The sequence below is a fragment of the Lagopus muta genome, chromosome 17, assembly GCF_023343835.1.
Source record: "Lagopus muta isolate bLagMut1 chromosome 17, bLagMut1 primary, whole genome shotgun sequence".
In the NCBI taxonomy this organism is placed as follows: Eukaryota; Metazoa; Chordata; class Aves; order Galliformes; family Phasianidae; genus Lagopus; species Lagopus muta.
In genome coordinates this window covers 1242839-1313522 of record NC_064449.1, presented here as the reverse complement: position 1 = coordinate 1313522, position 70684 = coordinate 1242839, and the positions used below count along the sequence as shown (strand labels likewise).

General features: G+C 47.9%; 3 protein-coding genes across 6 annotated transcripts in view; 1 reads left to right on the top strand and 2 right to left on the bottom strand.

Annotated features, from left to right (window-relative positions):
• The window catches only part of FBXW8 (F-box and WD repeat domain containing 8), a 46584-nt gene extending 33178 nt beyond the window's left edge, over positions 1-13406 (bottom strand). The window contains exons 1-5 of one of the 4 annotated variants that reach the window (XR_007380296.1): positions 13091-13406; positions 11891-12424; positions 10099-10203; positions 3579-3743; positions 2888-2976 (exon numbers count right to left, since the gene is read on the bottom strand). Coding sequence is in view for 2 of the 4 variants with exons in the window: in XM_048963890.1 (XP_048819847.1) it covers positions 2888-2976; positions 3579-3743; positions 10099-10203; positions 11891-12424; positions 13091-13174 (977 nt within the window). In the remaining 2 variants the exon portion in view is untranslated. The remainder of the gene's footprint in view (positions 1-2887; positions 2977-3578; positions 3744-10098; positions 10204-11890; positions 12425-13090) is intronic. The other 3 variants (XR_007380295.1, XM_048963890.1, XM_048963889.1) reach the window with 3 other exon arrangements.
• A 14007-nt stretch (positions 13407-27413) lies between these two features.
• On the bottom strand, positions 27414-53784 carry RNFT2 (ring finger protein, transmembrane 2). Its single transcript, XM_048964149.1, is given in 11 exon segments — positions 27414-27658; positions 28561-28662; positions 29681-29746; positions 33129-33278; positions 42831-42984; positions 45462-45562; positions 47063-47139; positions 48094-48253; positions 48255-48573; positions 50977-51438; positions 53746-53784. Coding segments are annotated over 10 exon segments (1347 nt in total). The 5' UTR covers positions 51060-51438; positions 53746-53784; the 3' UTR covers positions 27414-27523.
• Positions 53785-53816: 32 nt separating this feature from the next.
• SPRING1 (SREBF pathway regulator in golgi 1) lies at positions 53817-58818 on the top strand. Its single transcript, XM_048964392.1, has 5 exons — positions 53817-54022; positions 54105-54261; positions 55391-55542; positions 56040-56153; positions 56504-58818. The coding sequence occupies exons 1-5, from the start codon at positions 53912-53914 to the stop codon at positions 56585-56587; spliced, it is 618 nt and encodes a 205-aa protein (XP_048820349.1). The 5' UTR covers positions 53817-53911; the 3' UTR covers positions 56588-58818.
• The last annotated feature ends 11866 nt before the right edge of the window (positions 58819-70684 follow it).

Below are 70684 nucleotides of genomic sequence, written 5' to 3'. Positions count from 1 at the left end.
TTATTCACATGTAAAGCTAAGCACATAAGTGCGTGCAAAACTAGAGATATAATCATTAAATGTAACAGATAATTGATATTTATACCGAGAAGAAAATTGACTTTTGTTAACCTCAGCTATTAAATTACTTCTTCAATACTATAAGAACGCAACAGCGAGCTATTGATCACTAGATTCATTACACTTTTATGACAAATTTGAAAGCACAGTGCCATTAAGTACAATACTACAGCTGGAAGAGAAAGGGGTGGGTGATGTTTGGGTTTAAAAGACAAAACAAAAACCCTTCAGTCTGCTAAATTCTTACCAAATGTATGTAAAGAACAAAGTATTCCCCTGCACAACCAACTCACATCCTCACAGGTTTTAACCATGCCTGTTTTGTTTGTTCTTTACTACTGCAAATTTTTACCAAAGCAATGCAACTAACAGAAAGCAAATCGGAGAAGGGCGTGCTGGAGACCTGCCAAAAAAATATTTCATCATCCATTGACAGATGAACTGCAAACCTCAGTCCTGAAAAGTGCATTCTCTCAGGTTGTGAAAATCACAAGATGAGAGAAGTGCTGGGTAACAATGACCTGTATGTGAGTCTGAAGACATTTCAGGCATCAGATACTTCCAGCTTTCATAACAGCAGTCATATTTTCTTACAGTTCCACATCACTAAATTAGCTGGATAGTTTTTAAGGTATTTCTGAGGGGACTGCAGCATGCTATTGTCTTGTAGGCTTTGATCATCACAGGCAAAACAACAAATTCACCTTCTGCTGGGCGAGAGTCACAGAACAGCTCTTAGTTCACAGCAATTTACGAGATGCGTTCGGAGATCCAAGCTATCAAAGGAGCATGAGGGGGAGAGGTAAACAGCAATGGAAGTCATGTAATTTTTGTGTTCTAATATTCTAAATATTTATTTCAGCAATCAGGTGAAGTCAAACAGTTGCAATTTAAGTTCCCCATGCTGTTCCATCAACTGTATAGTCACAGCTCCATAAAAGGATGCCTCGTTCTTACAATTTGTTTTCTTAGAGAAGGAAAATTACTGGAAAGTAATCGGAATGAAAGCCCTAAACCAGTTTTCCCTTTGTTGTCTCTCACCTACGTTTGTGAATTTTGTGGGAATGTCAGTTCCCCATCTCCTTTCACTTTGCCAACAAAGGACAACTCACCAGCAGACTCAGGAGTACTGCAAGAACTGGGAACCAACACAAATGTTTTGTCTGAAACCACCTCAGCCTGACTTCTGCAATACACCAGGCTAATGTATGGACAATTGAGTTTAATTCTCAGGATTAATCTCCTTTGTTTATTAATCCTTTAGGAACTAAATTTATTCTGCCTACTTTCTATATACTGCCTGTTTGGATATAAACACAATGGAGAAAATGAAGAAAAAGAAGAGCTGGAGATTTTGGCAGCAGAGTGATGACAACTGGGGTTTCTGGCTCCGAAAAAAAGTAGAGGAGGTTTCATTAGAGACAGCAGAGCAGATACAGTAGAGCAGACCCACAGCCAAGGCCAGGCAGCACAGTGCCCAGGCTGAAGGGCACAAAGGAAGGCAGGATGCTCTCTGCAGAGCTGGGTCCCAGCTGCAGCCTCAGCACTTGGGGACCTGTGAGGGTCTTACCAAAGCCTCTGTAGCCAAGGGAAGCCTCAACATCAGGCAGGAGCCAAGGAGAGACCTGCTATACAGCTGCAGTTTCTCAAGTCTCTTCCCACAGCCACTGTCTGGGTTAACCACTGTGTGGCACTGCCCCTCCAGAGGTCACAGACCACACGTGTCTTTGGCAGACACTTTTTCAATTGCATGGAAATAAAGAGAAGCAAGTCAGTGAGACAACGGAGAAGCAAAAAACAGGAAACAAGACCTTCAAGTGAAGTAGCATGGCAAGTGGGAAAGCATCTAGTAAATAGCAGAAACAACGGTGGTTCTAATAAAGCTTAACATTCTCTTTTCATTCCTGCTGTCTTCTAAGTTGCATATCAGCTCCTAGATGCCCAACAGAATTCAGAAGGGTTCACAAGGTATATGGGAGTTACCTACAGATGATGTATTTCAAGTCACCTTCCCTGTAACTGATGAGTGAATTTTACAGTACTTTACAGGCAGTTTTCCTTTCATTCCACAATGCACAATCATGCCATTAATGTGGAGTGGCGTCATAAAATACAGAACTCTGGTAGGTTGGAGGGAAGTGTCCTCTGCCCTGTGATGTTTTCATTTCTACTTACTAGTGTGACCTCTTCTGCAGGACTAATAATTACTGAATGCAAGCACAATACAGCAAAACTTTATTTCAACTGATGCGAGTCATGGCAATCTCTGCCAAGAGTTTGGGATGGTTTTAAGACAGTGTTTTGAAAGAAGAAGAGAAGTGAATAACTTACACAAAAGTTCCGACAAAGTTTAGCACTGCGAAAAAAAGGAAGTTGAATTTCTCCATGTTTGTTTTTCCTCCATACTGTCTCTTAAAAAATAGTAGAGAACAGTAACAAGCCTAAATGTATCTTGTTCCAAGACACACCTGTCTTTGTCATCAAAACAATTTCATAGAAAAAAAGTTATTACTCTTTTCCCAAGCATTTCCCAATATGCATCTGCCTCATTTTGAGTATTTCTGCAGCAAAGTAATGAATACAATTCATTGGAAAGTAAAGGCTTTACAAGCACTATACTTACCTAAGATAGCATTACAACAAAAACTTGTGCTGCTGAAGTGATTGTAGATGCCTGTAATTATTGCTTACCATAGGGCCAAAGGGAAAAAAAAAAAAAAATCACTCTTCTTGTCTGAAACTGGTACTCCTTCTGAATGTGTACAAGAAGCAGCACGAGATTTCAAACAGTGAAGAGCAAATGAGCACTGCTCAATGTCATACTCACCCAGCAATAACAACTCCATCACAAGAATGCACATCACACAGGATTTTTCCCAGCTCGTATTGCAGCTGACTCACAGCACCACTGCGGTTCTGCACAGGAAGACAAGACTTGCTATTAGTATTGCAATTCATTTGTCTGCCAAGTTTGTTTGCTTCCACATAGGACAGCCTTGAGCTTTCCTGTTGCTGCTGACAAGTTGCTGCGCAGCTGAGACAGAAGACCCATGTATTTCATGCTTCCCTCCTGGAACTTTTTACAGACAGAAAAAGAACAAGAAAGAAGTCATCATTCACTGTTATCGTTTGTAATCATTAAGCAGAGAAACGTAACCATGACATCAAAGAAATGATACGTTTCTTTTTGCCAGGATACGTAATGAACAGAGAAGAAGCCTTCATCTTACAGGTGGACTGTCAATACCAAAGGATGGATGAAGTAAAAACATCTTTCACCAAAGTCACAGGAACAGAGCTGCAAACAAAGACCCATTCCCAAAAGCAACTGACCATCAAGAAAATAAGAAGTCTTACAGCTGGGGCAAAGTCTCATAAATCCCTCAGCAGCTTTCCCCTTTTAACTAGCCAAAAGAAGCTGCAATACAGAAGACCAGCTTTTCACCGCCACTTGTTTGAACCAGGTTCCCATTTTTCTCCAGCATCTGGATCCCATTAGGCCAGTCTCTCCCTTTTACCTTCCAGTTGGTTCGCAGAGCACGCTCTTTGGCACGGCAGTCCTTCAGGGCCAGCTTCCAGCAGGGCCGATCAGAGATGCTCACACCCAACAGGTATCCTTCCTGTTGGCACAGCCGGTACCACAGCACTTCATCTTCTGCGAGCACTTTCCATGTTCTGCTGACCTGGAAACCAAACATACCTATGTATCTCACATTGAATCATGTCAGATTTTGTATAAAATGGGGGAATGGCTGTTCACGAGGGTGGACAGTGATAGGACAACGGGGAATGGTTTTAAATGGCTTTAAACTGAGACAGGAGAGGTTTAGGTTGGATATGAGGAGCAAGTTTTTCCCCCAGAGGGTGGTGAGGCACTGGAACAGGTTGCCCAAGGAGGCTGTGGATGCCCCATTCCTGCAGGCATTCAAGGCCAGGCTGGATGTGGCTCTGGGCGGCCTGGGCTGCTGGTTGGTGACCTGCACACAGCAGGGGGTTGGAACTGATGAGCATTGTGCTCCTTTGCAACCCAGGCCATCCTCTGATTATTCTAAAACAACACATAAGATTTCTGTTGATTTTTTTGAGAAAAACTCGGTCAAAATACTCAGATTCCGCTCTGCTAAAATTGCACAAAACACAGATACCAGCATTTGGTGGCCACATTGCTAACATCTGACACAAGTGCCACAGAAAATTTGGAAAGGAAAGGGAACAAGAAAACAATTAAGGCAGCATTGTAAGCTTTGAGCAAAAATATGAGTTTATTTTCACATTTGTTATTAAGAAAAGCCTGCAGATCACGCCACCACCCTACTGACAATGCCTGATTAGGCCGGGTGACATTAGTGATTTATAACCTATTGTATTACAGTATGCATAAATAGGAATGAATTATTAAGTTTTTCAAGTGGCCTCAAGTTGCTGTCCATTTCAGAGAAAGCCGCTTCATCATAACCAATTGTGGGCTGAGAATTAAAGATTCAAGAGGTGAGAGGCAACTTAAGTAGCATCTGTACTCTGTAACTCTTAATTTAAAAAAAAAAACAAAAAAACCCAACAAATTTAACCAATGAAAACTGCTGCCAGTGAAAGCAGTAATCAATTGGACACTGCTTCCAGAAGACTGAAAAAAAAAAAAAAACAAAAAAGGCTTCTTGAGCTGACATCATTTTTAGCTGTTTACAATTAAGTCCCCAGTGCCAAGATTACACCAAAAATCTAGGTCTTGCATTGATACAGAACCCCACAGCTCCCATCACCCCATGCCTACTTGCCACTGCTTCCACGCCGACACAGCATAGCACAGAAGGAAGAAATTAACTGCATTACTCACCCCCTGTTTAATAAAATTAACCCCCTTTCTATTTTGTTTTCAACACGCATGCTTTGCTCCAGCCCTGCTAGAAACACAGCTGTTAAACACAAGGCACAGCCTCACAAAGTGGCGTAGGTTAGGAGGAACAGTGAAGCTATGAGAACCCTGCAGCTGGTGCAAGGCTGCAAGAAGTCCCTGCATGCTCCACAGTGCCCCAGCAGCAGGTCGTGCTCAGCAATGAGCAGCTCTGACTCAGGACAAGCCCTGAGAACACCGTGAAGCTTCTGGCTGGTTTATTTACACTGTGCTGCCTCCATTGGGCTTGTTGGAGTAAGACACACATCACAGTTGTGCTTTCAAAATCCTACATCCTGTCCATTAGGAAGAATTGCATCATGTTTCATGACTGGTTTCCTTCAGGAAAGAAAGCAAAAAGAAGAGCAACCTGTAGGTATTTTAGGATCTGATACCTGCACACAAGAGCAGCACTCAAACAGGAATACCAAACCCAGCAGCTAGCATTCCACAATTCCACTCAGCCACCAAAACATTCAGGAGACACACAACCCCTCTCCACCACCAAAGAAAGCAACCTGGCTAGGGCAACGCTGCCTTACAAATTACCAAACAGCCCTGGGCACCTCTAGCACTGTGTGTCATCAAGTGCTACAAGAGCAAAAACTCGTGTAACGCTCCTGTCGCTGCAGGGACACACTCAGGAAGCTCAAAGTAAAAAACAAATATATGTACTTTTTCCAAACTGCTAAGAGTTTCATGGGGAATTTGCTCTGAAATTGATTTTAAAGCAGTAAAAACCCACAGTGCTCAAAGGAAAAACCGAGCAGCATTTGGTGTCCCCACAAAGCAGCAGAGCGCCCAGCATAGCCACGAGGCAGCTTCTGTCTGTGCATCAACTCCAACAAGCCCAACTCTGCCCACTTTTGATTGCTTCAATTGGAAAAAAATAAAATTAATAAAAAGGAAAAACACCACCGGAGTTTGCCAAAGCAGACAGTGCTTGTGCAGACCTTTCAGTTTCAAGGCCATAAAAGTATTCCATAAAGACAGTTAAAAAAAAGGAGAAGGGGAAGACAATCACATAAAATCTAGATGCCTATTCAGCTTTCAGGAATAAACATTCAGAGGGAATAGAGATCCTATCCTATTATGATTTTTTTTTTTTCTAAATCAAATTACATCGAATCCTGCTGCTTTACAGGCACGACTTTCCAACGGGTCCCCAACGCAGCCTTTTCTTAACGCACCAAAACTGGCATGGCAATCCCTTGTAAAAGCCCCACTGAGCGAGCCTCAGCTGCAAGAGCCCTCTAATAAAAGTATCTCGAGCATTTTGCTTTACAGCACCACTGTGAGCTGCCACATTAAAACCAGCCACTGGCTCCAAGTCAGCTTTATTGGAGCTGCCTGAATCGGGGTTTCAGGTGAGGCCCCAAAAGCCGCAGCATCACAGCTTTATCTGCATGCACCCACACATTCTGTTTGTTGGAGAGAAGCTGTTGCACACAAAGCTCTTCTGAAATGACAGGCATAATTATTTCCAAATTTACACTCCATGCCAGCTCCTACAGTGATCAATAACAACATCTTATGGGGTTGTTTATAGATTTAGAGGCTGCAATTTAATTTTGTCATTAGTGTTCCTGTTATCGTTTTACTATGATTCTCAAGGCAACTTTGGTTTCCCCTGAGCTCTGCAGAGGAATAATTTTCTGTCTGGAGTTCAGCAAGGAATAATGCTCTGAAGGACTTCAGAGGCTTTTGCTGACATAGGTTTTGCTGTTTGGTTTTGTGTCTGGGGATTTTTTTATTATTACTACTTGTTTTTGCAAAAGCCAGCAAAACAAAGTAACCAAAGAAATCCACCTCTTCCATTGAATCCTGAACTCTTCTAATCCTATCTTAATCAACTGGCTTAAATCCTAATGAAGGTTTATTCATCCCTCCCCATCTGATAACTGCCTTTGCTTCATTAGGTTTGTTTTCTTCTCTGGTCACACAAAGATAGACTCAAGGTTCATTTGCTGAATCCAGGGGCCTCATTTTGAAGTATCTGGACTTTCAATTCAGTACAATGCTTAGCGCCAAGTAGTATTTCAGCCAAAGCCATTCAGATGCACATTTACCAGGTGGAAGCTGCTCATCTTTTCAATTCGCAGCCATAATGTTATTTTAAGTCTCCTCCTAAGCCCCGAGCTCAGGAAATCCTCATCCACCCCTTTCTCTGCTCTCTCTCCCCTAGCTGAGAGGATGGGGGGTGATTATTTGTACACCATCACGATAAAAAGGAATGAACATAAAATACCTAAGATTTTATTTTTCAGATTTCTGAACACTCGACAATTCCAGACACTTTAACAGCAAGCATCTGAAATTCTTGATCTGTGCAAGACAATTCATTCTTAAATTCCTAGAAACAGGCTGTCCTGTCCTAGATACATACACAATTGCTGTGTTAGTAAACATTTCCAAGCGTCTCGCAGATGAGAACACCAGCAGTTCAAAGACAACTTCCCACTGATCTGTTCAGAAATAGAACTCTGCCCTAGTGTTGCTAAAATTCAATGCACGCTGTCTAGAAGTGTTTCCCACCACAAAATGTAATTTATGCAGCCTCTGGTGTTTACTAGAGAGCAGTAACACAACTGAAGAGCACAGAGCTTCACACACCGGACGCATCGCCTTGTCCTAAAGCTGACAGTTTGAGGCCAGACCCTAAGGCCACGAGCCCTACAGAACCAGCCCCAAACAACACAAAGGGTTCTGATGTATTCCATGTGCCATAGTGGCCCAGGTGATTGTTTTCCCTTTTTCCTCCACTGTAGAGCCAGAACAAAGGAGAACCTGTTCTCAAATTCTCATCACAGCAGTCACGAGAGTCACTCATTGCATGGATCCTCCTTCTAACAGCCAGACAAAAAATAAATCAATCAAAATGTTCTCCTAACTGTCCATAGGGCCAGTGCAAAGTTGGGAGAAAAAGCACTGCAACGCTGCTGAGGCACTGAGCCCCAGACACCTTTCTGTGCTCGCTGAAAATAGGGGATATCAGTAGGGCCTGGTCTGCTGGACACCAGTGGGCATCACACGGGTACTGCACACCCAGCACAGCTCAGGAACTGGTGACACCATGAACTGATGCGCTGCACATGGCTTCAGTGTTCCAAGTGTCATACAGATAGCTTGTGTTTTATGGTACTAATTCCAAAAATCAAAAGCTGCGGGAAAGAGGGGGAGGGGGAAATATCAGGGTGAAATTAAACTTCTCCAGAGCAGTCTGATGTGATCAAATCTCAAAGAGACTCTGCAGTCACGCTACTGTACTGTTAGTTGGTTCCCAATTTGGCTTAAAGAACTAAGCAAACAGGTTTTCTCCAAAGGCACTCGCATAGTTCACAATGCCAATTCCACTGGCTGGCCCAATTTCACTGAAGTCCCAAGGCGCCTTAATAAAAAAAGCTTTCTAAGCTAACAACGTAAAGCAGCAGGGCTTTCCATTTAACAGAAGAGGGCTTTCCCCCGCCTCCCTTCACAAGGCAAAATCACCAAGAGAAAAATGAAAATGGCATTCATTTTTATTACTCCTCTTTTTATTTAAACATGTCAAAAGAAGCCAGCTCTGCACTAAAAGCATTGGATACCCATCTTGTTCAGAGAGCCCTGTAAAGCCCTGGGCATGTGCTCAGCTACCTGTCAGCTGCCACAAAGGAGCATCTGACTCAGTCTTCGTAAGCAAATGAGAAACGTGGAAAATCTGCTGAGTGTTAAACACATCTTCTGAGAACAGATTCAAATTTAAAACAAATGTGAGAGAGAGAAACTGAGTGCAGCTCAACGCAGAGAAAAGGAGCAGCCCTGTAGCAGCCAGGCTTTTTGCTACACCACGAGGTAAACTGATCAGGCCTGAGAGAAACAAAAGAGAGAGACTAAACTAAAAGTAATCAACTCCCCAGATGCAATGCTGTTCCATTTTGTGGAACGTGGCCTTAACTGGTTGCATCTCCCTGTATCAAATGACTGAAACTCAGGCTGTTTGAAAGCTTCATTCTTCTAGACAGCACCAAGAATCATTCCATAGAATGTTTTTCTTTTGCACCAGCAGCCCCATGAGAGGAACTACTTCTCTTCTAGCAGCTCCTGTTCCTACAAGTCATTAGCAAGTCAAAGATTTAAGCAATAAAGACCCATAACTGCTTAAAACTGTGACTTGCTCAGACTCTAGGTTCAAAGACTAATTTAATTTCTGTGCACATGTCATTCGGTTAATGATTGCATTAAGCTTGCCATCCACTACAAAGCTTTACCCTGTTGTACACATTAACATTTCTTTATCTAACAAACTGTCCAGGGAGTATTTCCAGTGTCTCAGAAAGAACCAATCTGATTGGATTTTAAGCAGCAGCAAGACGTGTTTTGTACATAAGAGTTCAATGAACACCAGCCTGAAGCACTAAACAGCGATGATGGGAGAAGCTGGCAATTCACATTCACAACACTATTTTACAGGGTAATCAGCACTTGCTGATTTAAGTTTGCTTTGGAGACTCGTTCAGAGAGGAGGTTCATCTTTTACTGCGCAAAGAAAGGAGACAGAGGCTCAAGAAGAGCAGATGAGTATCTAAGTACAGTTGGCTGTGTGTAAGTTAGCACGGCCACTTGGAGAGAGAGGCAGTTAGTGGTGACACAAGAACTACATCAGAGAACACACTGTGAAAGTGCTATTGCAGAGTAATGCCACAGAATGCTATAAACCAGGAGAAGGGGGTAGGAAATGAGTATCACTTAAGAATTTAGCTTTGTATGAAACTACTAAAGAGAAAAAGTTGCTTCTCTACAACGCCTGTCAACTGAGAAGTGTTGGGGGGGAGCAGCTTTATTGCCATTCTTGAGTGCTGAGCTCTCAGTGTTGCAGCAACAGTCACCTGCTTCTGACTACACTTGCTTGAATTAAAAGATCTTTGCAAGCATTTCTTTTAAATTATAAGGTCTTGGTTATGTGCAAGTCACAAATGTTTGGGTTAGCTATGCTTGACTGGAGGCTATTAATATTACTTTTCAATATGCAGTTTGGGAAGAATTTCCAGTAACTACAACCAGCTGAGCCACTAGGACTAACACACACATTCCCTGCATCACAGTGCCTTACTGCTGCTTGAGCACATGTGCTCATTTGACGTGGAAAGCAAACTGCCAGCACTGCTTACCTGAGCACACTTTCCCAGTTCAGCCTTTCCCAGATACTGAAATATCTTCAATGCCAGTTCATATGGCAGATGGACATCAAAGAAAGGAACCTCATTGATCTCATTCTGGAAAAACAAAGAAAATAATTTCTTAGGCTTCTTTATTGCATAACCAAATAGTAGCAAAAGTTATGGGCAGCCTGATCTGGTGGGGGCAACCAGCCCAGGGCAAAGGTTGTAGGGGGCTGTAAGAACCCTCCCAACCCAACCATGCTGTGTTTCTACAATCTCCCCAGCAGTCTCCACGTATGCCAGGCTGGGACTGTACTCTGACTCTTAGCACTTCTCTGGCCCAAAGAACTTCATTTTTCAGCAGGTCTCTTCTACATGAGCACCTTGCTCATTAAAACCTGGTCTATTTGCAGCGCCAATAAAGTGGCAAAACAAACACCAGGTTTCCAGTTACACAGGAAAATTATTGTATAATACACTTAAAGGTTTTAATGCAAAGCATACCACACGCTAGAGACAAGTGTGCAGACAGCACAAAGATGGGCATTGCTCCCACTGGGCTGTTTCAGCAGGACAACAGCAGCCTCTAAGCACCAAACCCTGCCCATGTGCTGAGGCCGCTGGCAGCCTGCAGTGGCCCTCCTGCTGCATCCCTTCTCTCCTCTCCCAACGAGGCCCACAGGCACTGCTCCCCACTGTGAGTTTGCACAAACACTGTTTCCATGTGGCTTTAACTGATTCCATCTCCAAAGGGGACACTAAATAAATAAATGGATTCCAAGTGCATTGCCACAGCCACACACAGACAGAGCCTGAGCTGGGCAGATGTGAACCAGCCTGGCTCTTGAAGCCACACAGCCCAAATGAGAGAAGCCACGAGCAGGGCTTAGCCCTGGGCTTATGGGCTTGGGCACAGCACCACTATGAGTACATCACTTCCAAATTGGAGCTGACCCACGGCCAACTAGAACCCAGTGTGTCCATGTGTACCAAACATACAAGGCTGCCTACAGCCCTGCCAGCACAGGCACAGCGCAGCAAGGACAGCTCACCCAGGGAAAAGGGCAAAAAGGACTACAGCAGATTTATAAACTAACCTACAGGAGAACGTGCAGCTCACACTGTGAGCATGAGGAACACAATTCTTGTGCACTGTGAACATAAGAACTCAATTCTAATGGGATATTAAGAGTGCTAAGTGTTAACATCAGTGCTGGTGAGCAGCAGTGACCTGGCTGAGTGCTGGAGAAGCACAGCCCTGGGGCTGCTGCTCCCCTAGACAGGTTCCTAGGGGCCAATGGAGAGCTGATTCCTTGCAGGGATCAATCTATGCCTTGCAGGCAGAACTTCAATCTGCTCCTTTTTATTTATATATGTTTTTTAAAGTAAAAAGTAAACAGCCACAGTGCAGACAGTGAGAAAAACAGGTCTCCCCATAGTTGCAAATAAAAACTCCATTGCGTTTGAAGGATTTGCCACCACAACTTTTAATGGGCTCAGAACCGTACCTCAGGCTCCTTCCCAATTAACTCTTCTATGCAAAGAACTCACGCTTGTTTTCCTGCTATGCAGCAGCGTCACAACACGGAGCATCCGACACACCTACGCTGGAGGGGCTTCAGTAAGGAGCAGAAAAGAAACCGAAATTCTTAAAGCAAAACGCCACAAAGCCGCTCTGCAGGAAGGAAAATCCAGCCGTAGGGCTACGGGGCACGCGCAGCCCGAGATCGCACACGTTCTGACGGCCCCCCCCCGGGCCCCCAACACAACAGGACAGGCCTCGCCCCGCAGCCCGCCCTACCAGGTCTCGGATGAGCTGTCCCAGCAGGTCGTCGGCCTCATCCCTCGCGGCCTCCTCGCGGGGCCGGGCGGGCGGAGGGCTGCTCGGAGCCGGGCTCTCGCCGTCCAGCAGGCCGCAGGCCAACGCCAGGCAGCCCGACCCGTCTCTCCCCGTCCCGCCGGGCCCCTCCGCCGCCTCCCGCCTCCGCTTCTTGCCGCCTGCCGCCAGCTCCTCCCGCCATCGCCGGCGGAACAGCTCCAGCTCCGCCGAGCCCTCGGCCATGGCGGCGGGGCCGGCCCGGAAACGGCTCCCCGCGCCCGCGAGTTCCGCGCCGCGAAGGTTCCTACTCCGCTGCCACCGCGCGGGAACGAGGCGCTGAGTGCCGCCGCCATTTTGTGCCTGAGGGGAGAGCGCGAGGCACGGGCGGTGCGCGGCGGCGGAGCCCCGGGGCGGCTGAGGCGGTGTCTGTGGCGATGGATGGGCCGTGTGCTGCCCGCCCTTCTCCCACCCGCCCCGCGGTCTGTCCTTCATGCACTGCTGCTGCAGCACGGCCGGCTGGGAGAAGAGGAGAGAACGTAGAGGGAAGGGGGATGTTCACCTCAGTGCTCCCCGCTGCCCACAGACTGTGCCCAGCACTGAGCTGTCGGCACTGCTGCAGCCCCATAGGAGAGCAGCGGTAGCAGGCAGAGAAGCAGCGCAGGGATTCTTGTTCCTGTGGATTACCTCATTTTGGGATGGAACCGCTATCTTTAGACCCCTCCCCTCCATCAATAAATAAACACACACAAGTTTCCCTGTACAAACGCTGCTTGGAGGGGTGGGTGCCATCAGCTCCCCGGGGGTCTTTCGGGCCCCTTTACAATGCCTGAGCATTGCGGGCTCCCTGCTGGCCTCCCTCCCGCACTGTGGCCTGTGGTCAGAATCACTAATGCTGCTGCTGATGAAATCCTCTCCAGCCCTTTGTAATCCCCAGCCGCCCCCTCCATCCTCGCTCTCAGTCACTCCCACTCCATCCTCAGCTCCCTGAAACCCTTCATCCCTGTGCTGTGACAGTTCCCCCCCCACACACAGTGCCCCATCCCACGCTGTCCCCTGTCACTCCAATTCCACACTGACCCCCACCTCACCATCCCCCCTCAGCCCACGCTGCCCCCCCACTCCCTCACCTCCCACCTAAACTGCCCCCCCCCCTCACACCCTGCCCCTCTCACCCACATTTACCTCCATCTCTGCACTCTTGCTAACTCTGTTCCCAGATCTCAGATGTCTCTGTACACAAGCACTGTCCCTTTCCCCCGCCAACATGCACTCTGACCTCTGATCCCACACCACCCCTCTCCCCCACCCCAATTGGATCCTGTCCCACCAAAGCTTCCCTCACACCCCCCAGTCACCTGCCCCACCATCCGGACCCTCAGTTCTCAGTACAACCCCTAGACTGTCTCCTTGCCCAGCCTGCGTTCCCCCTCCCTCAGTTCCCACACTGCTTTCCCACCCCTTTCTCCCTCAAATTCCCGCAGCGTCCCCCTCCCACACCCTCTCTGTCCCTCCTGTCCATCAAGTCCCACCGAAGCTGCCCCCCCCCCCCACCTGCCCCGCCAGTCCCTCACTTCTCACAGCACACCCCAAACTGTCCCTTCACCCCACCCTGTACCCCCGTCCATCAGTTCCCACCCAGCCTCCTATCCCCCCGTCCCATGCCCCGCAGCCCCCCCACTCCGTTATCCCCTATGCACTCTGCCCCATACCCCACTGTCCCCCCAGCCCCTCCATTCTCATATTACACCCCCACTCTGCCCCCCCCCCAATTCCCACCCCGCCTTCAACGTTCTGTCCCCCAATCCCCCCCGCGCCCCCCTCCCGCGCCACCCCACATCCCCCGCATCCCCACCCCGACATCCCCCCCATCTCTCCGTCATCCCCGCTCCGTCCCCCCACTACCCTCCATCCCCACACCTCCTCCACCCCCGCTCCCCTCCGCCGCCGAGCACCGCCCCGCGGGGGATGATGTAACCCCCCCGGCCCCCGCCCGCCGCCTCCCTCCCTCCCTCCCTCCCTCCCGCACACGCCGCGGCACTCGGCGGCGAGCGGCGGCTCAGCCATGTGCCCTTGCGCGCTGCGCGGCGGCCCCCCCGCGCCCTGCCCCTGCAGCCCCGGCCGCGCCGCCCGGCCCTCGGCCGCCGCCCGCCTGGTGGCCGCCCGCCTGCGCCGCGTGGCCGATGAGCTGGAGCAGCGCGCGGCGCGGGGCAAGGCGAGGGGCCGGGGCCCGAGCTGGGCCGGCCGCCGCCTGGCCGCCGCCGTGTGCCTGCTGTGCGCCCTCACGCCCGCGGTCGCGCTGGCCTGGCTGATCCGCAGGAGGAGCCTCTAGGCGAGACGGGCGCCGGCCGGAGCGGGGAGCAGGCGGGACGCGCAACAGGTCGGCACCGCGGCGGGACGGGCGGGCGGGGAGGGGCGGCGGATCGCGCTGTCCGCGGTACCCGGCGCGCTTGACAGCGGGGAGTCGGTGAGGGCAGCGATCTCCCGTCCTCTCTTCCCTAATTTCCCCTTCCCCGATTCCCCCTTTGCCCTTTCCCTAATAACCCCTTTCTCCCTCCCCAAACTTTCTCGCTCCTGTCTCCCCCCCCCCAGCCCCGCATCGCTCCAGCCCAAGGAACGTAGGACCCACTGCTCTCCCCCGCGTCCCGCACCAGCCGGTGCCATAGGACGTCACTCCGGAGGTGCAGCACGGATCTCAGCCTGGCTGTTCCTGGCTCCGTGCATTGGGTCATGCTCTGCCCAAGGCGAGGGTCCCACACCAGGGAAAAAAAAAACATTCAGGTGCAGTTGGTGAAGGTTCACGGAGCCTCCCCAGCACTGCGCAGACCGGCAGCAGGGCAGTGGGGGCAGCTGCTCCCATAACCTTGCTGCTGCCCCAATAACATCTCTGAGCTGGCTGGGACAGCCCTACGCCTCTGCCCCAGCACCACCGGGCACGGGTGGGGAGCAGAGTGCGGGAGGAGGGTGTTTGTTACACAGACAGCGGGGACGTGCACTCGGCACCTCGGAGTGCAGGGCCTTGTGGGGTCATCTCAGGGATTTGTGTGCTCTGCTTTGGGACGGAGACGTAGGAGCGGAGCTGTGAATCCTTTTTCAGGTGCTTTAAATTAAAAATGTGTTCAGGTTGGGTATTAGGAGATATTTCTTCTCCAAAAGAGTGGTGGTGCAGTGGCACCAGGTTGCCCAGGGAGCGCTGGGGTCACCATCTCTGGGGGTGTTCCAGGAAGGTGGAGAAGTGACACTGGGGGACATGGTCAGTGGGCACAGTGGGAGTGGGCTGGGGTTGGACTTGGCAATCTTACAGGTTTCCAACCTTAATGACCCCGTGATTCTATGAGAAGTGAATGCTTCCAGTGCCAAGTAGCTCGGGTAGGATTTAGCCAAGACCCTAAAATAAAGCAGATGAAAAATGCCACTAATGCTGCAGCTGACTTCTGACAGTGCCTGCCTGGGCTGCATGCAGCCACAGGCGGTCCTGCACAGGCAGGAGCGGGGCTGCTGGTGCTTGTGAGGTGTAACAGGGAACGATTAAACACAGATGTTCAGTGTGGGGAAAAGCGTGTTTGTCTCGAGAGTTGAAAAGCAGGGGCTTCAGCAGGGTGTGTGTGCAGCACGGCTGGGCTCACCGCTGCCCGCCGCTCAGTCTGCCTGCGGCTCAGCGGGGTGCCTTGCAAAGATCTCTTTGGCAACAAACCCTGTGTTTTGTTTGAGTGAAGCAGAGCTTCCATCTGTATGGGACCATCAGAGCAGGGGGGTGAGGCTTCAGGATAGTGCCCTCAAAGAGCTGGGCAGTGCTGCGGGGCCGGGCTTGGGTGCTGCCTTCCCTCCCCTCGCTTTGCCTGATGGCAGCAGTTGGAAGTGAAGCCAGCCATGTGGTGTGTGTGTGCCTGTTTGTGCTCAAGAAAAGTTGGAATCCGCGGGGAAGTGCAGTGCTCTCTGTTATCTGGAATCCCAAGTGTGCTGCTCTCCTACAGCTCAGGGAATTCCCTTGCCTGGTGCGGAGCAGGGGTGGGTGGGAAGGAGCCCGAGGCTGCTGGATTTCAGGTTTCTGTGCAGGTTTGCATGCCGTTGGCTATGTGGATTTTTCTCCTGATCTCTTCTGTTGTTGGCCCTGCACAGCCCTCACCCCCACCGGCTGTGTGCACACCAGGCCCAGCAGAGCCCAGGTGCTTAATGTGGCTTTGAGGAAGACACAGCAGAAAAGTGAAGTGCTACCCTCAGCACATCGTGCTCGAGGAGGACAGAGCAGCCAGGTGTGGGGCAGTAAGAGGGTGAAAAGTCTCTGTATGGCCCTGTGCGTGGTGCAGCCCTGACTGCTGGCATTGTGTGGCTGAGCTGCACTGCAACTCCAGAATGATAAACGCATCCTCTACCTCTCAGTTCCCGTGCTATTTCTGCCACTAATTTGTTTGTTCTTCTTGAGTAGCACTTTGCTCACACGATGAGATCAGCTGATTGTCTGAAATGTCTCAGAGCCAAGTGGTAGCAGAGTGCAGTTGGGTTAGGTGTGAACACCACAGGTATCTTTCTGCCATCCTCAGAGACGCTCCCGAGTGCCGATAACTTAATCCTCTAACAAGATGGGAAGCCTGGGCTCTGAGCACTTGTGGTCTTGCGTAGTACAGCTCCTAAGATGAGAGCAACTTGTGTGGTCTTGGGAGCTGTCCCTTAGGGTTGGGAGCAGGGCTGGAAGCTGTTCCTCAGGGCTGGATGTGGCTGTGCAGCTCAGGACAGAGCCCCCTGTGCCAGGGAACTTCTGCTCCCAGCCGCAGGTGATGGCGGAGGAGGGAGGATGGGGCCCTCTGCATGTGACCGACGTTTTGTCTCTGTAACCGTGCTTGGGATGTGGAGATGAAGGCTTTGTAAATGGCAGTTTGATAATCTATAATCTGACATCACCTTGAAATATCCAGCCAGGGCATGAAGTGTAGTTGTCAGTGCCAGTTTGGCATACAGTGTCACTTGTATTTCGCTCTATTAGTTCAGAAGTGGCAGTGTATTAAAATCGAACCCTGCTCGTCCCTGCCAGCTCCAGCAGCCTGGTGCTGTGCCCGCCGTGCTGCCAGCAGTTCCCCCGCTGTTTGCTGCTAGGTTCATGCAGAGCCACTCTGTCCAAAGTCTCAATGCAGTTAATTATCTGTGTTAAAATGGGGTTGATAAGATTTCTGGAGATGTCACACAGAGCGGTGCAGGAGTGCAGAGAAGACAAAGGCCCAGAGGCAGTGCTGCTGACACGGGTGGGCTGAGGGGCTCAGCAGCGCTGTGGCTCTGCAGGAGGACACATGTCTGCAGGGCTGTGGCACGGAGGCTCTCAATCCCCTCCTGAAAGGCAGGAGCCTGCTCTTGCTGCTGGCTGCACCCCACACACCGACCCCACCAACCCCCAGCCCCAGTGTCAAAGTGTGCAAGGGAAACCTTCAGCATTAACTTCCACGATGAACAGGCAGCAGAGCTGTCAGAAATAAGCTGCTGTTCAGAAACGCATCTTTCCTCAGGCAAGGGTGGCAAGGTGGGCTGGTCCTGTTCGGGGAGGTTTGAGCCCCTGCGCACTTCTTTACCCACTCTTCCTACAGTGAGCTCTCCCATACACATCATCCTTCCCATTTCCTCTCCTGTGGATCCACTCTTTTTCCATCTTACCCCTCCAGCCCCCTCCTAATAGTTTTTTTTTGCCTTGCAAGGTACCCTTCTGTCTCCCACAGAGATGCTAATGAAGTGTGAGTGCACATGGACGCGGGCTGCTTGGGAATTTGACGGGGCTCTTGCCTAGTCCTTGTTTTCTCATTAACCTTCTGCTGCGTGAGGGAGGAAGCAGGAGTGCCTTGTTTTGTTCCTACCTTAAGCTCTCTGAGCCCTCAGATACCATTTTTTCTTTAAGTGTATTAATAACAGTTATTTTGTTTATTAGGAGTGGAATGCACGCCAGGTGAATTGTAATCCATTTAGATCAGAAGTTACATGCTGCTGCGTTAGCTGTGAGCAGAGCTGCTTCTGCCAGCTGCTAGAGGGGCACGGGCTCAGCTTTTCCCAGGGCTTTGCACAGGTGGTGCCCAACCTTGGCCTGGTGTTGCTGAATAAAGGTGAGCTGAAGAAGTGCTGAGATCAGAGCAGGGACCCCACACCTGGGTCAGCTCACGCCTGTCCCACACAGCTTTCCTTTTTCAGCAGAACAGCAGCTTAGCAATCCTGCAAGAGAACTGCAGGATTTAAGGTGGGAGAGTTCCAAGCGATCAGGAAGTGTGGATGTCTGGGTCTATAAAAGCAACGGGTCGTGCCAGGGCTGGCTGAGATAGCTTTGCAAATATCAGCCAATGTGATCTGTTGTCTCTCAGCCTGACTGCTTAACTTAACATACAAAATGAGCACAGAGGCAGTTCTGAGTGGGTCCTGCATCTCCCCACCCCAGGAGAGGAGGGATGTGTCACCAAAGGGAACATCGCCTCTCCTGGAGAAGTTCAAAGCAAAATGATTTTTTTTTTGCTTTATCACATTTTCAGCCCATGTTTTCACTAGACACTGCATTTGGCTTAAAGGAAGCCAGTTATAATTCCTTCCTTCTTAATGGAAAAGGAAATTGGTAACAGTGGACAATCCTGCCAGAAAATGTTGACATTACAGGAGAGGCACATCAAATAAACACATTTTCAGCAGCACTGCAGAGGGACTGCGCTGGCACTCCTGTCAACTTACCATCCACCCCACTATTGCAAGCAGGATGCAGTTTGGCTTTTCTGAGCCTTTTTCAGACCCAAAGTACCAAATCTGATCTATCTGCTGAGTGCCTATTGTGGGAAATTTGGAGTAACTCCACTGAAGTCAAATGGGTTGCCCTGGATTTACAGTGCTGTAAGTGAGATCAGAATTTGGCTCCAAGTATATTCCATTAATGAGTCAGATTCTGGCGCTGCAGCCAGCGTGCACCCAGAAATGGCTTTCACACAGCCCAGGGTATTCAGAGTTGTTTTATAGGCGGATGGGCTGAAGGCCAGGATTCTGGGACTCTCTTTTATTCTTTCTATGAAATTCACCTTTCTGCAACACGAAGGCCAGCACGAGGCTGATGCAAAACCAGAGAGTCATTTAATCTCTCAAAACTGAGCTCCTGAGACGTGTGGACATCGAGCCGAGCTCCCTGCCTGCCCCACAGCAGATTGATCACCCGGAGTTCAGGATGTTGTAGGATTTATCAACTTTTACGGGTCTTTAAAGATTTTCTGTATGTGAAGTGACACAGAGAGGCAGTCTGTAAAATATAATGGCACTGCAGAGGATGTGTATTGGGCCGGGTAGGGCAGAGCAGGGCAAGGGATCAGGGCTGGTGTTTGGGAGTGCTGCTCCAGGAGGGACAGTAAATGCAAACGGAGTGGTTTTGCTTGGAAGAAATTGTCGAATGAGATCCTGAAGGCTTTACCCAAAGGTAACTCAGTGCATACCTCTGTATGTGTAAGCACTGACGTTGCTGGCTTGCAACCACAGGGCTCAGGACCCTCCAGCCGCTCCGGCTGTGCCGTGCCTTCCCATCAGTGGACATGGTGTGTTATACAGTCAGTGTGTGTGTGAGAAGTGTAGCAGCTGGGAATCCCCTCCTTGGGACATTCCATGAGGTGGGAGGCAGCGGGGCACTTCACTGTGTGTGTGCCCGTGTGCTTGGAGGGAGGGAGGGAAGCTGTAGGAGCAGTGCGGCCCGCTGGTAGCAGCGATCACAGCAGGACAGGTAAAACGTGCTTCACGTCTCCATGATTCATTCTGGCTTCAGTCCTTCGAGCTGTTTGTGCTGTTGCTTTGGATTCCTCGAAACTAGAAAGCAAAAGCCATAAACAGAGAGGGGGAGGCTGTGCTTGCTGCATCCCGCGCATTGGATGGTGGCATGGAGCAGCAGGCAGCAATGGCACGAGGCCGACCGGGGCTGTGGGCAGCGCCTTCCACCCTCCTGCCCACCTCAGGTAATCCTAGGGCCGGTGCTGCTGGACCGTCGTAACCTTGGCAGCAGCACAAGCAGAGCAGAACCACAGGAGGCAGGGAAGCGAGTCCGGGTTTACACCGGAGTAATGCAATCCGAATGCTCCCCAACGCTGTTTGCAGTCCTAATTACACTCTGACTTCATAGCCGATGTGGTTGCAGAGTCAGCTGCTCCCCCTCCCTCCTCCCGCCTGGGTGAAATCACCTCATCTTGAAGGCCGGCAGAGATTTCTGCACTGAGGTTGCTGTGAGATCGCTGCTTGCTGTGGGATCTGCAGCCTGAATGTTGGGACGGGCCTCACTGAAGGCTGGCACCAACAGACCTGGGTATCGGTGCGGGAAATGGCAATGTCAGAGCAGATGCCCCTTGGGCACCTCTCCTGCTAATTTGCACTTAGATGGGTGCCTTCCTCTGAGCACTTTATTAATTAAGGCTCGCAGCCCACCTGTGAGGCAAATAAGTTATTACTGCCCTCATTTTCCAGCAGCAGCTGAAGGAGGTGGTTTGCCCGAGGCCACAAATCTAATCAGTGGCAGAACCAGGAGTGAGTGAGTTCTGCCAGTCTCTCGTGATGCGCAGTGCACCCCACTGCCAACCTGTAGCAAAATGCACGGCTTCCCTGAAAGTTCAGTTTTGTTGGCACGGTGTAAGAGAAGATGGAGCGTCCAAAGGAGGCCTCACAAAGTGGGAGCACAGCACAAGCCCTGCACAGCACAGGGATAACGGCGTCTCCTCTTGTGTTGAACCACAAAACCGTCTTCCCCATAAATTATATACCTCTTCCAGTCGGTAAATTTAGCAGGAGGGTTCAAGCATAAATTTTAAGGAAGCTTTTATTGTAAGCAATGCATCAATATAATTAAAACCAAACACGATTCTTTTGCTTTCTTAGGCTGGAGAAAACCCTGTGCCCTTGGAGAAAATTGTTTCCCCTCTTCCTACAGGGAATCCAGAGCCTGAGCAGCAGCTGTGAAGAGTGGAGATAAAGAAAGAAGTGGAAGATGTTGGAAGTGCTTTGGGCAACGTGAAGAAGGATTTGCACTGAAGGAGCTGTTCAAGGGCCCAGCCGCAAAACAGAGACACATACATGCTTATATATAGAAGAATGTAAACCCTCCTGTATGCATACGTTAAAACGTGCATGCCTTGTTGAGAACGTAAGCAACATTCCTTGTAGATGATGGTGGTATGAGCATTTGTGCTCCTGCAGTCTGGTCAAAAGATTAGTGATGTCCCTGCTGTAACGCGAGCGTTGTCTCCTCTGCACCTTGTCTGTGGTGGCATAAGTGTCCCTTTTGATGCAGCAAGCTAGGAAAAACAGATACACATCTGGAGTTAAATAAGATCTGCTGCAAGGTGGGCATGTCGTAAGCGTGGCGGTGGGGGAAGAGGTGCTTAACAGCTCGGACAGCAGGCAGTTTGTGTGTGTATATATTAAGCGCTATAGCACCAGGTGAGATGAGCTTTTCTTATGGTTTTTGTTTCTCTGGTGCTACATTTACTGTTTGTCTGGGGCTAGATTGCCTCTCTGTGGTGCTACGGTTTCCCCAAGAGGATGTTCTGAAACATGGGACAAGGAGAAATCTATTTTGGTTATTGATATTTATACACAAGAGAGCAAAAAATACTACTTGTTGAGAAGGTGCTATTTTTTTTTTCTTTCTTTCAGCCTCTCCATAAACTAAGGCAAAACAAACCATCTAGCTCAGAACTTTACAGGACTGATTTTCTTTGGGGCAGCTCTTTTTCTTTGCACAGTTCTGAGCTTGGGAAGCAGCGTTCACTGAGGTGGCAAGGACACAGCAGCTCCTGCCACAGCTGCATCCACGTCAAAGCCTGCTACTGCAGAACCTCCTGGACGGGGGTGTAAGTAGTCTCAACTCCTGTGATCCAGGGAAAAGAGTTACATCTGGGCTCAGCAAGAGACTTGTTGACAGTAATTCTTACGCACATTTTTTAGAAACATTTTTCCCAGCTTCAGATATTTGCAGCACAAAATTGACCTTCATGTGGCAGGGGGGGCTTCCAAGGGCATCCAGGGAAGTTAAGGATCCAGTTTCCAAAGGAAGTTCATTGTCTTTTAAAGACACTTCCTAACCTGCAAACAATCAGGGAGCAAACTGCTCTGTCCCAGTCAAACTTTCTGTTTGTCACCACCGCAGGAGAAATGTTTCTAAGCAATCTAAATTGTCCCTTTATCAAATATTCACTGATGTGTTTTGGGCACCTGCACACGTATTCACGGGGAATATTGATCCGAATCAGTTCCCAAGCAGCAGGAGGGCTGTGCAAATTGTTCCTGATGAGTAACCTTGCCCCACTTCATACCGTGTGCAGGGGTGCAGGGATCATGTAGCTGAGTGTGTTCTGGATAGAGTGTGGACAGCCTCGGAGCCGCAGGGATTAGTCACCACTCAAACACTGTTCTGCCACTTGTGGCCTGATGCATCCTACATCCCTGCCCGGCTCAGCCTCCTACTGATCTAAGTAAGAATTCTTCTAGCAAAAGGAGGAGCCCCAGCTGATTCCAGCAGTGCTGCAAGGATTAGTGACTGCTGGGTCAGGTACAGCCCAAAAAATACAGTTTTCTGCAAAAAAGCCAGGGGAGCTGGCTTACACATCTCAGTGCGAGAGAGAGGGCTCTCCCACATCTCCCCCTCCCTTAACAGTTATCACTAGCTCCCGAGACCTGAATGCTTATAATAAACTTCTGACCTGGAATATGCATTATTACTTCTTCCCTTCTCTCTCCTGTGCAAACAGTTTGCACCACGTTGGTTTCCCTGCCTTGCTGGCTGTCCGGGCCTGCAGCCTGGAGACTTGTAGCATTCCTCCCAGATGGCAATTCCCCTGAAACATTACAGCACAGCAAAGGAAGGAGAAAGTTCTGTTCTTACCGTAGCGTTGCTATGTAAGTGTACTGTGGCACACCTTGGAAAGCCCCTTCGGTCGGTGACAGCCTCGTGTTCCTCAGTCTGAACTCACCACAGACAGGCTTTTCTGCAGAGCAAACCAACCAAACCGCAAGCAAACCAACAGAAACAAAGTGGATTTCCCAGGGGATCTCTGCCCTGGTTGCTCCCAGTGCTCAGCCCCAGCGGCTGAAGGCTGGTGCCTGTTGTTACCCTCGTGGGACGGCGGCCAAAGCCGGGGTGCTTCCCAAGCGTAGGCAAGAGCAGGAATGGAACCCAGCCCTGTTTTCATCCTGACTGACTTCACTTTTGTAGTTCTGAATTTGGTGTTCAGTGTGAACCAAGGGTTAACTTTTGGAGACTTTGATCTGTTAGTTTCTGGTCAAGCAAGCTTTGCCAGAGAACAGCCTCCCAGCACTTTATAGCCAGCTCTCACTGTACAGAAGTCGCATTACTTTCTAGAGGGTATCTATTTGTCAAAGCCTTATGTTTTCTGGTATAATTGCTATTCTTGAATGCCTCCGTTTTTTGAAAAGGGGTGTTTTTATCCTTTTTAAAATACCTGCTCTCAACCTGGTTGATGTTTGTACTGGACAAGACAGCATGCTGTATGCTCCCCCAGTGCCCTTTGTGCCACATCGCAGCGGCTGTGAGAGCTGCTACTGATGGGAAGGAAACCAGCACAGTTCCTCTCTCTCCCACTCGCTCCTCTCTTCTCTTTGTTGGTTTTTTTTTTTACAGCAGCCAAGAAGTCATTGATTTTGATTAGCTCTGCAGTTGTGCCTCTATGAAGACTGGGGAGTGCTCTCTAAATGAAAAAAAAAAGCCCTCATCTTGGGTTTCAGCAGCCGGCGCGTGTGAAGCTGGAGGAGGAGGTTATGAGATCATAGTCTATATAGAACGCCGCATAATGTGGCTGTGAGAAAAGTCTTTATTAATTTTTAAAGCTGTACTCCACCAAGGCAGCTCCTGTCACATAGCAGAATTTCATCGTTCAAGTTAAAACAGCACTGCAGCAGCGCTCATCAGCTGCCCTCCCTGCCTGGTGAAGTCACTTGGCCGAAGGAATTCTGCTTACAGGACAGGAGCCCACTGGTTCCAGATTCCTTCTTAGAATTATTGTAGGTAGGTGAGGAAATAGGGAATGGAGTTCCACCTCTCGCGCCGTGCAGGATGGCAGTGCCTGCTGTCTCGTGCCTGGGACAAATGCCACCCAGTGACAGTGCAGAGCAGATCAGCCATCAGCGAGCTAACAGCCGTGGGGAGTGAGAAACCCATCCTGCTTCTGTTTCAGCGCATGTTGGCATGCAGAAATTATCCCAATTTAGCTAAGCCCATTACTCAAGCAATTTTCTTAAATCAGAAACACTTGCTAAATCAGCTTAATCTGATCTGCGAAGTCGTTTTGTTTCCACATCGTGCTAAAATTATAGGAAGCTGAACTGCACTGCAGAAGCAGGAGCGGCACTCTTTCTGCTGAAGGTGATTGGAAACATCTGGTGTCAGCTGGCTGCTGCGTCCGCAGGCACCGAGGAGCCAGGCCTGTCCCTGCCATGTTAGCACACAGCCCTGCACTCAAGCTGCCGCGGCCGCAGCCCCCATGGGCAGAGCAGAGAGCAGCGTCCTGCCATGGGGCAGAGCAGGAAGCACGAACCCAGAGGAGGTCCTTCCCTTCTGCACACATCGCTGTGCACAGTGGCGATGGTCAGACAGCGTAACACATCTCCTTTGGTGTGTGTTCTTAACTTCCTTAGCTTTGTTCTAAGACAGCCGTCCTGATCTCAGCAGGAGGCTGAGTTACGTACAGCAAACTACCTATGGCCCCAAATGGAGCACCTGCCAGTCTGCTGGCTGTCTTCTGCCTCCACCTCAGGCTGAGCAGTATCCTCACCACTCTTAGAGCAGATCTGATTTGGAATCTAAGCTGCACAGTTCAGTCCCCTGCCCCCGTGCAATGCTCTGAGTTCACTGCTCTCTGTACACTGCATTCAACTGCTTCGTGTCTCCTTACAAATATTAGGAAGCACTGGCACATGCACTCAAAATCCGAGGGCTGAGGGGAGTCTGAACCAAACAGGACCTGATCTTCTTTAGGAAAAGCCTTGTCTGAATGGGGGAGAGGCATCTGCCTTCCCCTCTCAATCTGCCCCGCTCTGACCACACAAGCCCTTTTCCTTCATTCAGTGTTCAGTACAGCTTCTCCCCCTGCCTGTCCTCCTGACTGGAGTCCCATTCTGGCTGCACAGAGCCATTCTCCATCACGACACGCTCCCAAACGTGGCTCTGCTTTCAGTACTTGAATTTCCCAAGGTTTTCAGTGTTTACAGAAAGTGAGTTTGACAGACACTGATGGCATCTGGGCCTGGAACTGCTGGTCTCCTCCCATTAGTAGCTACGGCTGCCACAGGACTGCGCTGTGCGCTGTGTCTGGGGATGTTCACAGCATGGCCTCTCCAATCACTCCAGTTTAGCAACAGAAATCTCCCCCTTAACTTCAATCCTTGGGACATTTGATGAGTGTCCGGTCTGCTCCTGGACACGTTTCTAAAGAAGAAAATAGATGAGATGCACTGAGCTCCTTGCACAGGTCTGGTTTAGCACGGCTCAGCTGTAAGCTCTTGCAGAGGCACTGTGCAAGTTTCCACCCTCAGAAAAGCAAGAGCAAAGCGTACGCTTGCTGTTGATACAGATTCACAAGGTCTCATGTTTGTAGTTGGATGTGGCTTCTCTCTTTTGTAAAAGGAATTTCATATGCTGAGACTCTTTGTACATATTTATAATGACTTTATTAAAAAAAAGAAAAACTACTGTTCAATGGCAAAAAAAAGGCTCTGGTTTTTATTTCTGCTCTAAAGTTTGAGAAAATGGTTTCCTTCCACACGAACCAACTGTTTGCCCACGGAAACCAACACAAGTCTCCTGCCCTGCCATTGGAACAGACGTTACCCGTCCCTATGCCCCGTGGTTCCCATTTTGCAGGCACGCGCTGGGCTGTGCACAGAACGGCACTTTGGGGGCACTGAGAGCCTTGCTTGCTTCCTTCCCGAGCTCTGCATCCCATCCCAGACAATCTGTTCCCACCAGAGATAATCACTGGATTCCTTGCCTGGGTTTTCATGGGATCCACTGATAGGAATCAAAGCGTGTTGATACCAAACGTAGGGCTATTCCTCCTCCTGTATCTCACAGCAGATGTGGGCTATCTCCCCTGCTCACGCTCTGCCTCTCCTTTCTCCTCCAGCCATACTTAACCATTATTTCCAACAGAATGTGGAGCTTTAATCCTGTTACCATTAGCTGCTGTTTGCTTTAATTCCTCTCCCCATGGAGTTTCACAGCAGGAGGGAAGGCGGCACTCAGTGCCCGCGCAGAGGCTCATGTCCCCCAGGTACAGCTCTTCCTGATTATCCACTCAAGTGGGATTGTAACCTTACGGCCATTTCCATAGCAATGAGCAGAGAAGATGCCACAAAGCCTAATGAGACACCTTCTGTGGGCAAGGAGCACAAAGCAGACGTTGTGCAGCGAAGGAGAAAGCTCTGGCAAAGCAACAGCAGCTCCATTTACATGCAAGTGCTCCTGCAGCATGCTCAGCAGAGATGGAAACTGCAGAATCTCCTCTTCCTCAGACACCAAGAGTGCTAATTTTCCTGTTAACAACACAAGGCATCTCCTAAAAGAGCTTTTTCTGAAGCAGAGCTGCTAGAATGAAGCCTGCACCTCTCAGGTGGGCAGTCCAGCTTGGATACGAAGCAGGCTGGCTCTCGGAGCAATGCAGCTGCTCCTCTACAATCCCACCCTCCAGACAGGAAATCTCACTGCAGCCAGGCTCTGCAGGAGCCCTGTCTCCCATGCCCCAGCCCTTCTGTTTGCAACAGTGCCACCTGGGCTCTGTGCTGCCCAGTGCTCTTGGACCAGGTGGGCTGCAGTGCAACACAGTGAGCAGTGCCCTGGCACAGTGCTGTGGCTGTGCTGGGGAGCGTGGTGCACCTTCACTTGTGAGCTTGGCCCAGTTAGCACCTGACATTCAAACCAAACCTGACCTTACTCTCTCTTTGCCCCCCACGGCTCTCCCCGTCTGCCAGGAAATCAGAAAGCCCCTCATGAAAACTAAAGGGGAAAAGCATTCCCAAGGAAAGAAAGCATCAGCTTCAGCTCCGCCAGCACGGAGCTCCTGGAAGCGTCAGGAAGATGGCAACACAGCACCACAGTTTGTGAATCAGTCACAGAAACAGCCGCTGGGATGTGACACGACTGCAAGCCCCAAAAGAGTCTTTGGGAACGTGGTTCTAAAGAGTGGTTTGGAATTGTTCTCAAAGGTAACAGCAACTGTGAAATGCTATGAGGTCACAAACTCAAGGACATTACAGCCAGAGAAGGACAGCTTTTTTCCAGTGTACCGGGTCACACACATGCAGTGGGGAGTGGAGAACAGCCTCCTGCTACGTGCAGTGTTTACCCCTACTAGAAGGGCAGGAAAAAGGAAACACGCCAATCAGTTCCTAACCACGTATGTTCAAGGAAAATTCTTGGCTGTAGCTCAGCCATGGAGGTCACCCAAACAGAAGCACATCTCCCTTGCCTTGGAGGATGACTTTTTTGCCACCAACAATTGCTGCTCTACCGCTTGTTGGAGAGAGTGCTGGGAGAACAAGCAGGTGATTACATAGCGACATGGGGTCAGCAGATGTTCTGGTCTTCCTTCTCTCCATGCAGGTCATTCTGTTGGGTGATATATGTTGGCTTTAATACACCTGGAAGTGAGCAGAGGTGGTGCCATCCTTCCAGCAGCGCAGGGTTTCCACTGTGACAGAACGGCAAAGGGGACAGGTCTTCTCCCTGTCAAACCAGAGGCAGAGGCATTCTTCACAAAACACGTGCTGCAGAGACAAAAGGGCGCTGTCACAACACGGGCAGCAGGTCTGTGCTCATCCCTACGTGTGCATGCCCCACAGTATGGCTGTGCAGCAACAACCATTTAGGTTCACGGGGAAAGAGAACCCAACTAGCAGTCCTTGGGTGACAGGAAAAACAAATCCCAGCATTGTTAGTACACCAGTTTGCCCAGAGGTGAGGGTATTTGTTGTGGTTGGACTTGATCTTTAAGGTCTTTTCCAACCTGAGCAATTCTGTGATTCTATGATTCTATGTTATTCTATCTCTTGTATCCCTAGAAAGGATTAAAAGAGCCCAAGAAATTTGCTCTAATGAAATAACTGAGAATAGAAGCACGCTTTCACCCTAACTCTCCTTTACCCTGTTTCCACCCCCAATGCACTGGGTTAGTTTACAACCCTTTGCTTAGCTCAGACAACCTCCTTTCTTCCTCCTGCCCCTTACAGTGTTTGTTTCTGCTCACAGCTCCCAGTAGCTTCCACAGTCCCAATTTCCTGCTAACTTGTCAGCAGTTCAGTAGGCTTATTGGCTTGCCACCTCTCCAAGGGTCAGACAGAAACATGCTGCATTCCAGATCCAAGGTCTGGACTGCCAGCAGGGAGTCCTGGGACTGCAGGGCTGATCTTTTCCATCTCAAGAGCTGTAATCAGACCCTACAGAGTGGAGTTCATATGGCTCAGCTGTCGTGAATCACTGGCTATCAGAAGGGAATATATCTAATAGGACATCCTATACCCAGCACATACCCAATATATACATACTCAATGGATATCCTATACCCAGTAGTGCCCAGCAAGAGCTGCCAGAATTGTCTAGGCTGGCTGTGCCTCTCCCTAGCTGCAGAAATGCCAGCAGGGGAAGGTGATGTGTGAAGCTGGGGTCTTACCTGGCACATAAGGATCAAAGGTTCCCTGAACTCTGCTTGGCAGATGGCACAGATGTCCCCTGCCTCACTGCACTGCTGGCTGGTGGCACGGGCCCCGTAGGTCTGTTAGGAACCATGGGGGGAAAAAATAACACTGTCAAAAGGTTTCAGGATGATCTGGTTTGTGCTGAGAATGCACGCAGTGCTTTTCACACTCAGATTTCCTGCAAGACACGGGAAGGAAAGTGGTGCTGCTCCACTGTGTGTGGGGAGGAGAGGTTTGGGAACCAGCATGCAGAACCTGGGCAGCCTGGCATCCCGTGTTCTGCCTTGTCTCCCCCTCGAGCCGACTCCATCTTTTAGCATTTCCACTTGTGGAGTAATGATAATGAAATTTAATGAGCTCAACAGGGAGCTGAACGGATTAATTCAGCACCATTTGCAGAGGTGTTTAGATGGTGGGAGGCGTTACTATTAGCAAGTCAGACAACAGAAGGGGAACAGCAGCACCTGGGGTGTCCCACTTCTCCTTTTTGGGGTCTGGAAGGTAAATGTTGCTTCTCCCACTGTAACACTATCATAAGGGGAATGGAAACAAGCTGAGGATAAAAACCCAGGACAAACCCACAGGACAAGCAAGGTGAACTCCAACAAACTTCCACTATGTTACATTCCTTTCCTCTACATCTCTGGTTTTAACACTTCAAAATACAAATCACAGCAGATCTGAACATCAGTACTGTACAGCACTACATGGGGGGCAATTTCCGTGTGCTGCAGCATCCCTTTGAATGGCAACACACATCAGGCACTGCATCCACTGCTTTAACATCTTCCTCACGCCCTGCAGCTCAAAGCACTGCCAGCTTTGTGAAGCTCTGTGTTGGTGGGTTCACCCACACAGGGCTCCCACTCAGACTGGGCAGTCCAGGCTTCCAGCAGCCTCTCTATCACAAACAGGACAGGGCAGAGGTCAGAACGGGTTCCCAGCCTCCTCGATGAGGGACGCTGCCTTACCCAGCCATGGACAACGTGCTGTTTTGATTCTGTAATTCTGATTTGGTTCTGTAACACTGAGCTATCCTCAACTCTGTCACTCATTAGTGAGAAAGCTCCACTTATGAAACCGATGACCACTTACCTGGGGGGTGCAAAGGACCTTCAGTGCTTTCCGAACACTTCCCACACGGCCACAGATGTCAAAAGACTGCAACAAAGACATTTGGTAGCAGATATTTTTCAGGACATGTGCATGTACACAACTCAGAGACTCAGGAACTGTGTGGCAGGGTTTCTGCAAACGAATCCTTGGAGGGAGGAAAGATCCCAAGCAAGAACAGTGCTGAAAACATTCCATGGAAATTATGGAATGCAGTAAAAGCGAACCAGCAGCGCAGCAATGGAATACAGCTCAAAGACTTCACAAGGCAGAAAGAGGAGCAGAGATCAGAGCATTGCAGTAGGGTAATGTGCCCACCCTAATGCTGACCCTTTCCCATCCGAAGCCCAGAAATAAGGCCAGAAAACACCCAGTCCGCTGTGAGAGAGAGGGAGGGCAATGTGCAAGGGTTGGAAACGGCCTGTGGGGAAAAGAGGATTTCCAGGGCTGCAAGGCTCTGCCACACAGCTTGGGACTGCAGGGCCCAGCAGGTGCTAGAAGGGAAGGAGTGGGAATTGCCTGTCCAGCTGGAGAGGAGTGCAGTGATTAAATATCATCAACAGAAAGAACGAGGAATGAGAAGCAGGATCGATGCTGGCTTGCTCCCATTCGCCTCAAGAAACCTTAAAAGCCAGGAAGGGAATGAGTTCCCAGCACCCACAGATCAGAAAAGGGCAGAAAGTAATGCTGCAGAAAATGACTTCTGAACAGAGACTGAAAGATGTAGATATTATCAGCTTGGCAAAGAAGTACAGGAGTGGGGGAAAGGATGCATGATAAGCTCTCTACACACATAGGGCTCAGCAAGAGAGGAGACACTGGCAAGTGAAGAAGACACAGCACCACTACTAAAAGGGAAAACAGCTGAAAACCTAATCTGATTTGCCATCTTCCCTACCTGCTGGCAGGGCTCTATGAACTAGATAAGAAGAAATAATTGGGCAGAGAACAGTTCTGCATTAGCCAGGAGAAAGGCCAGATGTCACAACAGGCCCCCTGCATTTGTAACCTGGGCGAGGAGCTCGGAGGGCAGGGATGCAGAAGGTGTGGAGTGGCAGCAGAGTAGCAGCACGGAGGCACCAAAATGCCTGGGCTTGGCTTTCTTCTGAGCATGATTAAGTGGGCTCACTGCAGGGAATGCCAATGAGATCATCGAGCAATAGATGTGGAATCAAATGAAAGCACCAATAATGCTTCCAGTCAGCATGTAAAGAGCTCCCAGGGTCCTTCCAGTAATGCTTCCAGTCAGCAACTAGCACTTGAGGCTGCCGACTACTACAGATTTTTTCTCCTCTAACAAGGATGGGGATCAGCTCCCTCCCACAGCACAGCCCACAGCCTTCTCTGCCTGCTTTGCTTGTAATGTGAATGGCTTTGCTCTGGCTCCGATGTCTCCTGTTCTTCCAACCTGTTTCCCCTCCTTTATTTTTCCTCCAGTTTCCTGTACCCCCAAAAGATGCGTGTCCTACAAGTCCCTTTCACATCCCATGCACTGAAGCCTACGTTGCACCATCATCCTTCTGGCAGGTGGATTGGAAATTGGGTTCACAGCCAACAAGTGCTCACTTCTGTCAACAGAAGAGCAGCTATAGTATTGCTAGTTTGAAGAGTTCATGCCTGAGACAGAACTCAAAGCACTGTCACACCACATGGTATCTGTTCCCTCTAGCATCGCTCCTACCCTCAGTTGGTGCTTCTGTTCAGGATAGAGAACTATAAGAGCTCAATGCCTTTATTTACAAACAAAAATCAGAGGTTTCCATTGACACGGTCTGCTCAGAGCACCCAAACAGCTCCCACTGTGCTCTGTGTGGGCAGAGGGGACGCAGCCCCAGCCGAGCCCTGGCCTTTTGCCAGACATACAGAAGGTCTGAGTGCCAAATTGGCTTCTGTGGTTTTTCTAATGTGGTTTGTGGCTTTGCTAATGTGAACTCCTTTGGGTATATTTTCAGCGTCTCCGGCAAGGAAGGAGACCTGCAACTCTTGTGATGGTAAATGGGATGCACGTACCTACTATTACATGACCTGCATTGGGACCATGCTCCCTGCTCTCCTCTCTCATTTCCAAACAGAGTCTCCAATAGGCACAGGTCTACTCCTAACCTGGCCACACGTGCTGTGCTGAGCTGCTGCCACACGCTGACATGGGACACGCAGGCCCCTGTCCCTCCACCTGTGCTCTGCAGGAGCAGGAGGGCCCCAACGCTCTTGGACAATGACTTGTCCAGATGAGAGAAATAGCATGTAGAAGTGCAGGACAGCTGCCCTTCTGCAGTCGTCCCTTCTCTTGTACAAGCAGGGATGCCAGACAGATCACTTGAAGCCTGTCCCTGTGTTGTGATCTGTCTTCCTGAACCCCCACAAGGCCAGAAAGCCTTGCAAGGGGTTCCCCAGGGGAGATTCACACAGTGAATCCCCGTCCATCACGTGGACATCGTGTGTCCCTTATTCTGGCAGCATGCTGCCTTGTCTTGGACACAACAGATTCCCATGACCTCCTCTGCCTGCCCTGGCAGCAGGGGCTGCATGGCCCACTCCTGTAGCTGCAGCTGCAGGCTCATCTCGGGTTATGAGCCATCGTTGGATAGTTACATGGTTCAGCAACCCACCAGCTCTCAGCTCTGCAGGTTCAGACTTTTCTCTCAGTTCTTCAGTCCCGCAGGCCCTTTTTCCCATGCTGAAAAGAACATGCAGCAAGCCAGACTTACTTGCACCTTCTCAGGGGAATGGATAACAGTGCATCCGTTGTTTGCTTCAGCTGCTGCCCTGCCCCGACATAACGAGACTTACAGCTACTTCTAGACCTCAGGTTTGTGACATGCCTTCCTAAAGTCACACCTATTCACTTGCAATTGTACAGGCAGACTCTATGCCTCGTTATTTTTGAGAAAACATCAGTTGCATTTGTCTGTCACTGAGACCCTCGACTTGTCTCAGAGATGCCAGCCCTAGAATGGGGCGAGAACTGCCTGCTTATCCAGGCAGGACCTGGAAGTCCTTCCATTTGCCTGCTGCCCTCAGTGCTGTGCATAACAGAATAGCTGCTCTCTCTCACAAGACAGAGAGAAAAGCTTAACTGCAGCAATCCCTCGTGGTGCTGAATCTACAAGCCTGGAGACAGCAAAGCTCTCTTCCAATAGTGGCCCCCCACGGCTCTGCTGTCATTCTCTGCTAGCCTTCACAGAATAAAGACTATTAGAGAGCAGCAATGACTTCATCAGCCTGATGCAACATTGCAGAGCAGTCACACATCTCCCTCCAGCTCACCGCTGCCCATACAGTGCTGAAGCAGAATGTTTTGGCAGTGAAGCACAGGGCTGCCAAGCTGCAGCTTCCCCTCCTGCCCAGCGATGGCAACATCTAGAGGTGCATTTCTCCCCCCAGCTGTGCTTCTGGCTCTGTTCTTGCCTGTTAACGAGGCGCTGCTCACCTTGCAGAGGCTGTACAGGATGATCAGGATCCCTCCTAGGAAATAACTGCTGGATGGGTCATCTCCCATGATGTATTTGTACCATAGCTGGATGGGGACGAGGGATCGGAACAACTGGCTCAGCTCTTCAATAACCAGATAAAACTTCCCCTGTAAAAAAAAAGGTGATCAGTATCAAGAAATCCAAAGAAGAACATTTAAGAGGTGCAAAGCTTGAAGCTTATAGGACTTGCGTTCACCTGTGCAGTTTGCTACCCCACACAAGGACTCGTGAGATGCAGTTATCTTTGTGGCCACCTAACCTGGTGCCTACAAAGGATAACTGCAGTGTTTCTTTGTGTTCCTCTCGCTCTTTCACTTATCCAGCTGTTATTTTACATTTGTGAATCTGAAGCTTTTAGAGCAGGTTATGGGTGTAGATCTTCTTGCATACCTGTACAGCATGTTAGCAGGAGGGGTTAAGGCTTACAGGTTTACATATATAAAATGTAGACACTAACAGTAATGAGAAAAGGAAAACAAGACAGATCTTTTCCAAGCTACACATCTTCTGAAGGTGCAGAGATTTATATGCAAGGTGACACCATCTTCATGATGGCTTTGCAGATCATCCCTAAGAATCTAATTGTGTAAGCATCCTTCCCTTACCACTCAGCTGTTGGGATGTCTACACTGGCTCAGAAGAACCATCAAGGCACATTACACTCTAAGATGCCCATTTTTCCTCTCCTCCTTCCCCTTTCCAATGCCTTTGTTTCTCTGATTCAGAACCAGAAATCAAAGAAGTCTCCACGCAACACACTGTGGGATTCCCATGGATGTTGTCTGCTAAAAGCAAAATAACTGCAACAAATTCCTCGGCACTCCTGCGTGACCTAATGTGTGTGTTGCTGCTCTGGATGGGGGATCGGATGAGATGATATTTCGGGGTCCCTTCCAACCCCTGACATTCTGTGATTCTGCAAAGCAATCCTATCTCCATAAGGGAAAGGCTGAGTTGTGCCTGCAGGTGCAGACAAAGAGTTGCTGAAGCAAACTTCATCCCAATACCGGATTGAATGCCACAAATGCAGCAAGGCAAACTCTCCTGAGGACCTTAACGTAGACAAAGGGGTGGGGGTCTCCCAGCCTCAGGAAGGAGCAATCTCTCTTCTGTCCCACAGGGCCTAAGAGGGAGAAGTGGCGACAGCACAGCAAGTCACTTCAAGCTGTGGGCCCAGAACTACGCTTAAAGCGTAACATTATCCAGACCGCAGAAATGTTTTAATGCCAGCTTCTATTCGATCCTCACAGAGAGAAGGGGGAAATTCCCCTGGAATTTTGCTGTGCTGTCCCTGTTAGCTTTGTCATCATTGGTGTCAGCTCGGGTCAGCAGCCGTTTGCTGAGATGTGGGGTGGGATGAACCCCCACCGCCCAGCAGGACAGCAGCAGCCAGCGCCCTTCCCTGGGGCTGGGATGAGATCACTCGGCGGCCATACCAGCAAATCGAATCCTTCGGAGAGCTCTGGCATTCTCATGATCTCATATCCCCCCCGGGACAGGGAGTGAGGTCACACCAGCAGTTGCTAACGGACCTGGGCTGTTTTCTTCTTCTCCCCCCCCCCCCCCCCGTTAATCCCAGGTGGCATCACGGAGCAAAAATGTAACGGCGACAATCCGTGGGCCTGAACGCAAGCAATTTATTAAATGAGCACTGAGGGCCTCGTGCCTCCATACCATCATCGGTTATTTCTGGAGCCTTTGTGACAGAGGGTCGCAGCCTGCTCATGACTGCACTGCCGCTTCCTTCCCTTCACGCAGGCGTTTCCCCACCTCCCCCTGCTCAGCCAGCGCTGATGAAAGCTACCAGCAAGCTGCAGGCTGCCAGCTGCTCGGCTCCTCCGTCCTCCTGCTGGGCTCAGCATCCTTCATTCGGCCTTGTTTCCCTGGCAGGACAGGCTGGCCCTGGTCACTGCTTGCTTTCCCATTGCATCAGATGGATTTTGGGGCATCTGTCCTCTGAAGGCTGAAATCAGGACGAAGCTGGAACTCTTCTCCCTCAAAGCTTTTTGAGACACTGAAGTGGCTGAGCCCACAGCACCACATGAAGGTGGGTCAACGGCTGTAGGACTCCGAAACAAATGTGCCACGAGTGACAAAACTCCACGTTTTCCAGCCACAAAACTTGTACCCTTGACAAAGCTTCACTAATTCCTCCCTGCTGTGATGTGAACCTGCAGCTTGCAATGTACCAGGACTGCTTAGCACCCTCACAAGAGCACAGGGAGGTTTCCAATCGAGGCACTGTGCCTCTTCCCATCACCTCTCGGCCCTTAGGAGAGGCCCTGTGCAGCTCAGCGATCACAGGAGGGGAGAGCAGCACAAGGGCAGCAGAGCAGCACTGAGAAGAGAATCAGTGCTACAGTAAATGTTTACAGATAGAGCCCGTCAGGCATCCCAGTGCAGCACCAGCCCTTCTCTAAGCTAGGGAAAGTGCCAAGGAAATGGAAGTGGTTCTGCAGAGGGCCGTGCTGAGGATAATTGTGATCTTCTGAGCCAGAAGCTTACAAAACAAGGTTGTTAGCCACAACTTCAGCAGCAAAACAGTCTTCTGATAGCTGGAAGCCGCTGCAGGCAGCGCCCATCATCTGTAAGTGCACTCAGTGCTCCGTTCTGCCTTCTGCTCTTCAGCTCTGTTATTTCTTGGCTATCCAGGCTGAAGTTTTCTGAGCTGAATTGTGTGAAATCTTGAACTTCTGCTATTTTTCATCCACATTAAGAATTGTATGTTCTCTTAAGCGTGAGTACAATTACTGCTCCTATACGGATCTGCTTTGAAACAATGACTGCAGGTAAGGCAAGCACTGCTTCTCCTTCAGGTGACTTCTCTTATTTCATGGAAACCCATAGAATCACAGAATGGCTGGGTTGCAAAGGAGCACAGTGCTCATCCAGTTCCAACCCCTGCTGTGTGCAGGTCACCAACCAGCAGCCCAGGCTGCCCAGAGCCACATCCAGCCTGGCCTTGAATGCCTGCAGGGCTGGGGCATCCACAGCCTCCTTGGGCAACCTGTGCCAGTGCCTCACCACCCTCTGATGAAAAACTGCCTCCTGATATCCAGCCCAAACCTCCCCTGTCTCAGTTTAAAACCATTCCCCCTTGACCTGTCACTATAAATCTAAGCACCATGGCGTACAGCATCCCACACTGCTGATGGATGAAGGTCTTACAGAAAAATAACATGAAATCACGTAATTAAAAAACTAATTGTAATATGCACATAGCGAAGGGGGGCAGTTACAGCTGCAGAAGCAATGCTAATTCCTACACACGCTAACCAAGCACTGATTTTGGGCTCTCATTTGACATCAGGCTTTGCACAAGTGTGCATGTGCTTCCACAGAAGGAAACAGAGAGAGGCTTTACACCACGGAATTAAAACGGGATGTAAAAGAAGTGAGAGAAGTTGCAATGAGGCAACTGTAAGTTGTGATTAGCACTCCAGGGAAGTTCCAAGTCTCACTTGTTCCGCTGCCAGCAGCATTAGGACATATACTGAGGCAGGAAGATGCTAGAAACACTTCAAGACCTGCTGGCAGTTTGGATCAGAGGAGAGCAGACTCTGCTGAGATCTCAAATCACACTTTAAGGAAGGAGCAGTAAACAGCACTGTGACATGGAGGATGCTGGTGAAAATCCAGGCAAGGCTGATGAGAATCAATTCCAAAGTGGGTCTGGAAGGACCAGGAGATTTTCATGGTTAGTGTACAGCACCTCTGACAGCCACACCTCAGACAGCTTAAACTGGGAACTTAAAACTTGGAAGGTGCTTGAGAGCACTGCTTTCTTTAAAGTTGAGCAGCAGTGACTTTCAGAGCCTGCGAGGGAGAAGAAAGAGTCCCAGTTTCTCAGTGCTTAGGCTTCAGTTTCTTTCTTTCTTCAACAGATCTCTTAAAGCAGCTGCACAGGGAGGTCTTTACAGAACCATCAGACCTCCTGTGGCTCTAAAGGAGCAACGCAGTGTTCTCTGAGCAGAGTGAATCTATTTCTGAGCGAGTTTCCCCACAGAGCATCCAAGATCCTCAAGGAGAGGATAACAAGAGGACAGGCCATTGCCTGTCTAGCCACAATTCAGACACACTGCTGGAGGAGACTGAGATTAACTCTGGCACCAACCAGACAAGGAACAGGAAGACCATACTCGGGGATTTTTTGTACTGTACCACTTCTGTTCCTACTCCTTCTGCAACTTGTTTTAATGCCTCCATGCTTTTGATGAACAGCATCCAGAGGACACAAACATTCCAAGCAACAATTCTTTTCCATGAGTATGAAGAAAGGAACGATACCAGCTCCTTAATTAGTTGTTTCATCATACTCTGCCCTAGGATGAAAGAGGGGCTTCTTTCCTCTTAACATAAGCCTCTGGAAGAGCTGCAGCCTAGAGGAATTGCTGTGGCAGCAGCAAGCTGCTCCTCCTCCCCCGTGATCCAGTGGGACCTGTTCTGTGTGATGGGTTGTTCTAGAGGAATGCAGTCTGCAAGGTGAGCTAGGTGCTCAAGGAACTTAACAATTCTGCACACAAGTCCTCTGTGTGACTGAGGACAGGTCAGTCTGACCAGTGAGAGGATGGGTCCCAAAATTCGGAGCCATGGTATCTCATGGTGCTGAGCTATGATGGAAGATGGAAGCAGATTGCTGGAAACCTGAACCATTGTGCTTATTTGCCTTACAACAATTGTTTAATTATACAGGGCTGTTCACAGAGACAGAAACAGGTGGTGACATGACAACTACACACATCTGCATGCTCCATTCTTACACAGAACAGCACTGGGGCTACCCTAAATTAAACCAGCTTCCACAATAGAGCTGTAACCACCCTACACCAGAGAACTTGGGCTGCACTCGAACATTGACTTTGGACATTTGGTCCAAAGTCAGAGTGCAAAGTTATGTAAAGAATGGCTGTCACACAGACTGAGGTTTTTTCCAACCAAATTTGCTGAGATGGCAAGTAAAGAAAAAACAAACAAACAGAACTAAAGACACAAAACTAAGCAACCAAAAATGTCCAAGCAGCCATTCCCAGAGATGCAGTGAGGTTCACTCAGTGCTGGTTCATACATTTGCCACTGATGCAACTTGAACAGTCTATAGAACAAACCTCACATGAGTAATGCTAGTATGACCCCGGCCTTAAACTCATTTGCAATGTCTAGCTTCATCTTTCAAGCAGAACAGACAAGTATTTACTCAAACAGTAATTTCATGCTATGCTTTCAACAAATGTTACTGTTTTCCTCGTGAATTTCCAGCCTTCTAGACGTGCTCCGGGCTTCCCTGTGTTCCTGTAACTGGGCTGTGCACCTGTACAGAGCATGCAGTGAAAATTCTGACTTATTTATTCACTGCTGGCTAACAGTGCCCCTGGTACGTGCCTTTCTCCCCTGCACATCCCAGGTTGTTACACAGCTCTTTTGTCCTGCTATTCCTTCTCTACCCCACCCCCACGCTGCTCTTTGCTCCCCAGGATATCAGCTTAGATTGCTGACAGCACCATGAGGAGGGGATGGGAGACTTGCAGGCACCTGGGATTTCCTAAACAGAAATCTTTGGCAAATGTCCTTTTATTATTTATTTCCTTGTTTTTAATTCCACCCCCCTCAAGCTGTCATTCCTTAGCAGTGAAAATGAAAAGCTGCCATTTACGTGCACACAACAATGCAGGCTGCTGCAGGCCACATGGCTCCTGCAGTTTAATTTACTTTAATTCATTTTACATTGAACCAAATGATCTTATTTGCTTATTTTAATGGACAGCCTTCAACATACAGGGTGGGAGCCAAGCTTCAAAGAAATTGCCAGCCCAGCTGCCATTAAAAGTTGCACTGAGCTTTGAAGGGTACAACAGAGCTCTTGGGGTGAAGGGACATCTTTAACCAGCTTCACCACCTTCTCTCCCAACCCCCAGTGCAGAGGTACAAGATCTGACTCTGATTTGGGTTACTTTCCTTTCTTTGCTGCTTTTTTCTGTTATGCACACACTATTCTTTCTCCATGACTTTCCTGGCATCTCTGTTTTTCCAGGCTAGTTTGGAACCTGGGAAACTCTGTGATGTTTTTACATTTCCATTCTTCCTTTGTTGGGGATACCTGCAAAGATATTCTGTGTCTAACATACTCCAGCTTGGAAAACCCTGGGTAGATACAGCAGCCTTCATGCTTTGCATTCAAGCAATGAGTATTGTTTTGGTTCCTGTTAACCTTTTCTGGGCCCAAAATGTTCATTGCTGTCTGTATTCAAACTGAAAAGACAAACCTCTTTTTCTTCATCTTAACGTTAACTTGTTTTTTCTCAGTTATGAGTTCACTCTTTAGTAAATCTCATTCTGAATACAGTGAAAATTCAGGTTGTCCTTCAGCTGTTGCAGCAGGTCCAGAATTGGGCCACAAAGATGAGCAAAGGGCTGGAGCTCCTGTAAGAAAGGTTGAGGGAGCTGGGCTTGTTCAGCTTGGAGAAGAGAAGGCTGCGGGGAGACCTCACTGAGGTGCTGCAGTACTTGAAGGGAGCTTACAGGCAGGAGGGAGGCTGACTTTCTACATGGTCTGATGGTGCTAGAACAAGGGAGAATGGCTTTAAATTGAAAGAAGGAAGATTGAGGTTGATGCTGAGAAGAAATATTTTACTCAGAGGGTGGTGAGGCACTGGCACAGGTTGCCCAAGGAGGCTGTGGATGCCCCATCCCTGCAGGCATTCAAGGCCAGGCTGGATGTGGCTCTGGGCAGCCTGGGCTGCTGGTTGGTGACCTGCACACAGCAGGGGTTGGGACTGGATGATCTTTAAGGCCCCTTTCAACTTAACTCATTCCACGGCTCATTTCCATTGCCAATGAGAAGCCCTTTTACTTTTTCCTTCTAAATCTGTACTGGATCCACGATTACCGATGTCACCTCAACCAAATGCTGCCCTTCCTGTGATGGGGCCATACTCACAATGCATGACCATGTACTTGAGACTGGGAGAACTGCTCTAGCCAAAGTTTTTTATGTTCACTGTCCAAACGAAAAGCTGCAATCTGAGCTAAGTGGAATTTGATACAACTCACTGCTTTCATCAATGACTTTAATGATAGAACCAAGTAGGCTTGTTAAACGTGCAGTTGAGGCTAAACTGAGAAGTACATTGGAAGAAAGATTCATAATCCAAAGTCATTTGACAGAATAGAGAAATGGTCTGTAAAAGATGGGGTGCAATTCAGTAAAGAAACAAAGAGAGTCCAGCAGAGAGCAATAAGAAAAACAAAGATCTGGAATGAATGAGTCTGAGGAAAGACTCAAATAATTGTTTCTTCTATAGAGAAGACTGAGAGGACATACAAAGGTTTCAGTGTGTAAGAGGAAGAACAATCTGATCTTGCTTCAGTCACAGCAGATGTGGAGAAGAGATTCAAGAGAAGGACATTGAGAGGCAACGTATCACAAGAAAAAACGATGCAAGCATCAGTGAAAACAATATAACAGAGGAGACTAGAATCTCAAGGAGCAGTACGAAAAGCCAACTGGCTTTCAAAGTGCCTTTGAACTTCCCAGACGAGGAACATCTGAAGAGCCTGCTCAGAAGCTGACCATGGAATGATCAAAGCCCCTGATATTCCACCCATTGGCAAGCTTTATCATCCACTACCACCAGCAAGAAGATAATGCAAGGAAATTCAAGATTAAATACCTCTGTCCCAAATGCTGCTGCACTGAACTCTGTCCCTGACAGTGTAGTAATCCCCATTTCAGGACTTGCATAATAAGGAGCTGCCAGCTTTATCCATGGAGAGGCCCTTGGTGAATATTTCCTGGGGAAAAAAAAAGAGCCCACGACCTTACAGCTCTACCATACAGATTTATTTCCCTAACAGCTTGCTATCTGTGGTGATTAAGGAACAGCCATCCAGTTCACAAACCGCAGGCTAGGCTTCCAGCACAAACACTGACACAAGCATTTGGGGAGGAAGACAGTAACTCTATATCTGATAAATATTAAGACAGGAGGTGGCAAGTACCTTGGTAAGAGTTTGGTTAAGGTAATGTCCAGAGTGCAGTAGAACTGTTTTAACTCACAACAAGCTTATCTGGGGATAAAAAGGTCACTTGACAAATAAGATGAGTAGAATTGTGCTGGCTTGTGGAGGTGAGCTGGGGGAGGGCTCAGGGAAAGAGCTTGGCTCTGTGGTTACCAGGGATGGTTTCTGTGGCACCCTGTGGTTCTCTTGGAGCTCTCCCATCCCAGTTTGATCTTGGTTAATTTGTTACACCAGATCTCATCCCTGCTCGGCCTAATGGATGCAGTGTATGGAGCAGGATAAAAAGCAAATCCAGATCCATAGCAGTAGGTAACAGCAGTCTCAGATGTCAAGGGACAGTGAGACCATCAGCAACATCCTAAGACAAAAAGGGACTTTAAAAAAAAGTGAGAAGTACTGCCATCCAGAAAAAGGTATTAAAAAATGAAGCATCTGTGCTCTGAATCATTACAGGCCCTTGACAGATGTGATCTTACCAGCCTCCCACTGTAGCTGCAAATAAAGCCCCCTTCTCTTTCTTCTCTCCCGACAAGGATTAATGAGTACTTGGGATAGCTCTCAGACAAGCAAGCAAAGGCTGTGAACCTTTTCCAATGCTGCCATTTATCTTGGGAAGACTATTCACATCATTTTTTTTTCCTCCCCTCCCCAAGCTGGATTATGCTCTGACCCAGCACATTAATCTCCCCAAATAAAGTAATAATAATAGGAGAAGAAGGGGGGAAAAAAAACAACAACAACAACAAAAACCAACACAGAGGACTTGGACAATTGCCAGAAATAAATTAATAACCACCTCAAACAGCCCTGCTGTGCAGGAACAAACTGCTCAACTCCCCTGCCACCCATGTCATTTGTAAGCAAAACTATTCCCGGCTCAGATATCCCCTAAGTGCCCTGCCTGGGACTTTCATCCATTAATGGCGGTATCTGCATCCACCTCCCATACCAGCAGCTGCCAGAAAGTTTCTTCACCAAATGCCCACAGTATGCATTGCCACCTTTGGCCACCGAAAAGCAGACACTGCATGTGGAAGGATGCAGTGATAGGACTGTGAAGAGTAAAATCTGCGTACGCGAATGTATGAAAGGATACCTTCAGAAAAGATTTGGTGAGGAGGTTTAAAAGGTTAGGCCCGGTTTGTGTGTGATTTATTGAAGTATTTTAATTGTTTACTTAAAATATTTCTTCAACCATGACAGGAACAGGCGTTATCTTGCGTGGTATCAGTAGCTTCAATTTCAAAGTTATTTTTTTGACCCAAAGTGGAAAGAAGAGGAGTGTTTGCAATTTCTTCCTGTTAATAAGAAATTTGTGCCTCAGAATTAACCTACTGACAAAGCCAGCTCAGAAAACAGAGCAGCAGTCATTAGAAACGCAGTTATCTCACTGCTAGCACTTACTCCTCAAGCAATGCTTACCTCTCTCTCTGGCCTTCAATCACTTGCTGGCATTACCAAAGCCTTGCTCAGGTCCATGATTTTTCAAAACCCAAAACCTACTGCCAGGTGACTGCTAAAATTTCATCAGAGGTTTCCTGATTCCTGCCCTTCCACCCGTATTTCTGGCCGTACCCATGTTGTAAAGACCTCATGTTATCAAAGATACACATCCGTGGATCCGGAAGGGAAGGGGCTCTTACCTTTGACTTGACAGCTAAGATGATCTTAGGCAGGGCAACAATCAGGCATTTCAGTGCAATGGTGAGATACTTCAGCACAAAGTCTGTGATCCCCACGATCCACATCAGGTCAAAAAAGTCCAATCTCTCAATGTTGGGCTTCAAAAATATAAGGCTGAAAGGCATGACAACAAAGTTCAAATAGCAACGAGGAGAACCTCATTTAGGCTTCTTGGTTCCAGCTCTACCCATCATCAGCCAAAGGCAGAGAAACTCCCATGAACCACAGTGAAGCTCTCAAGGGCAACAGCAATAAGACATGCAGATTAGTCCCACGGTTCCTCTGGGCCTCTTGCCTGTTTCTACCAAGGCCAGCAGGTTTGCCTGCTATCAGAACACAGGACCCAAACACGTACAGAATCCATTTCTGAGATTTCAAGCATTAAAACCTGCAATCGACCACTAAAAAAGAGCCTTTGGTGTAACAACAGTGCCTTTAGACCTCCTTCAGTCCTGACTGTGAAAGCTTTTCACTTGAGGCCTCGCTCTTTAGTACGGTTCCTTGGACAGGAAAGTCACAGCCAAACTCAAGATCACCGTGTCTTCCTTCATGGAAGCAGCCTCGCCACAGGCAGAGCTATTTCGGGGCAGCAGTCTGTACAGCTGTGCTCGTCACGAGCGGGTGACAAGGGAACACAGCAGAACTGTGGCAGAAAGGTTAGGGCTCCAGGAGGGCCATGCTCTGTCACAGGCTCACAGGCTGCCAGTTAGCAGCTCTCACCTGAACCAAAGCTCCATGAGGCAGTGGTCTTTGCTTAGTGCTACTGACTGGGCTGAACGTCTGGTCTTTAAAGAAGGGGAGTGCAGGACAGCACAGCTTCACGCAGCCATGAGCAGCAATGAGGCCTGGACTCCACTCACACTGAAAAAATAGGATTCCTCTCCACGGTATTTCCATATCAAAGCCTCGTGGTAGAAAGCAAAAATTTAAAAAAATAATAAAATAAAAAGAAAGGAAAGGTAAAATAAACAACCCAGAAAGAAAAGCCTGAGCATGAATTTAAAATACTCACAACATTGGCACAGCACAACAGGTAAAATTAAACCCTAAAACAAAAACAGAATCAGAGACTTTACTACTGTTTATGCACTAGAAACAAGTAAAGAGTAAGTAAATCAGGAATTGAAAAATAAATGAGGAAGAAGGAAAAAACAAAACAGTTATTTCTAACGTCACAGGCCTGCCTTGTGAATGGGCACAGGTCCTCCCGTGCACCAACACATCACTTGCAAGAAGGGGTTTTCCAGTAAGTGATTGCCCAGACTGTTTACTCTTAATAAACTATGCCCTAAACAGTGTGCAGGATGGTCCCAGATTGCTGAAACCCTTGTATTTCAGGAGACTTGTCTCAGATTTTAAACTATTTCTATTCGTGAGCTTAACCTTAACCTGCTTCCTAAAGCCACGTTGCTTCCCTATGGTGCAATCAATTTCTTCTGAGCACCTTCACACCTTTCTGCCATACCTCTTTCGTGTCGCCCATAAACTGCATGGAGTTTATCCCACAGCTCACCACCTCTCATTCTTACCTACATAACTTCCCAGCTCTCTCTCTTCTTTACAAACACAACTTTCCAATAATGAAACCCTAATTCATTAGGAGCAACTCCAAAAGCAACCAGGCGGGTGGGCAGGCTGTAGACCTGGACTCCTCCACTGCACAGACAGTATTTGTGGGGAGAATCTGATAAGCAATGAACTAAGTGAGAGAAAGAACACACCTGAGAGATGTCCAGCCATAGCCCAACTGATGCATGCTATGTGCATTGTATACTCCAGAAAATATTTTAATTCTGAAATTAAAGTTTCTTCCAGTGGGACAAGTAATATTCTAATTGGGAAGATAATTCATGCGGTGTTAACTAAGAGTGCCAAAACTACCTTCTCAAGTGACTGGGTTTGATAATTGCTTCATTTCTTCCTACTTATTCCACTAATCTCTCTTTGCTTAAGTATCTTTGCAGGGATAGTACTGAACCAAATCCATGGATACTAACTCCTCTGTATTTGAGAAGTGCTTCAGTCAGAATTTGAAAGTTGAGCCCATCTTAATCACACCAGACCCAGATGCCTCCAAGTGCTGAGTACAGTGAGGTAACACACAGCTGCTTCATGACCAGCTTATCTCCAGTAACAGACTAAAAGTTGGACAGACCAAAAAGAAAATATGACAGGACCAGTCAAACCAGTTGGTCCATTCTTATCTGCTTCCAACAGCTGCTCCCTACGTTCAGTCACAGCATTCAAAATGGAAAAGTTCTGCTATGAAAAACTATCCAGCCTGCTTTGATGCTTAAGAAGTGTTTGTATTTCAGTGGCAAGTGCATGTATTTCAAGCAGAAACTGTAGCTTATCATCACAGCTGGCTCGTTCAGACCTGGTTATGTCACTTACTGATAGGGGCATAGTCCTCTGATAAAAGTGATAGGCATATTCTTTTCCTGTGTTGGAAGGTACCACAAAGGTGTAACAACGACAGCAAACACAGTGAGCATCCACACTTCCTGAAGAGTGAGTAGAAGTGGGCTTCCTCCTTTCCAGCCTGGCAATTACCACCCGCCTCCATCAGATGCAATGTAAATTCTGCCCACCTGTTGTACAGCTGCTGGGAGCTGAATGTGTAGAGCAAGTACAGGGTGTTCCCAGTGAGAAAGGCCAAGATCCAGAAGACAACCAATACTGACCTCTTCTCCTGAGCAACAAAAAGCAGAGAACATTAATTCCAAGCCTCGAGGGCTGCACTGAGCTCCTGGCTGCTGAAAAATGCAGGGCCAGCCCAGGGGATCCAGGCATGCAATTGAGAATTCAGGAATCAGTTATTTACACGGGACTAAGATTCACAAACAGGCTGCTGAGTAAAGACACTTAGAACACAAGCAGAAAGGGCTCTCATCACCCAACCTCTGCAAACAGCAACTTCAGAGAAATTAATGCAAACACACTGGTGGAAACGACAGCCTGGTTTGCAGAATGCAGTGTTCAAAGTTGGGATCTCTCTGGGGACATCTAAATTCTCCTGATATTTAAAATGCAGTTTGAGACACAGTTCAAAGGAAGTCACTTCCACGTATTATACTGCAGTTCTGAGCCTAAACCTGTGTGGAATGGCACTTTGTGAAAGGAGTGTTTTACAGATCTACCCAAAGTCACTTAGAAGGCTCAGCTAAACCAAAGGTAGCATAGCCCACTGCTTCATGCAGCACATGAATGTTGTCTGAATACATGAAGGCTCTGGAACATGTATTTTTGACTGAAGAAATAATTAAAGGTCAGAAGAAGTACAAATTTTACATTTCAAAGCACGAGGAACATTACGGATGGAAGCTGGAAGGCAGAAGATCTTGTCCTGGGTCTTGGCCCAGTGTTATTTTGGAGAGCAAAAAAACTCTTGGGAAGGGGAAAAAAAGCAGCTTTATTAAGATGCATTAAGAATAGAGCTATTTGTAGCTGTTCAACAGCCAGGGATGTTAGGCTGAGATTTAAAGCAGGCGGATTAATGGGCACAGTGCGAGAAAGACAGAGGTGCAAAGTGCAAGGCAACAGCAATCTATTACACAACTGTGCAATTTATCTGTTCCCTGGGCACTCTATCACCTTTATTTCACTGCTACTGGTACATATAAATGTATGCTTGTGCATACAGAAAAGCAATTCTTGTTTTGTGCTTTTGGTGCTGTTGAACTATTTTGCTGACAATGAAGATTGTAAAAACTGAGAAAATCCCCCAGTTTCTTTATATTCTAAGTTTAACATCAGGACAGCATTATAGAGACATTAACAAGTACCACGCCTGCAAATCCTTAATCTGAACAATTAAACACTAGAGAATTACATCTCATTACTATTTAATGACACTGATTTCCACTAGGCACAATGGGAAACTGAGGCACAGAGAAGTGCTTGATGAAGCACTGCCAGCCAGTGGCAGAAGCAGGTTTGCACCTCCCTGACTTTCCCTCTCTTGCTTTTCTATGACTTCCTTTCCCAAAAGCATCAGTGGGGAGAAGTAGGCAGAAGTGAGAATTGTGCCACAGGACACATTCACAGTCCTGTGTTCACAGGACACTCTGACAGACCTGTATCTATACAACGGCATTCAACCCTACGTTGCAAAAGAATTTTCAGCATAAACATTTTGTGTACTAAGAGAAATGTTGCCTGGGAGCAAAAGAAAGCAAGATGCTGTGCTTACCTTTAGAGCAACCTGCTCTCGGAGTGTGGAGTTGGCATAGGCAAATGTGCTGGCCATGCCAATGCACACAGCAATCCCTGCAGGGAAAGGCACTGTGAGTATATATGGCCATGCAGGAGGAACTTCAGCCCTAAGCCATCTGATACAAGCACCTTGAGCTCTGAAGAACAGTTACTGAGTAATATTCTGGATGCACCAGGAATTAAAATAAATAAGCAACTGAAAAACGTCAGTCTGGCCTCACAAAATTCAAATACAAGCTGAACTGAAATAAAGACACCACAATGAGTGCTTGCCAGCCAGCCAAGTACAGTCTCTGCTAACAACAGGACAACAGAAGTGCTGCAAGTTGTGGCTGCACTGGGCAAGCAGAAATCAGCTGGAAGACAATATTACAGCACCAGTTTGGCAGCTCCTAGAGCACAGAGCTCGCTATCAAAAGGATACAGAATACCAAGTTTAAAGAACAAGGCTTTGCAGACATAAATCAGTGGTGGTTTTGGGTTATAAGCAGAGTAAACTCAAGCATTACTGGCTTCGCTATGATAATCTCAGCACATTACACCCAGTAAGGACCTTCAGACATGCCACACAGACCATGTCACAGAAGAGAAGGATTTGGTGAGTGCATTTTACATGACCACTGAAGGGCCGAAATGCTCAAGCTCCAATATAGAAACTAGAGCATATTCTTTAGGGAACTCTGAAGATGTCGACTGCAAGCTGTAACTGCTGATGCTGTTGGGCATCACCTCAGCCCCTGTAGGAGCGATTGGGAACAGGAACGGGAAGGATCCCCAATTATCAGGATAGGAGCAGATGGGACTGACACAGATGGGACTGACACAGATGAAAACAGCTTGCATTGGAAGTCAGGTGAAAAAGTAGAGCTTGCTATTCCACGCATTTTAATGTGTCCCCTTCGTGCTGTAGACGCTGCCATGGGGATAGATGCATCAGACATCCCAGCAAGGCAGAACTTCCTAACCACCCTCTAGTCCCCTTACAGCCCCAAAAGGACGGCCGCTTACCAAGCTTGTGCTGGAAACAGACTTTAGCCAAGAGGATGAGGATGAAGGGAAGGCCCTTCTGCAGCCAACCGATCACCGCTTTCAGCTCTGAAAGCGCCGGTGCCGGAGTCCCAGCCTGCTCCTCACTGCCCTCCTCAGCGTGCCCGTGTCGGTCCCCCCCCCGCCATGTGCAGCAGGGACGCACCGCGGTGATGGCTGTGGTGGAAATGATGGGGCTGCTGGCGGTGGTGAAACGGGGCTCCTTCCGTGCGGCCCGCTCCCTCCTCCCTTGGGGCCGGCATCTGAATGAACACCTCCCCACCTCCTGCTGAAGAGCCCAGGACCAAACCCGACTGGAACGGCGTGGCTGTGATGGATCCCGAGGGGATTCCTGCCAGGCCGGAGAACAGCTGCTGTGGTGAAGAAGTCTCAGCCTTCAGGCTTTCAAACACTCCGCTTTCATCCACGCTGGTTTCAGAACTGACCGTTTGGCTCCGGTTTCTGTAAAGGGAGGAGATGAGAGAAAAGTGATGGAATACAAATGTGTGCCACAGAACTCGCAGCGCCATCCTAACAGCATCCTGACATCGCCTTCGTGCACTGCCAGGACATGCAGTTCTGCAGGTAACAGATGTGATTTGCTCCTGGAAAGCCACAGCTGCAGATCCAGGGGCTGGCATTGCTCACAGTGCACCAGTTCCTTCCTCTGAGGGCCGGAGCCCCCAGACCATCCCTTTCCCTTTGGAGGAACCAGACAAATAAGGCATCTATTATCTAATTCAGCATCTATAGTAATTTTAAGATTTAAAGAAAATTATAGAAAATATAGGAAAAAAAACCAACAACAACAGACCTTCCCACAGCTCAACCAAGACAGGACTCATTACATAGAAACAAATCAATCATGCTAATTCAAAGAAATGATCTGCCCCCAAGGTATTCCTTCTTTATTTAGGGGTGGTCACTGCTTGTCCCTGACAGCAGTGCAAAGGAGAGAGGCAGCTGGAAAAGACAAGTGTTGAGAGCTGCCTGTGTGCCCCTAATCCAACAAATACAAAAATATATTCCTGAATTGTGGAAAAAAAATGTTTTATTTTTGTGTTCTCAGCCAAACAGACACAGATGTGCTCATGGATGGACCAGGCAGTGGGCAGAATTGGTCCTGGCACTGATTTGTTACTAAGTTTGTTGCATAGATTATAGCCAGATTCCAAAAGAAAGTTCTAGATGTCTTCACCCTAACACCAAAAGAAAATATGCTTTCTTCACCTGAGCCCAATGCTGCAGTACTGAACATGTGTTAAGTTTGGATGCAAGGGGACAACAGAAGCAACACACAGAAAGGGTCCTCAGGCAGTAAACGCCCTGCAGACAGCAGAGAGCTCTCTAACTTGCAAAAGAAGACTAAAGAATAAATAAAGCACAGCAAGAGGCAAAGCCCACAAGTAAGGCATGTTGCACATCTCTCTTGGTGTGAAGCCTTGGAGATTTCCAGCTTCAGAAACAGTGGTCACAAGCTGAGCCAGCACACACAGGGCCTTCACTCTCTCCCCCATGGGCTCAGAAACCTCCCCAGGTTCCCCACAGGGCACAGAGCACTGCCTTCATCTGACTCCAGAGACAGCTCCAAACCTCTCTGGGCACACCTTCCCACTAAGTAAACTCCTCACAAGGCTTCTTACAGCTACACCCCATTCCCAGTGTCTCTCCGCAGCAAGGAGTCAAGTCAACAAGACAAGGCACACTTCTCTTTGGTTCAAATTAACCAGATGTTGGATCTCACACCTAGGTTACAACGCAGGGATGCAGACACAAGACAGGGATAGAACACAACAGATCTGGGCCTACCTCTGGAACATAAACACATTGGGTGGGACAGATAAACACAGAAGTATTGTTTGCAACAACACTACCAGGGCACACGACTTCTCAGTAGGAAGGAACTAACCAGGCATATATTAAAAACAGACATGGATGAAATGCTGAGCCCGATGAAGTCAACCAAGTGACAGTGTCAGTGGCAACAGCATTTCATTGTGGTTAGAAAGCCTTCAGCCTACATCACTGACATGTATTTACCTCTACCTGCAAAAGCAGCAGAAAATACTTAGCGACTGTTTGTGATCCAGATCTCTCACTTACAATCTCAGCTGAGCCAAAGCAATACAATTTGTTAGTTCTATCTTAGTCTCATTAATTAGATTAGTTTCTTCTTCAGAGAAAAAAAAAAGTCAACACTAACTCTGGGAAAACACAAGGGGACATTCAGCACCAGAACAACAAGACTGGCAAACCCGCCCTTGTTGATGTGATAATTACAGAAATGAATTAGCAGTACTGTGCATCTAAATCTTCACGTACGTGAAGCTAGATGCAGATTCTGGGATGACACGAAGAATCACCCCAACTCTTAATGAAGGCTCTGCTCATACAGATTGACCCTTCTGGATTGGTAGTACTCAGTACCCCTGCAGCACTGTGCTGTGGGTTGCCCTTCCAGAGCCTCAAACATCCTGCTGCCTGAGCCAGCTGTCTGCATGTGTACCACAGTGCATCACCAAACGTGAAACATTGCAGTTGGCAGCAGCTGAAAGAGAAAAGTAAATCTGTCTCTAAACCCAAGCAGAAAACCTGGCTGTATCCCACACACAGGAAGTATTTGTCTGTCTCACTTCTGAGCTTTTGTCTTCCAAAACCAAGAGATGCACCACACACTTAAATCAGAACACTGCCACCTGCAGAGGAAAAGGTAGGAAAAACTGAAGAGGAAGCATTCAAGGCCAGGCTGGATGTGGCTCTGGGCAGCTTGGTCTGATGGTTAGCGACTCTGCACATAGAAGGGGGCTGAAATTAGATGAGCACAGTGCTCCTTTTCAGCCCAGGCCATTGGGTGATGCTACGTACCTTTCAGGAGGAGCACTGTCAGTGTTGCTGCTGTGCCGTCTCTGCATTTTCCTCAACACCTTGAAACACAGCACACTCAACATCAACGCTGCCAGTCAGCGATTCCAGCGTGACTAACAGAGATCCACTGAGCCAGAGAGCTGGGAAACCTCTTCAGCTGGTGACATGGCTGGTGTAAACCGTCTGCTCCTCCGCAAGAGAGGCCTGCAGTTGTTTCTCAGTACACTTGTGAAGAACCAGCTTTCAGATGGCAAATGAGAGCACATGCAAACAGGTCTCCATGTTGGGCAGGAATGAGGCAGGCTCCCTTCTGCAGCACAGTGCAGCTCCCCAGGGCGTGCAGCTGTACGGTGACATGGCCTGCCCTACATCCCGCAGGGCAGCTCCAGCTGTGAGGTGGATTGTGCTCTCTGCAGACTTCCTCCTCTTGTGAAGAAACTTGCAGAGCAATAAAGAGCAAAACTGAGGGGGAATAAAGAAGATGTATAAGCATTTTAAATGAAAAAGTACAATCAAGGCTTGACGACGTTCTTTTAAATAGGCAGCCCATCCCTTTTAGGCCACAGATTGCCATTAGCAAACCCTGTGCAACGGTCAGAAATAATATCCATGTGTGCAACATGAAACTGAGATACATGCAGCCCCGTATCTGTAGATCAACACAGGTACACTGTGTTGAATTTGTGAAAGGATGAGAAGGAAAGTAACACACAGTCTTCCCACCAAGCAGGCTGAGCTGGGACAATATGGGATTTGAGTCACAAAGGACAGAAAACATCAGGGTTTTAACATGGGATGCCAACTTTTGGACACTGCTTTTAGTGCTTGTGGTGGCAATGGTGATGAGGAGACGGTTGGACCAGATGATTTTACAGGTCGTTTCCAACCTTATGATTCTATGATTTCTGGAAGTAAAAGAGTGAGCCAGTCCACATATCCCATTTTATAATCTTCAATCCATATGCTATTGTTTACTTTTAGGTATTCATAGAAATACACACACATACATAAAATGCACACAAGAAAACAATCAGCTATAGCAGGAGGAATGTAACTTGCAACAAATGCTATGGAAAAGACACAGGCAGCCATCAGGAGCACCAGAAATGTAACTCTAATCAAAGCACTCTGATAACCTAAATTACCAACACTCCCTTAAGTTCCCTTTTAACCTGAACAACAATTGACATGTGATGAAACAGCCAAGGTCCCAGGCCAACCACGCATACAGTGCTCTCCCACCACTGAGCAACTCTAGGTTCACTGCCTGTAATGAAACCTGGAGGATCCCCAATTCCTTCCCAAACCATGACAAGTCTCCCGGATTGTAATAGCAGGGTGAGAACAGCGTTTTAAATGACATGCAGCTTTATGGGGAAATAACTTTGTTTTAGCATCAGCTATAAAGGGGACGGTGGCACAAATGTTAGGTATTGAAGACATGAGGCTCCAAGAGATGTAACCTATTCTATGGATAAGGTCAGGTACCATGTAATTGGATGTTATCCTGGGCAGTGTGGTTGACATGCCTGTGGGATGGGATGCCAAACAGAGAGACCTGGGCAGGCTGAGCAGCGGGCCAAGGAAGTTCATGAAGGCCTCATGAAGTTCAGCAAAGCCAAGTGTGAGTTGTGCATCTGGAATGTGGCAACCCCTGTTATCAGGACAAGCTGGGGATGTAAGGATGGAGCACAGCCCTGCTAGAAATGACCTGGGGGTACTGGTGGATGGCAGCTGGGCATGAGCCAGCACTGTGCTCTCACAACTCAGAAAGCCAACCGTATCCTGGGCTGCATACAGAGCAGCATGACCAGCAGGGTGAGGGAGGGGATCTGCCCCTCTGCTGTGTGCTGTGAGACCTCAGCTGCAGTGCTGCATCCAGATGGGGAGCAATAAGTGCAGGAGAGACACGGAGCTGTTGGAGCACGGCCAGAGGAGGGCCCAGGGATGGAACACTGAGCTATGAGGACAGGCTGAGAGCTGGGGCTGTGAGCCTGGGAGCACTGCAGGGAGAGCTGCGAGAGGCCTTCAGTACTGAAAGGGGAGCTATGAGAAAGTAGGGACAGATTCTTTAGGGTCTGCTGTGACAGGACAAGGGGAAATAGTGTCAAACAAAGAGAGGACGACTTAAACAGGATACAAGGAAAACGTTTTTTATGCTATGGGCCTATGCTGTGCTATGGGTCCGGTATTAAATGGGAAGGCTGGTGGCCCTGCATGTGGCAGAGGGTTGGAGATTCATCATCCTGAGGTCCCTTCCAACCCCGGCCATTCTGTGATTGTGTGATGGGCGGTGAGGCACTGCACAGGGTGCCTGGAGCGGCGGTGCTGCCCCAACCCTGCAGACACCCGAGGTCAGGGGACGGGGCTGCGAGCACTGAGGAGCTGCGGGTGTCCACGAGCACCGCAGGGGGGAGGACGAGATGGCCTTGAAGGGTCCCTTCCCATTCAAACGACGCTATGATTCCATTCCTCCATCCCAAAAGACGCTCAGCTCTGACACCCGCTCTTTCCAGGTTACTTTTCACCTTCCAGCAGCAGCCAGAGGTCTCACGGAGGTTCCCGCATCCCACGCTACGGAACAGCGGCACACAACGAGCAGCTCCTGGGCCGCGCCGGGAGCACAAAGCCGCACCAATCGCCCAGTAAGGACGCATCCACACGGACGCTCCGGCTCGCAGACACCCACCAACGCACCAACCCCCCCCTCCGCACCGTAGAACCCTTCCCTTCTCTTCCTCCCCCCCGCGCCGGACGCCCCGTACTCACCGTGCCGCCCCGCACCGCCCCCAGCCCGGCCGCTCCCCCTCCTTGCACGCACATCCGCGGCCCCGCCTCCCCCCGCCCCGCAGCCGGCGGAAGCGCTCGGCCGCGATCCCCGAGAGCGGCGCCGCCGCGGGAGGAGATGGCGATAGAGATGGCGGGCTGAGCCGCCATGGTGCCGTGCGGAGCCGTGCTGTGGCGGCGGCTGCTGAGGAAGCGCTGGGTCCTCGGCGTCGTCTTCGGGCTGTCCCTCGTGTATTTCCTCAGCAGCACCTTCAAGCAGGTCGGGGCTGGAGGAGGACGTGTGTTGGGGGGGGGTGGGGAAGAGCCAGTTTGTCTGGTTGCGCTGATGTCTCTCCTTGCAGGAAGAACGGACGGTGAGAGACCGGAACCTCCTTCAGGTGCAGGAGCACGAGCAGCCCATCCTATGGAAGGAGCAGTTCAGCTCGGGGAACGGCAGCCACCTGAGCAACCAGTGCCGGAATTCCGTGCAGGGGAAGCTGTTCATCACGGACGAGCTGGGTACGCTCGGTGCCGAATGCTTTGTAGCCTGTTTGAGTGCTGATGGGAGCGCCTGGTAACAAGGGCTCCTCATGGGGCCTCGCCTGTCGCTGTTTCCGTGGTTATATTAATGTGATGAGCGCAGCACCTGTGTGTGTGGCTGTGTGCTGTTTGCAGGGCTGCCTAGCATCCAACAAATGCCAGCTGCCCTCACGCAGCACCTAACGTGCAGTGCTGAACGCAGGCTGGGTGCTTGCAGGGCTATTTGCATCCTCTGCAGTGCGTTCCTGTGGTCAGGCATTAGCAGGAGTAATCGAGGAAACCTGATTGGCACAATTAGTGCTCAGCCGCAGCTAACAAGCTCATCTAACACTTGTAAACCCTGGGATATTTCTGTTTCAGGTTCTCAAATTAACTCCAGGTGTTCAGTGGGTGAAGCCTTTCCTACCATGGCATGTGCCTCAAGTTGCTCCAGTGCTGGGCTGTTCTTGGCCAGCAATGAAAGGCTGTATAAAAATAATGCTAATAAAAAACAGCACATCTTTTGTGCATCAATATTAAATGTAGCACTGCTGAGTTAATGCTCTCTGCTGATTCACCGAGCTCTCTAGAATCACTGGTGCCTTTCACAGTCTAGCAGGGGTGGTGCAGCTTCCATAAGGATGCATGCTGTGATTATAGGCTACTGAGGGCTCCTGTAAGCAGTGAGCATCACAGCTACTTTGTTTGCAGGAATCTAAGTCCCTTCTTCAAGATGAACTGTAAAGAGAGTTACCCAGATTCAGACCAGGTAAAGGAACATCTGTCAGTTTTGTTCCAATATAATCACCATGGTTACCCTTCCAGTGCCAGCAATAAAGTATGCCAATAAGATATAACGTAAATATTATGCACATCAGGAATGGTGCTCTGTATACTGTATTAATGAGGTTCATAGTAGTGTGCAGACAGCACCGAGCTCTTGCACAGCTCAGCTCTATGTTCGAGTACCATTTCAAATAATTGCTATGTAAGACTTCAGACAAATTGAGGAGGATCACAATAAAACAAATCTGTCAAGATTTGCAATGCATTTCTTCCTACCGCATTTCCATAGAACTTACATAGAGTAAGTCTTCTCATTTCTTTTTATTTTCGGTTTTTTTTTCAGGCTATATCTGTGAGAGGAAGGACTTGCTGGTCAATGGCTGTTGTAATGTCAACGTGCCCAGCACCAAGCTGTACAGCTGTGACAGCTGCCTTCCCAACGGCTGCTGCAGTGTGTATGAGTACTGTGTGTCCTGCTGCCTGCAGCCCAACAAGGTGCACAGACTTTCTTTTGCTTTTCAGCTGTGGCTAAAAGCTCTTGCTTGTCAGGAGCCTTTTCCTGAGAGGGGATGGTTCCTGCTCCATGAAGGGTGAGAGAAGCCTGTGGCAAGCTATAAATAAAAGCTTAACAAAAATAAACCAAAAAAATCCATCCTTTCCCTCTTGGAGAGAAAGTAGTGGGAGCTCTGCAGCAGTTGAGCTTTAGTGGCATTTATGTGTTTGCTGAAGGAAAGCAGCTGTAGAAAAGCCAGTCAGTACAAGAGCTGCCCTGTATTCTGCTGGCCAAGCAGAGAAAAAAGCTCCTCTGGATTCTCTTTCTCCTGCTGGGGTGTCATGATGTTAACTTTGAGGTGCTTGCTAGCAAGCAGCCCTGCTTGGAAGCTGTATTCCTCTGAGGTTTGAACTGCGTAGGCTATGGTGGGTTTTGAGTTCTTTATTGAAATAAGGTCTTTTTTTGATTGCCACTATTATTTTCTTGCTGACCATTGTAGCAACATCTTCTGGAACGTTTCTTGAACCGGGCAGCTATGGCTTTCCAAAACCTCTTCATGGCAGTGGAAGATCGTTTTGAGCTGTGTCTGGCGAAATGTAGGACTTCATCACAGGTAAGGCACAGGATGTGTAATATCTGAAAAGTACCCGTGGTCCTACCATTCGTTGGTCTGTTGTGCTTACAAAACGCTGTGCATTGGAGGTGTTGTGCAAATGGAATACTGAACAGAGCAATAGGGATGAATTGTTACTAGTTATGATTCAATGTGAAAATGCTGTAACGTAGAAACTGTATTTATACATGTTGGGAGCACGGTGATATTTGACTACGGAAGGTACTGTACTCTGTGGAAGAGTTTGGGAAGTTTTTGCATGCTTGTACTCTGGGTTTTAACCCTCAGTGAAGGGGTATGTTGTTACAGTACGTGTGAACTGTTTAAGTCTCTTCTTCTGTTCCCAACAGAGTGTGCAGCATGAGAACACCTATAGAGATCCAATTGCAAAGTACTGCTATGGAGAATATCCCCCCGAGCTGCTGCCTGTGTGAAAGCTGCATGATTTGAGCAGCAAGGTGAAGGAACTGGAGACCGGAATCCAAAAGAGCAAGACAACAGCTGCTGCTTTACAAGAGCCTCAGTGTAAATGGTTTACGGTATTGTCAGTGGCCAACCCGGAGGTGTACGGAGTAAGCAAGAGACTCAAGTTCTGTGGAACTGAATCTTGCTTTCTTCAGCTGATACTGTGCACCTGCTTTGGGGCACTAGAAGGGGTGTTCTTTGAATTGTTCTTCTACAGTAGCTTGTTTTTTAGGATGCATGGAGTGGATCTAGCCTATGAAATATCATAGAAAAAGAGTCTGATGTAGCTTTGCAGCTGTACCTGTAGGCTCAGTGGTCTCTGCAGTCCAGAGACTTCCCAGAATGGCAGTAATAATGACAGAACCTTTGCTTGTAGGGAGTAAAGCGTGCCTGTTGTTTCTCTGGAGTGCTATCCTGATGTGCATGGTGTACACTACATCTGTAATTATGAATTATTTATTCAGTTTATATGGATTTCCAGCTGGAAGCATTGATGCTTTGCATAACTAGTTGTTGATGCCTTTCAGCCTGTTTCTTTGTATCGTGTAAAAAGGATATTTTACATCCTTACTAAAATTGGTTGGTGTTTTTCCCTCCTTAATCTAAAGGATTTGTATTGGCTTTATGGCTATAGTGCTTATGTTCCCCTTAGTGAGTTTAAAGCATTTGAAACTCCAATGGAGTTGTTATCTGTCAAAGTCCCCTAGCATGAGAGAAGAGCAGAGGCCTCCCTGTGATGGGACCTTTACTGTCTGTAAGTGCTCCCCTTAGTTCTCTGCAGCAGTTTGCTTGAGGAGGAGCACAAGCCTTGCAAACAGCTCTTTGCCTGTCCACTCGCTGACAGGAAACAAAGAAGATTTATTTGCTTGAATTTGTTCAGGAGTCAGTAATTCAATTGTGCTTCACTTCTGGTTGTGCAGGAGGCAGAAGGGTGGAGTTCTTCCAGGATCCTTGCCTAATGATGTCCTTGTTCATGAAGTAAATATGCTAGAATGTTAGAATATGGTGCAGGCCCTTCTCTGAGGGCAGCTGTGTTGCGTGAGCTCGGTTAAACCATCAGGGTGTTTTACTTTGCTGTTTGACATGCTGCTCCCAAGTTTCAGCCTGACCAGAATGGCAGTGGAACTGAGTTGGTTCTCCCAGTTTTCTACAGTTGACTCCTTAAGTGAGGCTGCTCAGCACAGAGGAGATGGGTAGAGAATGTGTAAGATATTGACTAAATCTGTGCTTCCCTACATGTCACTATGTGAAGGCCAAGCACCAGACAAAACTGGGCTGTTTTTTGCTATGCAAAGCCTCATTTCCCCTGTTTTTACCCCAGCCATCTCTGTGCAGCAAGGCCACTTCAGGGATTCTGACTTTGCATATGCATGTTTAAACTGTTGCTTCCTATTCCCAGTCTAAAGGAGATTTTAAAGAATCTACAGAGACTTTATTAAAAAACAAGCATGATGGTGGAGTGTCCTTGTGCAAAAGATATCTGTACAATGCTACAGCAAGATATCCTGTGTTTCCAATTAAAATTCTCTGTGATATAAACAAGTAGTGTTACCAACCACCTGATAAAATCCACTTGCATTGTTTTCATTGTTCTTTCCCAGAACTCATCAAGTGAGACATTGACTCCGTCAGCAGATTTTCTTGAAAGTCTTGTTTCTCCCAAGGCTGCAGCGTGAGCAGTTTATCAGGATGGAAACAACTCCCCTTTGCTGCCATCCCATGGCAAGTTGCTGCAGCAAGCATCATGCAGGGTGAAGGTGCAATATGAAATGCTGTCTTAAGAGGGTAGCAGAGGTTACTCGCGTCTCTTTTCAGTGTTAAAGAGATTCTTCACCTCCCTTCCACACTTCATAAGTGAAGGCCATGGGGTTGGTCTTGTTATATCATTCCTACTGGGATGTGTTCCCACGTGTCACATCGCTGCGCAAAGATCGAGGTACTGATGGCTTACCCTGGATTTCTTTCCCAGCTTGGTATTTATTCTTCTGCTGGTGATATCTCTGCCTTGAAGCAGTAACTGAGAAATCATAAGAACCAACTTAACGTGGATGGCTTTAGTGGGAGTTCCTGCTCCCTCTCAGAGTGTGTTCAGCAGTGTGTTGTAACCACTGCCCATTCGCTGGGGCAGAGAGTGCATCTTCCTTCCCTGGTTGTTAAATGCTGTGTGTTAAGTCATTAAAAATGTATCTGTGTTCCAAAATGCTGCTGCTTCTCGTGTCTTTCCTTGATTCTACAACAGAACTAGATTTGTCATTTATAATAATATTAATACCAGTGAGAAATGCCAGCAGTATGAGGAACAGGTATGATATTTGGCTATCCCAATTTGGAAAGAGAAACCTATGGCACAGGGTGAAGTAGTAATCACTACAGCTGCTTTAGCTGAACTTGAGTCTTTGGCCTTGAAACCACATGCTGTGCTGCTCTGTGATGGTGGTGGTAGGAGAACTGGATGAAGAATTCTTCACATGGTGGACCAGAGTTCTGGTTTGAGGCCTGTACAAAACTTCTGATGAGTTGGGGGTCATGGTTTCTACACTTGCAATCTCACTCACAGTTGCAGTTTGTCACTTGAGCTCCTTGCAGTGCTGAGGCTCTAATCGCTCAGAGGAATTTCAGGCAAACTAAGTGAGGATTAATGGATTGTCAGTTCTGAATATAAAGCAAATCTTCAACACCAGTCTTACTTCTGACATGCTTTCAAAAGTGCTTTTCTGACTGTCATCGGCATTTTGCTGGACAAGCTTGAGGTTTAGGATTTGTTCTGTCTTGTGCTAGTCACTTAAACTGCAAACAGACTGGTTCCTTTAGCTTAGCTCCTTAGTGTGGTATTTGTTCTTTGGTTATTCCAGTCTAGAAGAGGTGGGGGAGGAAGCAAAAAGAATTCTCTAACTCAGCAGGTCAACAAAAATGGAGTACAGCAAGTTACTGGTGCTTTAATTAAAGTCCTCTACATCGTTTTACAACCTGGGGCAAACAACTACATGCAGAATAGGGAAAAATGCCAGCTTCAGAACCTGCGGGGAGTGATGTGAGAGTGCACAGCTGTTCATTTTTTGATCAATATCTGATTAAAGAGACATTTCTAACTAATATTTTCTAAGAAATCTGACTTGGGACAATGTGTGTTACCTACATGATGATTTCTGTTTTTGAGGCAATCAGGTTACAAGAGATTTTCCTTAATAAATCATTGTAGTAGTTTAGAAATACAGGTCTTAGTCCAGAATTCTCAGCATGCCTTCAGATTGAGGTACGTTTGTTGCTGTGACCTGTTGCTTCACCTTGCAGTAATTGGACAGATCAGTATGATGGAAAAAGGGGCTTCACCAGAGGTGTAACGACAGAAGGATGATAGAAAGGTGCTATAAAAGAAGGAAAGAAGGTTGCTCACCTGTATCAGAAGATTCCAGGTTCACAGAGGAGAGCTTCACTATGGAGGAACCTTCAGAAAGAGAGCCTTCCCCAGGGCCAGCCAGCCCTTCAGTGAGGCCTAAGAGAGGCGCAGCCAGGCTCCATCCCTTCCTATCACAGCTGAATTGCCTTCACCTGTGCTCCCAGGGCTGACCGGCTCCTTTCCCCAGCTGCTCCATCAGTGCTGCAGGCTGGGACTCAGCAGCTCCCATACACACCTATGGTGTAACACAAAGTCACAGAACAGAGAAAAGTAAAAACTATTCCAGCTGAGAAGCTTGTATTGTAGAAACCCTTCTAGTGTGTACTTCAGTTAAGAGAACAGAATACAAATTATAGCTGCAAAAGAACTGGAGGCAGCTGTTGGTTCACCTGTAGTTTTCCATGGGCAAGATTACAGTTAATCTGTTTCTGTTGTTAATGGTTGAACTCAGGGATGGCAGATGATTTCTTGTCAGTTTAACAAAGCTTCCAATAAAATGCAGCTCACATTTATCCAGTGTGTTCTCTGTCTCTCTGAATGCACCTTCAGAGTGGGAATCAAGGTGAATGCAGATCAGACGCCAACTATTTATGTTCTGTTCCTGCCCTGCACAGAATCTGTTTAAGTTCCTTGGAGCCAGAAGACAACTCCACTCAGGTAGTTTGGATTGCTTCTAATCATGGCTTCACAAGAAGCATCTCATGTGCCTTTTGGTATGAGTAGAATAGCTTGAGTTGGAAAGAACTTCAACTATCACCTGTTTCCAGCTGCTGCCAGGGCAGGGCTGCCTAACACTGCAGCAGGCACCAGCTCAGGCTGCCCAGAGCCTCATCCATGGCCTTGGGCACCTCCAGGATGGAACACCCACAGCTCTGTGGGCAGCCTGGGCCAGTGCCTCACTGCCCACAGTGAACATTTCCCTGACATCTAATCTACATCTCCCCTCTTTAAGCTTTAAACCATTCTCCCTTGTCCTATCACTACCTACCTGTGTAAAAAGTTGATTTTTTTCCTGCTTTAAGCTCCCTTTAAAGATTGGAAATAGTAATGCTGTCGTCCTTGTGTGTAGGAAGTGACACGTTGGAGAAGTGGGTGAAGATAGGCTGAGCACCTGACTTGGAGCCAATGTGACATCCGAGGCTGTAGGCATGTGCATCCATTGGCTTTGTGACACCGGTGGGGCAGCGTGCCCATCAGTCCCAGCTGCTGGAGGTCTCACGGAGATGAGAATCAACAGCGCTCTGACTGACATCAACACCGACGTGCTGCTTTATCTCAGCAGGAGATTTGATTACTTGGAGGCTTCCTTGGTCTGACTGCCTGCTGTGGTGTTTTGGTTAAAACAAGGCTCCCATATTCTAAGATGGAAGGAACGGGAACATCGAACCACCCCCTCACACACCTCTGCTTTCCTCCTCTCTTTCCCACCTGCTCCTCTTTCTGCTCTTTGTCCCACTGTCAATCTAAACTCGCTTTCATTTTTCTGCTCTGGTTCCTCTTGATTTTTTTTTCCCTCAGGCAGGCCCTTACATCTTCTTTCCTTCCCCCTGCTTTGCTTTGGGTCCATCTCACTGAAGGTTGAAACAGAACACAGGAATCTTCACTCCTAGAGGAAATGTTCCTTTTCCTAGTAAGCAAAGGTATTACAGTACTATCCCTGCTTTTGAGGCAATAGAGTATCTCTATTCTGATCCTTCCTTTTCAATTTCTCTTCACCCCTCTTTGATCAGGCAATAGCTGTTGCTCCCAGTTTTCTCAGCCTGCCTTTGCTTTGAGTATTTATGCAAAATTTCATGGCATCATGGTTGCAGTTTGTGTTAAAGGGCACCTTGACACCTAACCAGAGTTCTGGGAGAGAAATGTGGAGCTCTTCCATGCTGTCATGTGGGATGGGAAGCAGAGCAGGATCATTGCTGCTTCTCCCATGCTTCCCCTAAGAACTCAAATCTGGGTCCCATTGAGAAAATACGTCTCTGATGTATGGGTTTGTATGTGGTTAAACCACATGGCTCAAAAATGGCACCAGCATCAGTTATGTCAGAATGAACCCAGATGAACTGCACTGTGGGCCTCCCTCCCTCTGTGTGGAAGCCCAGCCCTATGCTGAAGAGTAATGCCACAAAAATAAATACATACATAGGACAATTGTAAGTTCAAGCTGGGCTTTATGTGCATCATGTGTATTCCTGTTGGTGAAAGATTTGCAGTTGGAAGTGAGATGAATCAGTGATGCCTCCCTGGAGGCATTCAAGGCCAGGCTGGATGTGGCTCTGGGCAGCCTGGTCTGGTGGTTGGCGACCCTGCACACAGCAGGGGGTTGGAACTGGATGAGCACTGTGGTCCTTTTCAACACAGGCCATTCTATCATTCTGTGATATGATTCTATGATGCACAAAGACCAGCACAGCGTTAAACCCAGATGTTCAGTGGTTGCAAGGGAGGTCACACCATCATCACACCATGATGAGCTTAAAAATAAGTGAGAGGCTGTGGCTGTTTATTGTCTGGAGGTGAGTACTGAAGTCACAGTGCTTCAAGTTCCTCTTTACAACTGTAGGGGTCTCATTTTTCCTTTCTTGTGTGGAGCTGTGGTTTCTGTGTGTCTGCTTTCCTGCAACAAATGAGATTTGTGAGTTGGCAACAAGGAAAACCCTGTTATCTGCAGTGTGAATACAGCAAAAATCCAACTGCGCCCTGTAGGAGCATAATTTTTTTCTGTGCAGCAAATAGAAAGTCTTTTGTTGTTTTGGGTTTGGCTTTTTTGGGGGCAGGCAGCAATACAAGTAATAGCTATGGAGGATCTGTTAAGGAACTGTAATTGTTAGGAAATCCTGAGTCCTACAACACAAAGAATAGTGGGGAGCTGCTGCAATTGTTTGGAATGCCATAAGTGCTATAAGCTGCGTACAGATGCAGAGATGTGGACCTCCTTGGGCTTCTGCTTGGGTAGTTTCCATAGTTAAGTTTCCATAGTAGTTCCCATTGTGTAGTTTCCATAGGAAAGCTGATATACTTTGTCCTTAAACCAGGATTTGCAGTGGAAACACTGCCACAGAACAGGCCATTAAAGCAAATCAAGGCATCCATCTGTGAGGCTCAGTGAAACATTGTGTGATGTGACACTGTATGCAGTTGTCATGGCCCTGCCACATCAAGGTTAGAATGGGAAGGTGAGTGGCTGGCACTCGCTCCATCAAACAGAGATGTTGGTTTTGCAGGTAGCCCAGGCAGGGTGAGGCCTGCATGCCCTGTTGCTTCTAACAACCACATAATGAATATGCTTCCAGAATTCCTGCTTCTCGTAGTGGAAGCTGCAGCTGTCTGTGATCAGTGTCTCTGTCAAGGGAAAGTGAGGTGTAGTTAATTCAGGTCTGCTCAACACAGATGTATTGATCAGGGCTCTCCTTCCCGTGGCCGGATGTCTGCCATCGCAGTGCATCAAACTGGGATGGCAAAAACAAGGGCATGTTGCCTCAAAGCTGGAAGTGATGATGCTGTACAGGGCAGCTTCAGTGCCGAGCCTCAGCAGCTCCAGAGCAATTCTGCTCCAGCCTTCAGAGGGTCAGGAAGACACTAAAATAAAATGAAAAGGGCGCATCTTGTGCATGTCATTGCAAATACACTGCGTGAGTAGCTATAAAGTTAAAACCATGGTTCCACGTGAGCAGCTTGTGCTGGATCACAGGATTTCAGGCAAAAAATGGGCAAAACAAGACCTGTTCATGGCATGTGGGAGAAGTTACATGGGGCTGCTTGCAGAGGTACTGAAGGTTGCAAGAATTAGATGGAGCGGACGCTTCCTCCTTTTCTACTAGCAGTACTTGGATGTGGGTGATGAGAGGCTTTATAGCTACTAGTTTTCATATTGCAGTGTGTTGTTTCAAACAAAACTAGAAATCCTCGTATTCTGGTTTTGTATTATACGCTGTGATGACATTTTGTGTCTGCAGAGGTGCCCCACTTGTTGTCCTTCTCCCACTTTTCCTTCCTGCCAGTTTTCCCAAATAGCTGCGCCTGTTTTTTTCATGTGTTGCACAAAGATGGACACCCACAGTTTCTGTCCAGCCTCATGCTATTAGCACAGAGCAGTATGGCTCAATGGCTCTCACACTTCTCATTGCACAGGGACATTTGGTGCAATAGGACTGTCTTCTGGGGCTGTCACCAGTAGCTTTGGATTTTCCACACCTCCTGTTTTATCTCAGCGTGCAATACTGCAGTCCTCATCTTTCCAGAAGGGCTGTTAAGGGTGCAGTGCTGTCAGCCCCTCTCATCCCCAGTTTGTTCTAAGAGCTCGCAGAGCTGAGTGCTGGCACGCTGAGCACCATGAAGGACCATCCTTTGACCAGTGGCAGTCCTCCTTCCCACCGGTAGCATCACTCCTGTCAGCTATTGGCTTTTACTCCTGTACCCAAAGGGAAGGTTTTTACCCTTCCTGCATTTTTTGCTGCTGTTGCCTGAGCTTCTATCCTCAGTGCAACCCTTCGCTCTTGTCAATGTCATCTCCTTCAGCCGTGTTTACTGCAGCACACTTTTTGTCTCATCACTGTGATTATATCAGCTCCTGTGGTTGTACTTTAACCTCATTACTGAAATAAAGTTAACATTAATGAGAGTCATCCAGCTGAACTTTTGCTCACCTTGCTGGAAATTTATTCTAATGATGGAAAGGAGATGCGTGTGGATCTGTGTAAAGCCAGCTTTTTTCTCACCCCCACCTCACTACCTACCATGCGTTAAGTGAAGTATGTTGTTACTAAGTGCAGATGATGCAAAAGAATCCAAATACATTATCCAGCATTAGTGAGGACAACCTATACTGATTAAACGCTGCTCTGCTGCACAATTCCTTTATGACTGAAGGTTCAGTGTCAATGCTGTGTCTGGGAAAGGTTTCTTCTGTTTGGCTCCCATGGTAAATTAGCTCTACAGCTCTTGGGGATGCTACGGGGCATGCTAGGAAAGCTGAAGTCATTACCACGTGTTTACAGTACCTATAAATGAGGTGTAGCACTGAGGGAGAGGTGGGAATCGTTCACAAAAAACAGAGCAAGGCTTCAAGCTGAAAGAAGAAACATATTTAGATAAGCAGAAGTTAATGAGATGTGACAAACTGCATGGTGCTTGTGCTGGGTGAAGAGGTTCATGAGATCTCTTTTCTGATCAGAATTTAGATTTACCATAAGAGCAGCCATGCTACTACTGGTTGCTGCAAGGGAAGACATTTTGGTGGAGGTGGTTTGGCTTTTTGGTCTCTTGTTGCCTTGCTTGCTTTTAGTTTTGGTTTGTTCATCTGTTCTAGTGAAAGACTGGAGAAAAAGGATTCTCTTTTCATTAAGTCCTCTTACACACAGCTGCTGTGACATGGTTCTGAGCTGTCTGAGGCCACAGCACAGGTTAATGGGGAAGGTACTACCACTGACTGAAAGGACTGCATCCTCTGAATGTGTTCCTCTTTCATGTTATCCTTAAATTGTTCCCTTCTTATGCATCAAAGTATTGTGAGCCGGATTAGTTTAAGGTGACCAAAATATTTCTTGCAGAAAATTTTCAAAATTTCAGAAAAAATATCAGAAAATAAAGATGTTGTTCACTCCAGACAATGCTGAGAGCAGACAAACTCCTTTCTTTTTATAAATATAAAGATATGTCTTGCTAAAGAATGCCTCTGGCTTGCATGGCAGACCTTAGAATGCTTTCAGATGCTTGCTTTAGGCTCTCAAATAAGAAAAGTGATCCAAGAAATACCAAAGCGTGGTTTAATCTGAAGAAGGAGAGAAATGTCGTAGGGACGTTCTGACCTGTTTCGAATTCCAGGCTGTAGGAGTGTTTCCTCCCTTGTATAGGTTTGTGATTTGTAGCAGAGAGTTCCCAAGGACGAGGACGCAGCCGTGTCACCAACAGAGATGCTCTCCACTGGGAGGGCTGCCCAAGTTAGCCTTTTCAAATGTCAAACTCCTAAGCAAAATAGATAAAGTTGGATCAAGGTAACCCTTTACAAAGGTTGGTGAAATAACATGATCGCCCTTTGGCAGAGGGAAGGACTTGAAACACAGTGTTTAAGAGACATCAGTGTTGACAGGAGATGGAGCACGAGGACTCGGGTACCCATTGCTGGTGGTCAGGTTGCTGTCCTGCTCTGCCTTGAGGAGATACTGGACCTCCCTGTCTGAGGTTGTGGCTGCTGTGCCTGGAAACAGCACTGACTCATGTCAATGGTAGCGAACTCTTTGAATTAGTAGGTTGAAATATGCCTTATGAAATAATATGTATGTTTAGTTGGAGAGATTTTTAAAAGACCCTATCTTAAACCAGCCTTTGGTATGGACACAGACAAAATGAAGCAGGATCTGTGTAGGAAAGGTGAATTAAATAACGTCCACTTCACGTTTCATGGCCATTCCTACTGGTCCTGCAAGTGCTCTGTTTGGAAAATAGTCTCTGTCAGCTGCAGGTGTTTGCTGCACAGATTGTTCTTTTCCCTTTACGTGCACATCTCCTTCTTCTCCCACCTGCTGCCCAGCTTGGCTTTTCCTCATCTTGGTGCCCAGGAAGTGCCAGTGTCTGCTTGAATGAGCTGTGCTATAAATCAAAGTGTCATCACTTAGCTGGCAGAAGTGATTTAATTAAAGCGTCATACCGTCCCCGGAGCCTCTCCCCACCTGACTGCTAATCAACCTTCATCAGCAGGAGGAAAACGTGACCCTTCTTAGAACTGAGCCGGAGAGATGGAAGGAGAGACTGCTAATTGCAGTTGCAGAGATCAGCCTCGTCACTTGTCTCTGATCTGTAAGCTGTTTCTTCAAATACTGCTGTCCTGGTCTTTGCAAGCTCCATTCATAGAGGAATTATTTAGCATCATATCAGCCTCCTCTTTCCTTCAAAAATCTGTTTGCCTGATGAGACATTTAACAGCATCCTATTGTGCATGTAAGTATTGGAGCAACTTTTTATGTCCTGAGTGCTGCTGTAGCTGGAATGAGCAGTTTATACGTAAGTATTTTCTGTGCACTGTGAATGCACTCCTAGTTAGGTGGTGCTGTACAGTTAACACTGCAGATCACTAAGCCAAAAATGGTCATGCCAGCATGGAATTACAGAGCAGACACTATTAGACATCGCTGTCCTGTGTCAGCTGCTGAATAATTAGTTGATGATTTTTATTTCTTGTGTGATAGTGATGATTTCTGTGTGAGCCAGGGTCCTGTTTGAGTTTGGTGTCCCCATCACATAGGGCTGCAGCTGTGGTGATGGGAATCTCAGCCTCCATCCACAGGGTCACGTGAGCAGAAGGGAATTGGAGGAGTGTCGTACGTGAGATGATTGCAATACAATCATTTCTGCTTGATTTGTTTTATTTTTATTTATTTACTTCACCATTTCTACAGGCATCGCACGGTTCCGCTCTGCTTTCGGAGCCTACAGCAGTGTCTCATTGTGGATTTTGGGCGAGCCAGTGAGCCCAACAAGCTGCTTTGTGCTGCTCCTCAACCTGCAGTATGGACGTCAGCTACAGCAGCACTCCTTCAGTTCCATCCTTGCACAAGGCTCAGCCTCGGGGCTGGGTGCTCTGCAATCTGACTGCAGCCATTGCCATAATGGTTAAGCAGCTGTTTCCTTTGCAAGTCTATAATTTTGAGGGTTTATTACATGGACATAAAAGTCCTCTCCAGGCAGAGATCTGGCAGACACAACCCAGCCAGGGAGCTGTTGAATCATTTGTTAGTTAGTTTGGTTTTGCATCTGCTGGGCATTTTTATTTTTTTTTATATTTTGTGTAGTAGGCAGCAAAAGACACAACTGCAGTCATTCCCAATCGTCTGCCATTAAGGTCTTCATTGATATTTGTTTTATGACCAGTTATTTATGATTTATTTAAAGAAACAAACGAAGATTACAATATTAAGAGCATTTCCCACATAAGCACACGCAGCACTCAAATAGCAGCTTCTTCCAACACTTCACTGATCTTGTTTAATGCACGTGCTTTATTTTGCTTAATTCCCACAAACTGCTGCTCTATGATTGCTCATTGCTGGCTCTGTTGCTTTCTGTTGGGGTACTCTGCTGATTCAGTAGACAGAGACAGTGCTCACTGCATAGATTTGCTGCTGTTCCTGTTCTTTCCCCAGCTTTCTTGACACAAATTCTGGAAGCAAGCTGCATTCATTCTGTCTCTTCTTGGGGATTTGAACTGAGAACTTTTAAGGCCATGGAATTACTGCAGGGTTATCCCAATACAAACAGCAGCAGTTTGTGCTTATTGATGGAATCTGTTTATTTATTTAGCTATTTATTAAGGAGGTGCTGTTTGATATGGCATGAGTAAATTTGATCTCTGAAAGGAAACGTGTCCTCAGGCTTTCTAAAGTTCTACATCTTCCCTTATTTCTAGTGTTTAAGCCACACCTGAACTGATTTAAAAGCAAGATGCACCAATACCCATAGCAACGGATGCCAAATGAAAGTCTCTCTCTTTGTATGATTTAGACTGGGGCACAGGGACTGAGCCTTGTCATAAGGATTGGGCTGCAGGTGAGCAAATGGAGCCCTTCCTTAGCAGGCAGTTGGGTGTGAGTGACTGTCATTGCTTGCAGAATCTGAGCTTTTAAGTGCTACACCTGTGCGTTGTGGTTTCTGTCCTCCTAAATAACACTGGCAGTAAAAACGGAGTTGTCACCTGTCCATTTCCCACCCTGTGTTGAAAAATGTCTTAAGGACTTCTTTCACAGAGGGGAAAGCAGCTGTGGGTATGTTTTCATCTCACTTCTTTGGTGAGCCCAAAACGTGGCATAGGGAATTGCTGCACAGGTGTTACATGCTGAGAAAAGGAAAAGTTGCTCGTCCTTCATCAGTGACCTGGATGAAGGGATGGAGCCAATTTGCTGATGGTGCAAAGCTGGGAGGAGCGGCTGACACACCAGAAGGCTGTGCTGCCTTCAGCCAGACCTGGACAGGCTGAGAGTTGGGTGGAGAGGAACCTGATGAGGTTCAAGGAAAGCGCAGAGTCCTACACTTGTACATCTGTACAGGTTAGGGGCTGAGCTGCTGGAAAGGAGCTCTGCAGAGAAGGACCTGAGCATCCTGGTGGACAGCAGGGTGACCAGGAGGCAGCAGTGTGCCCTGGGAGCCAAGAAGGACAATGGTGTCAGTGAGTGCATTGCCAGCAGGTCAAGGGAGGTTTTCCTCAGCTCTGCCCTGGGGAGGCCATATCTGCAGCATGGTGTCCAGTTTTGGGCTCCTCAGTTCAAAAAAAGGCAGGGATCTCCTAGAAAGAGCCCAGTGGAGGGCCATAAAGATGACAAGAGGCATGGTGTATCTCCCTGATGAGGAGAGAGCTCTCAGCCATGGGGCTGTTCAGCCCGGAGAAGAGAAGGCTGAGAGGGGATCTGATCAATGCCTGTTAATATCTCAGGGGTGATGCCAAGAGAACGGGGCCAGGGCTCTTTTTGGTGATGCCCAGTGACAGGACAAGGGGCAATGGGCACAAACTGGAACACAGAAAGTTCATCTGAATATGAGAAAGACTTCTAAACTTTGAGAGTGACACAGCTCCAGAACAAGCATCCCAGAGGTGGCAGAATCTCTTCCTCTGGAGATATTCAAGACCCACCTGGATGTCTTCCTGCTCAACCTGCAGCAGGGATCTGCTTTAGCAGTGGGGTTGGACTAGACAGTCTCCAGAGATCTCTTCCCAAGGCTATGATTCCATGATTCTCATCTCACCGTTGAGGTTGGAGCAATATGATCAGATGTTTGTGACCAGAAGATGCTGCACGGAGGAGCACACAGAGCTGTGGATGTGCACCTTCTGCGTGCCACCAGGACCCTTCAAGCTGCATCCAAGGCTCCTTGTGTGCTCCTTGTGAAAGCTGGCTGCTGCACAGGCAGGAAGGCTTGTGCTTTAGAACAGGCATCCCACAGTTCTGTCATTGTTATCACAACAACCACTGGGTCAACCAGGAGTTCATAAGTACTTACTGACTACTTACGTACTTACTTACTACTTCTCCTACGTGAAGATGTCACATCAACAACTTTCTATGTATATATTATTATTATTTTTTTACAATAAAATGGCTTTTTAACAAAATGAAAAAACAAATCAGTTTTGTTTTAAGACAGATTATTTAACACCTTTCCTTAAATTTTGTATGTTATACAGAACTTAAGCTTGCTCCACATAGCAAACAGAAGAATAAGTCGTCTTTTCTGCAACGAATTTTCAGATGGATGGATAACATACCTGGGAGAGGATTGGGCTGAGAAGAAAGCTGCCCCTTCTGTGGGGAGTGGAGAAGAGGATTGTCATTCCAAAGGGATCAGAAAAGCATGCTTTTTCCTATTCCACCACCCCCCCATGACTGCCTCTTATGCTCATTTCTGTGTGTGCGTTAAGTGGCTCTTGCCGAGTTCTGCATTGAGATGCGTCATTGTGATAAATCACTTTTAGTGGAGATTGTATTTTTCCTCCAAATGAAGCTGCCAGCAAGTAGCATTTTAGCAGCAGCAAGTGGCTGCAACATTCTCTCTCTCTCTTCACCTCCCCACCCCACCATTATTCAATAGATCTGAGTACCTTACTTGCACAGGACTGTTTTCTAATGGGGAGGAAAAATAACAGGAGTGACAACAACTGTCAGCACTGGTCAAAGATCTTTACAGATGT

Excerpts from the sequence above, each read along its gene's own strand:
- SPRING1 (XM_048964392.1), top strand. The coding sequence starts at position 53,912 with ATGGTGCCGTGCGGAGCCGTGCTGTGGCGGCGGCTGCTGAGGAAGCGC. Across the intron at positions 54,262-55,390 it reads GTTCATCACGGACGAGCTGG|GCTATATCTGTGAGAGGAAG; the intron begins GTACGCTCGGTG and ends TTTTTTTTTCAG. Across the intron at positions 56,154-56,503 it reads AATGTAGGACTTCATCACAG|AGTGTGCAGCATGAGAACAC; the intron begins GTAAGGCACAGG and ends TGTTCCCAACAG.